Below are 60,221 nucleotides of genomic sequence, written 5' to 3'. Positions count from 1 at the left end.
TTCCAAAAGTCAAGGGGGTTTGAAATGACATGAGAGTGAGTAAATTATGATTTTGGGCCAACAGATTGGCATGGATGTTAACGAGGTTTGAGCTCTGTTCCCAGATATTTATATCAGAGAGCGTGCGAGATTTTGCTCCAGTAAAAACAAATGCGGGAAAAGCACAAAGTCTAGACAGAAACCCCTGCCTCCAGTCAGTGAGCTGGATGGCTCTGGTTCATTCTCTGGGACAGAAACTCAGACAGGCTCTCCACTGACCCTCTGTTTACTGTGTCCCCATGGCAGCAGGAGGGACAACTCCAGGACACGATGTGGCTGTTTATAGACTGGACGGTCTGCAGGGACTAGATTGCTAACAGAAGGATGATGTCCAGGATGGCACAATTATCCTTACGGAGACTATGAATCCCACTGAGAAAATATATGACTTTATTTATGTACTTTTGCACAGAGAAAGAAAAAGCAAAGAAAGACTTTAAAAACATTGATTGCTTTTACTTATTGTAGAGTCTAATTCTATATATTTTTGGTGTATTAACAAATGGATGGACATGTTGATTTACCAGCAGCAATAGTTTAGCACTTTGCATGTCATGTCTTTATATAATTCAGTGATGTGATATTCTGTCTATTCTTGACCGGTGAAATTAGTCCGTTTTTATCCAATCAGAATCCATCACACACTCTAGCACCAAATGTTCAATGGCAGAATTATACTAGGTTTAAATGAATGAACATATCACAGTGTTCTGTACTTTATAAACATTTGTTTCTGAAACATGCATTATTAAAAATGTAAAGTATCCATGTTATCACATAAATGACGTAGTAGAATTATGCACCAGGAACAGCCCAGTTAACTTCACTTCTGAACAGGAAGACTTGGTGACAGCTCAGAGCCAGGTGGAAATATTGCTCTGTACAACCATACGCATCTCTTAATAAATTCTCATACTGGTACAATAATGAGTTTGCACTGACGAGCAGTTCTTTATGAAACAACATGCGCAGGATGTTACTGGTACATTAAGCATAGTGACAACACAGAGACTGCATAATTCCATGAGGTATAATATTGCCTAAGTTACATATATTATTGGTTCATGTTTCTATTGACTGACGCATTTACATTTCTTGCTTTACCGACTGGAATAAAACTGTTAGTCATACAGTCTCACAGGAAGATAGAACATTTGAATGTGAGAGTGTACTCACTGTGCTGAACAGATCAAAGACATAGAAAGTGAACAAATAACAATATATTAAGTATATCATAATGAAAAATGTTTGCTGAATGATCAAATAAACAAAAATAGATTTTCACGTACATTTCCTCACTCAAATTGAACCAATGTGAAGAATCGGAAGACGACATATACAAAATACATGGCTGCCAATTGCAGTTTAGTAATTATGACATCATGTGCTCCTCTTATTGGCCATAAATAGATTACAGTGTAAACCAAAAGTGATGTGCAAGGTCACCCAACACAGAAATATTTATTATAGGCAGTAGAGACATTAATAAGAGTCAGTTTACGACGGTTAACATGCCCACTTTTGCCAAAACGCCTTTTGTAAGGGGTACTGCATTCTTAAAAACTTTCTCTCTTTAGATTGAAAAACATCAAAAATATTTTTCTCTTCTCTGTAAAATCCTTCAAATGCTTAAAGGAATGTCTGGAGGAAGAACATAGAGCCCTAGAAAACCGGAGGTCATTCTTCTGAACAAGAGACTTTTCATACTAAAAACATACATGTAGGCAGGAATGGTTAATATCCACAGCCTGACGCAAACATGACACTGCAATACTGCTCATCAATCTATACGGTCTAGATCAGATCAGACATCAGGTCCAGTGTACAGAAGGGCACCAGTAGATCATTCCTCACCTGTATTTCACCCCTCCAATGAAGATAAACAGGGCACTTGAGTACTCATATTGTTTAAAATTCATCAGCTTAACTAGACGGTAAGCGTACAGATTTTTTCAACTATGAGAAAAATGTAGGCAACCAAATGTTTTAAAGCATTTACTGAAATTCCTAATTAACATAATGGTTTCAACATATTTAAGCCAAATTACATGAATGGTGCAATAACCCCCTTCAAGGCCATTGGCTTCTGTTTCCATCAGTCCAACAGGTTGATGACTGGAACATGTCATGCTATTTCCAGCAGGAAGCTGTAGGTGACATTGTCCATCTCTCCACAGTATATGTATGACCATCAGAGATGTGTATTAGAAGAGTCCATTTATAGCCGCTTCACATAGTTCCCAGGAAAGGTTCCGAAAAATTTGGTTCTCCTGCACGTTCCTAAAAAAATATATATATAGAATGAGGCAGACATCAAAGTGAATCTATCTAATATCTAAGTATTAGGCAAAACAATATTTTAGTACGGATCCCTCTATTTATTTATCCATAAATCCATTGGCCATTGTTGACAGTATTTTTTTTTTTTTCTTGTTGGAGAATAGCGCCAGCTAGTGGCAAATAAGTGAACATCACTAAAACAGTAACAAGTTGTGTAGTAACAAGCAACATTATTAAAAATGAGAGTTTACAGTCTTACCCACAAACCATCCATCATCACACTTCTCCATGACATCAACAACATCCCCCTCCTTCAGTTCCAGCTCATCTTCATTTCGTGGCATGTAGTTATACAGGGCTTGAAATCTGCAAGAGGAAAGGCTCTTTAAGTGTGTATTCAACATTAGGTTATATTAAGTAATATACTGGCCAAATCCCAAAATAAAGTAATGTTACCTATTTGAATAAGATACTCACGCTTCTCCAACACCTTGAAGCGGATCATGAACATATGCTTGTCTTTGGGACTGAAAAAGAGAAACCATGAAAGGCCATTTAAATGTTTCTGTCTCTCATTCTGCTGTATCTGATGCTGAGAACACTGTGAGTTCCACTGTGCTCAATGAGAACCATTAATGCAAAGCCTGAGGCCAGACCTGGATCAGCTGTGTATCTGAACTATGTTCATGATCAAACCCACAAACGTGATTAAATACAGATTTAAAAAAAAGAGAAATTGCATTTTTGTCAAATACGTATGAGATCCAGGACTACCGGGGCTCAAATTCAGGGTTTCTAAGCCATCAAACAACACATTTTCTAAAATGTGTTTATGGATTTAGAAACGGTTGAGAAATGCCTTAAATCCTGAAAACGAGGACTGTACTCCCCTTTTTTGGAAGGAAATGTGGGGAATAGGCTGCTTGCCTGGCCCTGGGGAGTACACCTTGTTTAAGCTGTGTACACAGGAAAGATCATTGGGACATTCCCAAGAGTAATCCAGACACCCCAAACAATCTCAATACAGTACATGGCTTAAACCAATGCTGCATGAGCAAGCCAATCTCTTCAGCTGCTTTGAGCCACACAAAAAACAAACAAGAAAGGCTGTCAAAATCCACTGTTTGTGATCCAAGAAGTCATGGACATGCAGGAAAAACACTTTCAGACACATTTCCACATGCAGAACAAACAAAATGTTATCACTCTACAGCACTGTTAGGAATTAAATGTTATTTTCTTGACCACAAAATGCACTAATGCATAAACAGACAAGGCCATGGTGTTAAGAGTATCCCTCATTCATGACTCAGCATTCCTCCATATTGTACTGTATGTTGAATATTGCTGCATACTGAAGCATCATGTGACCAGACGCTGACAAAAATATATAATATGGCAGTTTATACTCTATCATAATATCATTATATCCAGCTATAGCAGCAAAAATGGAAAGAATTGCACTTAAATCAGTGAATTCCCAGGTCAAATACAGTGAATGACATTATGCGTTGTGCAGGGATACTTTGAAATGAGAGAAAACTGAATTTCCCTTGAGTCACACAAGGTGCACATACTCCCTACCCTATGAGACGGTGACAAGTTTTGACCTCTAACAGGCGATCCGCAGGACCTCCTAGACATCACAGGGCTACGAGGGGGCTTACCAACAATCACAACATCACGCCTTAACACAGACTGAAAGAACCAGAACCAGGAGAAGCTGAAATGAGGGTTATGTGCAGTCATATACAAACACAAGTTACAAAAATATACAAAACCGTTCAAAAGTTTGGGGTCAGTAAGATAAAACTCAGCAAGGACGCAGTAAATTGATTGAAAGTGACAGTAAAGACTTTTACATTGCTACAAAAAAAATTCAATTGAACTTAAAGGGGGGGTGAAATGCTATTTCATGCATACTGAGTTTTTTTTCACTGGTAAAGAGTCATGCTAAACATGGACAAAGTTTCAAAAACTAAGTTGTACGTTTGAAGGAGTATTTTTGTTCCAAAAATACTCCTTCCGGTTTGTCACAAGTTTCGGAAAGTTTTTTTCGAGTATGGCTCTGTCTTACGTAAGATAGAGCGGAATTTCCTTATATGGGTCCTAAGGGCACTTCTCCGGTAAGATCGCGGGCGCGCGCGCACTCGTAGAACAGAGCGAGAGAGCAAAAGCAGTTCGCCATCAAAGCGCCCTGCCCGGCTTTTGGGAAGTCAATGTCACCAAAGAAGTGTGTTTTTGGTTGCCAGGGCAAGACAACCCTGCACAGATTCCCAAAGAACCCAGCGTTAAGGCACCCGTGGATGGAGTTTGTTTTCCTGAGCATAAACGGAGTTGTGTAAGACTGTTGTTCCCTGCATTTCGACGATGATTGTTTTATAAACTAAGCCCAGATCGACGGATTTGCAGATCGTCTAATGCTTGAGCAGTCACAATGATAAAGGTTTGCGGTCGTGCGTTGGAACGGTGAGTAAAACTGTTGAACAAATGTCTCTGTGTGTTGTTAGCTCGGCGCGTTAGCACAGCTTTAGCTTCGCCCACACGGCCCGCCCCCAGCCGCTCGTTTTTTTCCGGAAAGACTCGGTACAGCCAATCTTTCAATTAAAAATATAATAAAACAAAAGACTTTTTGGAGATATGAAGGATGCAATATTACTCTATAGGTACTCAAGATTAACAGGAGATTGAGTGAAAATGAGCATTTCACCCCCCCCCCCCCTTTAATGTTAATCAAAGAGTCCTGAAAATATATTGTGGTTTTCACAAAATTATTAAGCAGCACAACTGTTTTCAGCATTGATAATCATAAGAAATTAAATAAATATGACCTTGGTGAGCATAAGAGACTTTTTTCAAAAACATTAATCTTACCAACCTCGACTTTTGAATGGTAGTCTATATATTAAATAGACGGATTAACATTAATGAGTGAATATACTTTATTTTTGGTCTAAATGTCTCATTATTTACTCAGTTGCCCAACCATCCATAATGAGCGCTGCTTGTTCGTTTGTTCCCTCCCATGCCAGTGGACAGAACTAACAGGGGAAGGCCTATCAAGCAAATTTAAAGGATCCTGGGGTTGTGAGTATTGAATTAAAAAGGGTTGGGTGATTTAAATATGTCTACGACCTACTAATAATTATGATTCTAGCCTCCCATGTAACTGAAATAATTTACTGCATGCCAAACATATGAACTACATTGTTTTGAGAATTATTTATGAATCGTGCACACTGTGGTGCAATAAATCTTTCATGGAAATACATACTGCAAGGATTAAGTGCTTTAAGTTATATAGGTCACTTTAATAGGGAATGTTAGTGTCTGTATTACGGATTGGCAAGACTAAAGGGCAGGGTGGAGGATGATTAGCACTACGACAGTCACTAGCAAGCAGCTTGTCTTTACCTTGACCTTTGGGGAGCGGAGGTCCTGTCGAGAGAACAGTTTGGCAGAGAGAGGGGGCGACTGTGAAACCCCAGGCAATGGGGGGGTGTAGCGCGGGGAAGGGGGAGAGTACTTAGCCGATGAGGGCTGTGTGAACTGCAATGATATCTGTGAGGACAGGGGAGGGAGAGACATATGGAGAGGCATTCTGGGAAACTTCACCCTGCTAATGTGGAGACTAAAACAGCTATACATGCTAAAGATATGTTTGTAATTCTTTACAGATGCTTCAGGGTTTAAAGGTTTAAAGTGTGCATTTTTTCTGCCATTAACGTCACCAAAAAGAACTGCAAAAATTATGATCATTGAAATTAATAAGAATCTGAGCATTCCACCCATCTTCCATTGTTTGTTCCGAAATCATTTAATTTAAAGGGATAGTTCACCCAAAAATTTTAATTCGGAAGAACACATAGAGTGCATCATCTATGGTAAAACCAGATGCATGTGTATGCGTCACATGCATGTCGTGCAACAACAAACCTCATTGAATCTCGTGCAACACACATGTTTTGTGCTCTATGTATGTGTCGATCATTGTTTAGATTTAAACAAAAGCCAAAGTTAAATCTGTTCAGCATATAAAATGATCATATCTTTTCACAAGACTTGGATTAAACGCTCAATTCCTATGGATTCATTTCACAACACCTTTATGACCTTTTTTTAGATATTCTAAGTTTTGGTTACCTGGACTTTCAATGGGAGGCACAGAAACCTCCCAGGTTTCATTAAAAAAATTCTTAATTTATTTTCTGAAGATTAATTTATGATCTTACGGGTTTAGAGTTATGGGGTTGGAACAATATGTGGGTGACCAGATGATGACAGAATTTAAATTTTTGGGTGAACTACTCCTTTAATATTTGGTCATCTAAAACATTAAACTCTTCTCCTTTAAGGAAATTCATTTTGGCTTTTCATTTGGGCAGTATAACCACACTGCAAGCACTACCTCAATATCTGACCCTTCACTCTGGGCGGGTTGGACTGGAGAAAACGTATTTGATGTCAGGGGTTCATTTAAGAAGCTGTTGTCTTCTTTTGGCTCTTCCTCTATAAACAGTCTGGGTAGCTTTTCCATTATATCTGGTTCCTGGCAATTAAATCCCTCCTCTTCTTCGAACGTGCCCTTTGATTGGCTGGCTTTAATGATTGAAACTAACTCCTCACATATATCATCCTCGGGTTCTTTTGATGGCAGAATATCCAACGGGGATTCGTGGGCGTCAAAAACAACCAAGTCAATAGGGCTACGCAATTTAGGGGGGTCTGTCTGGTCAGGTTTATAATGGTAATCTGAGAACAACTGTTGTTCCTTCTCGGGTAAATCTGATTTTTGACTGGAGAGGATCTCTATGACACTGCCAGACCTGGGGCTGGCGTCAAATGAGGGTGAGGTGGGCGAAGGAGTGAAGGAGGTGGAGGTTAGATAAGGTTGAGGTGACAGGCTGGGTTCGGGGGACATGTAAGATTTTGGGGAGGAGATGGGAATGAAGTGGCCCTCTTTGAGCGCAGGAGTGAAGTTGCGAGGAGTGAGGGCAGGAGAGCGGCTCAGCATGGAGGATGCGGGAGAAGGGGAGATGGCAGAGTCCAACACTTCATAGTATGGCTGGAAATTGGAAGGGAAAGGTGGAGGTGTAGGGGCAGGGGTTCCTGAAGGAGACAGACCCAGAGTGAGGGCCAACCACTCGCTGGTGATGGCCTGTAGGTGTGCAGCTCTTTGTGGACTAGGAGAGGATGAGGAGAATGGACGGACAGTTGGGGATGGAGAGTTGTAGAGGGTACGTGCAGATGACAGCTTAAGAGAAAGAAGGAGAGAGGAGAAACAGAAAGTGATAGTGATGATACTCGCTGGAAAATAAGAGAAGTGAAAGTGAATTGTTACGAGAAAATGCTACCTAGAAAAGCATGGTACAAAAACAGCACTTTCTATTTAGTATTCAGTTTGTGTTTGAGTTCCATTATGAGTAGATTATTTACTATTTGGATGTAAATATAATCCCACTCATCATGTAAATTAGATTTCATATAATTAATGCCCACTGTCAAAAGAAATTCTTAATATAATATCCTAGAAGTCACTTTATTTTCAGTATACAGCCATAGCTCTGCTACATAGCAGAAATGCTGTCATTGTGAAAGCTTGTTGCAGTCAAGCACTCAAGTACTGTAAAGGCTCCGCAGACACAGTATGTGGGAAACAGGCCTAAGACAAAAGACATGAACTACAAGGGAGGATATGCCATAATTAATCATTTTTAGAGTAGATTCTCTGTCTATACTGATTTGTGAGGTGGAAACAACAACAAGGTCACTGAGAGAGGTCATAGCAAATGTAACTATAAACCAGCTATTAGAGTATCCTGTCCTCCCCAGTGCACAATGCTTTTCAAGCACTCTTTGGTAAAATTTAAAGTAAAAAAAGTCACTGAACAAAAATGAGCTAGAAAGACATTTTCTGGACAATTATGTGTGTATTTGTGAATTCCTCAAAAAATGTTTTTACAAATATAAGCCGCGCACTAACGTTTGACAACTAGAAAGTGTCTAAACACGCTTAATTCTAAACAGTTCACAACTGTTCAAACGTTTGGGATCAGTATGATTTTTGTAAGACTTTTACTTTGTGGCAAAACATTTCTATTTCCTTCGAACTTTTTGTTCAATATCACAGTTTACACAAAAATAGTAACCAGCTCTGCTTAGCCATCACAGGAATAAATTACATTTTAAAATATATAAAAATACAAAACAGTAATTTTAAATTGTAATAAGATTCACAGTATTACTGTATTTATTTTATATTTATATTTTATTATATATATATATACTATATTTTCCATTCAATTCAATTCAACTTTATTTCCAGACTCAGCGTCCATTAGATAAGAATAAACAGTAATAGATAAATGACATTGGTTTGATATTGTGTTATCTAATGCAATAATATTACACCTTTTGTGTGTGACTTAAGTGTCCAAATACTTTATGGTGTCTGTGTATGTAGCACAAAGTTGTATTTGGTACAATGTTTGCTATAATAAGAAAAAGCAAGTTACTAGTGCAGTCCAGTCACATTAGTTCACCTTTACAGAACATCCCTTTCAGTAACAGCAAGAGCCGAGTAGCACATGTATAGCACAGCAGGTCATGTCCACGTTTTAATTAGCCTATACTGGATACTGGCAGGATGTGTGATAAATCTGATCTAATCCTGCTGAACTCGGCTCATGTGAGCGAAGGAATAAGCCTTTACTTCTTTGTTCTTTAGATGGAATTACAACTCAAGGGCATTTAATCTAAACTCAGGCTTATCTTACACAACAAGCCAAAGGTAATCTAAAGATGACAGAGGTGATCTATTTTGGCATTGGGACAGTTGCCATCTGAGAAAGGATTAATTTTGTACTTGCCACCTTGTTGACACTGATAGTGCTGTACATGACCTATGGCAATATGAGTAACATGATATAAATGAGAGGTTTTACTGCCTCTGACGCCACCGTTTGTCGGTATTGTATTTAAAGTATAAGTCAGTATTCATCTAGATAAGATCATAAAGTCACTTAACTGGATCAGAGTATATATTTTGTGGATAAGTTCCCTGAAATTCAGATATCTTTAGTCACAATGATTAAAACCTCATGAGACTGTAATATGTGATCATTTTTAGACCCTTAAACTGTTGTGTTTTAAACCCTTTCAGTACATTTGTGGGTAAAATTGCAGCTGAAAACATACCCTACTGTTCAGTCTGTCACTGCAGTAGCTGGTGGGTATATTGGGCCCAGGAGGCTGACCAGTACTTTGTACTGTGGTCTTCTTAACGACGTCCACATAAGACACTGGAAAAATCCCTTGTTTGTTTGTACCAGGGATCTTGCCCTCAAACCAGTTCTTATCCACCTGCCGCAACAGAACAACACGCTCGCCCTGGAAGACACCAACACAAGATATAAGGTGGTATATCTGGTGGATTGAAAGCAAAAATGCAGTGCAAAATGACAAAATTATAACCAAATAGAACGAATTTGATATTTAGTATACAACTGTGTGATGAAGTGGTGGCTGGCTGGGGCAAAAGCTTTGTTTTTTTAAGGTGTTTTATGTCTTGGCACTTTCTTCTTATTTGGTTAAAGCACAATGTTAGAGTTCAGAACATTAGCATTCAGTAAAATAGAGAATTATTTAGCAAAAGACATGGGGCCCTATTTTAACGATCTGAAACGCAAGTATCAAACGCGAACGCAAGTAACTTTGTGGGCGGATCTCGCAAATCTAAAATAGGTTGGTCTGAAGTAGCTACATTACTCATTGTGGTTTGGGCGTAACGTGAAATAAACCAATCAGAGCGTCATCTCACATTCCCTTTAAAAGCAGGCGCGTTTGTTCCATGGCGGATTGCTATTATAATGGGGGATTTGCCAGGCGCACGCCAGGAGCGGTTCACAGCCGAGGAGACCAACGTTCTTGCCAGGGCCATAAAAGACAGAGCATACATTGTATGGGGATGGTAGAAACCCACCCAAATTAGCTTCGGTTAAATAATTAAATAAGGCGTATAATAATTTGGGTAAATGTGTAAGCTAGATTTATGCCTATTTTTTCACATCTTCATGGACACCACAATGATTTCCCTTGTGTGGTAATATTTTTCCTTGTAATTATGTATGGTTTGAAAAAATGGGAACTGCTGCATGCGTCTGTGTAGATGAGAGAAGCAAAGTGTATGCGCATTGTGCACACGCTACATCATGGCCAAGCATGCGCCCTTAAAATAGCATCTGAATAACGCGCCACTGACTTTAGACTAGGTTTTTCCTGGTCTGTGGCGGAATTGTTTTCTGAAACTGCAAAATAGCACCAGGGAACGTTTGCGACGGAACACGCCTCCTCTTTTCACTGAACCGCCCCACGGGAGCGCAAGTTCATTCCCTAATTTACCGACGTGCGTCTGTGGAGGGAAAAGTCCTCTGTGTGTCGGGTGCAAAATAGGAATGATATATGCGTCGGTGTACAAAGTCAATTGCGCTTGGTACAAGATGGGGCCCATGCTCTTAAAGTGGTAAGAGACATTAAAGGAATAGTTCACCCAAAAATGTTCACCCTCAAGTTGTTCCAGACCTGTATGAGTTTCTTTCTTCTGTTGAACACAAAAGAAGATATTTTGAAGAATGTTGCTAACCAGACAGTTTGATTGCCAACATTGAACAACTCATGGAACAACTCGAGGGTGAGCAAGTGATGACACAATTTTCATTTTGGTGTAAACTATCCCTTTAAGGAGTGGATTAATGAGCAGTTGCTGACATTAAATCATATTTATGACATCAGTACTAAGAAAATGTTTACTTTTCTTAATGAAAGTTCCACATTAGTATCAGCATTAAAGTTGTAGCGGGCAATTGCTTCTCCAATTTCTCTGTTTTGGGCTGGAGGAGGAGGTCTCGCTGGCTGATGTCTCTCTGAAGGAGGGATTTTCTGTGAAGAGACAAGAAGATAAGAAGATGCAACTTCAGAAGATAGTTAATAAGAAAAACAATAATTAACAGTATAAATATATAGTGTTTCTATTAGCTAATTATTTATCAATAAAGTACGCACCTCAACATATGAGATGGGGAAGATGCCCACATGGCCACGATATTCTCCCTCATACCAGTTATTATCTATCTGCCGAGTTATGTATACCGTCTCTCCTTTCTTAAATGTCAGCTCTCTGGAAGGAAAAAATATTAAGTTAACTATATTCCACTTGGGGAAATAACAAAATGAAAGACATTCAAAGGAAAGACATAAATAATATATGAAAATGTACTCGTTGATTGTAGCACATCAAATGCAATAAGAACAGAAACCGGTGACATGGTTTGCAAGTTGTTCTTACTTCGCTGTCTGTGCTTTGAAGTCATATATTGCTCTGGCTGGCAGTTTCTGTCAAGTGAACGAAGCAGAGCAATCAAACTTTAATACATCTTCTCATTATGTGGGTTTATTCACAATTTGACCGAAGCATATTCCCTTACCTCTCTGACTTCAGGGGTTTGTCTTCTGCTTTGCTGTGTGTGGCTGCCCACATCAGGGTAAGAGTATTCTCTGGATGTGTCCTGATCTAGAGAGAACAGAGAAGTCAACCGATTCAAAGACAAGTCTCACAGAGATCCAACTCTATTACATGCATGGGAACAAGCACAAGCAAAGGAAGTAATGATTTGGGGCTTGATGAGAGAAATGCACACAAAAGAAAAGAAAAAAAGGAAATATGAATATATACATATTTTATTGGCAAATTAAAAGTAAATATTGTAAATAAGAAAGAATATATACATATTTTATTGTCCATAATAATGAAGTCAACTTCCAAGAATCATCTCAGAAGTTATGTTATACCCATCCACTCAGATCCCCAGTTTAGACCATGCGTATTTATACTAGAACCGCAAATGGTTAGCTGGCAACTGTGCCAAGTGCAGGCAAGCCCCCTTGGTCTGAACGGTCTTCATTTATAAACACTATTAACTATGCAAAAGTATACAGTGTTGAATGTCTTTATGGTTAAAAAAATCATAAACATTGACCTTCTCACAAAACAAATAAACTAAAACTTTAGGTACTGAGGCTGATCTCATCACCATCATATTCCGACACTGTGAGTGAACTGTGTTAACACTGATAAGAGAGTATGTTTCTTCCCAGGCCAATAAAATCTCAAATCTGTTTTTAGATTGCATGCTTCAGCTGCTCAAGTCATCTGTCTAAAGCTATTTATATAGACTGAAACTTTACAAAGTTACATTTCTTTTGTGGCAAGCCCACACACAAAGTAGTGTTCCTCTAGTGTCTTGATACCCAGACAATGCATGAACCTAATAAAATATATACCTTAAATGCATAAAAGCATCTACCAAATACATAAAGGTATTGTAAATGGAGTAGGAAAATAACTTGTTTGGGGGAAAAATAAGAAAAAAAGGACAATTTGATAAAATGAGCAAATAAAAGACTGATGAAGCAGAGGATGTGGGAATGAGTCATGCTCTCTGATACTCCTTACAACATAATGATTCCTTTCTCTAAACCAGGGGTGTCCAATCCTACTTCTGGATGGCCACTGTCCTGCAGAGTTTAGCTCCAACCCCAATTAAACACACCTGAACCTGCTCATCAAGGTCTTCAGGCTTACCTGAATCTTCCATGCAGATGTGTTGGGGCAAGTTGGAGCTAAACTCTGCAGAATGCTGGCCCTGCTGGAGCAGGTTGGGACATCACTGCTCTAAGCAAGCACATTAACAAACACAGATGGAACAATGCAATGGTGGAGGAGCAGAACTCAAACACAGGAGACGAAGGGTATTTAGACAAGGGTCCACCTTGATAGCAGAATTCAGAGTTGTGGTTCCTCTGGTTGTTGTTGCTGTCTATATGGTTGTGAGAGGCACTATGGGACAGGTGTGAGTACTCAGGTTGGTGAGTGTCCTGGCTGGGCATGCCATCTGGCTGTGGGTGGTAAGAGCGAAGTTGAATTGTAGGGCTTCCTCTCCCAAGCGCGTGCAGAGAGGAATTCCTCTCAGGAATGTCGGGAAGCAACTCCACCAACAACCTATGGAGGATGGTGTTGTCCGGCAGGCTACCCCTGCGTTTCTCAGTGCGGATGTGGTCGTAGATGTCTTTTAGGGCAGAATCTAGAGCATCATACATGCAGCTCTTGGAGTTTGGTATTCGGGAAAAACTCAAAGGTGACAGGTTCTTCCGGCGGAAAGGCACTGGGCTGACCAGGAAGGCAAGCTTGCTGAGGCCAAACTCAGATTCCTCTACCCGCAAATGTTGTTTCCGGTCCTGCTTGGCCCTCTCGTGCTTGATCATAGTGGTGAAACGTGTGTAGGAAGCCGGGCAGCGGCCCTTGCAGGAGCTCACAAGCTGCCTGTGATAATGATGTTGGTGCCCCGATCCGCAAAAGCTCTCTGAGGAGGCAAATGAACACAGGTCGAACTCCCTCTCGCTGCAGAAGGATGAGCCCTCAATCTGGATGAAGTCACTAAGATCAGACACTACAGCATCATGTTCACTGTCTGAGTAGTCATTGTGCATGGCAGAGTTTTGTAATTGGTCACTGGTTACTTGGATGTGGATTGGCACATGGGTGTTTATCTTGGGGTATTGAGGCCGTCCTTCAGGGGGATTCCTGGCTGGTGGTTCTTCATCCAGTAATGACTCAATAGAGAGGCTACGCTTGGGGCTGCTGATCCTCCTAAAAGAACCCCTGATCAGGCACTCATCTCCAAGATTTGGCATGGATTTGGACTTCTGGATCAGACTCTCATATTCAGAAATCCTGTTGTGCACCATGTTCCTAGGCACCGCTTCGCTACAGCCCTTGTTGCCAGTGCATCTGTCCTTCCGCTGTTCGCTCTCATACTTATGGATCCTGGCTTTCACAGAGCAGATCACGGTAGAGTTTATCAGTTCTTGCCGGTTGATGTGATGCATCTTCTTGTAGAGTTTGAGGAAGCCTGGTGCATTGTGGGCTGAGTGGTGCCTGGTCTTCTCCCTAAGATCCTCAGACTCTCGGACGTCATTGCATTGTGATGCCTCTACTTCCCCGTTGTGCAACAATGAACCGATGCTTTCTGAACGGGTTTGCACTTCTTTTCCCCTCCCCTCAGACAGGAGATCGTCACAACTCCAGGATTTGAGCTTAGACGAGGTCTCTTCTGTGATCATCCAGTCTTCTGCGTTCTCTTGGGCCCTTTTCCAGCCTTCAGGGAGGCTGGAGAACCCATCTGAGAGAGCTGAGACAGCCATAAAACTGTCCCCATTTTGCTCTTTGTTTTGATATGTGGATTCTGAGGTAGCATGGTTTTGACCATTTAAATGTGCTGTGTGCATATAGCTCACATCCCCACCTTTGATATCCACCACAAGCAGCATGGTAAAAAAAGAGACACGAGAAGACATTAAAAGGTAATTGATCCATGGGAGAGACAAGTAAGGACGTTTATAAAATAACCTGGAAGAAAACTGGAAAGAAATCAGACATATTGATCAACAAGCCCACGTTGAATAAAGAAGGAGCAATTGATATGCTACACTACACTGTGGCAAGATTGTACACACTAAATAATTCATTGAACTTTATTCATGCAAAGGGAAAGTCGTTTAAAATTCTGCTTGTGCTGCGAGGAGCAAAATGAATATTGTCAGTGAACCTTCCTCTGTAGCTTATTCTTTCAATAAGGTGAACAAATGTGACTGTTCGTCTGAGGTCTACCTTTAGTCCTGGTGGTGGCAGGGGAACTGGGGCTGGTGAGGGGATTCCTCTGGGTGCTGCTGCTCTTGGGCAACTCTGGTGGTCTCATAGATGTTTGTGTTGTGCCCACGCTGCTCTGAACCCTGGGCTGAGCTGCTGCAGGTTCAGATTTCCTTCTCCTCTTGTTATCACTTGCAGAGCTGCAGAATCAATGTCATTGAAGTAAAAAGAGTAAAAACACTGCTAAAGGATTTTCTGAACATTACACTTAACCTGTTCTGTAATGTTATGACCTGCTCCATACATCCACTGAGAATGACATTGGGACCAGTTAGTTAAAAGATATTGTAAAAATGTTTTGAGAAAATGTCTGTTTTTAGATTTTTTTTTTTTTATCTAAAAATGTTGATATTTTTAAAAATCTATGAAATTAAATGTATAGATGTTTGTGACGCATATGTCCAAATGTTTTTTGGGGTCATTGATACACAGTAAACCTACCTTGATGGCCTTTCAAGGCCTGTGGATGGCTGATAAAGGGAGGTCTGAAACAGATGAAGAAGAAAGAGCAGGGTGAATTCCTCATTTAATGTCCACACTTACGGTATAGTATGATCCTTGATACCTAGAGCTCTCCAAATATACCAATGGTTAAAAACAGTGAAACTTCTTATGTTTGGATACGGTGACATAGTTTGGTCTCCCTCGAAAAGCCCTGCCATTCCCAGGACAGCTAGACGCATTAGATCACTTACAAGGGTTTCTATGTCGAACAAAGCAGGGAATTCCTTGTACGCATGGCTGGAGTAGATAATCATCTTCCTGTTTGCTGAAGCTCTGAGCAGTGTTATCTGGAACAGCTCTTCAGACCAGCAGCAGACGCCCCTTGCGTTTTTTTAACCCTCTTTAAAAGTAGCCCAAGCATGCAGTACCAGGAATGTCTCCACAGAGTGACACATTTACATCTAGTCAACATAAATACAGCTCTGAGTGACAGATACCACACTACACAACTCAAAATTTGGCTGCAAAGCCTCTGTGACAATTTTTAGCAATTATTTGTTTGGATTTACAGCATTCCTCAAACCATAACTGTTACTACATCGGCCTCTAAGTTATATTCTTTCCTTACAGTGGTCAGTAGCAATTCACAGAAAGCAATTCATTTTTTTTAAAAAGTCATTAGAGATTTTAGGGCAAATTCACTCACAGATGCACCACTTTTGCATGTGATAGTTATATGCAAAACATTGCATCTTGTTCACTACCCAGTTCAGTTTAACCATTATTCATAATTAATTTCTCCAGTTGACAGCCAGCAAACTATATTTACAATGACAAAAAAAGCCCCTGAGTGAAACAGGATAATGTAACATGATACTGTACAGGGCATGTCCATAGATCCTTCACCTACTACAAACACATGGAAGTGCTCCTGTCTCATTATAAAATAAACAATGGAATAATAGACAAAAAATGTATTATGACAAAGAAAGAAGCTGACGTGGTTGTAGATGCAGTACACTGATTCTTGAGACATGGGACAAAACATGTACCGCACTTTCACCTGCCATTACTTCTAAATAGCAGCATTTTCACTTAAATAATGATCAGAGATGATCACTAGAATGTTCTTAACACAAATTTGCCATGCTATCCTAATATGCAGCCAAAGTTTATTTAATCAAAATTATAAAATGACATGAGCTATATCCCAATTTGTGTACTTATGCACTATTCTATGCTATTTTACAGTATAAATACAGTACTTGTAAGTAGTGTCCAAAAAGACACTAAAAAATACCCTGTAATACAGGCAAAAGGCATACGTTTTATATCACTCTTGTAAAGAAATAGGTTTTCCTCATTTTAAGTATGCCTTTATACATATTTGATATGCCCATTACTATTATTTTAAATCAAATGCACATTATTTATGTATCTCAGAGTGATGAGAGTTGTCAAAGGAAAACACGCATTTTGTGAGAAGCAGGAGGTTGCAAATTAAATTAATAACTCTGAACATGACTAACAGAATGATCCAAAGTAATTATTCTGTACATAAGCTTTTATTTAGTCAGTTCTGATGTCTAATATGTCCCATATCTCAAGGATCAAATAGTGCATTGCTCCACTTGAAACAATGGGCTTATTGTTATAACCGAAGTTAAGTGATGTTAAATGAGGTTGGGTTGAGAAGGTAAGGTAGGCATTAGCCTATTTTGATTCATCTCTCTCTCTCTCTCTCTCTCTCTCTCTCTGTGAATCAGTCAGTCAGTCAATATAGTATGCCAGTGAAGCAGTTAATCACTCACTCACTTACTGAATCGGATTCATTTATTCATTCTTTACCTCTGCGCAGAATCGAGGTGTGCTCTCTGGATTGTAATCAAGACGTTTTTTGGGAGGCTTCACCCAGAGAGCAGGGGAGGAGCAGAGAAACAGTGACATAACAAGGGAGAAAGTAAAGTCACATGACTGAGGAGGAGATTGAAGAACAATGTGACGACCACAAACTGCAACATATGTTGCACATATGCAACAAAAACTCTACATACTGCAGTACATCTGCTTTTACATTATCACAATCTATAACACGCCAAGCCTAAGACTACAGAACTACACACACCTTGCAAAAAGAATAAGACAAAAGTCAAACATCTAGTTTGTAAATCCAGAAAACAGGAAAAGTCATGCAAATAATAGTAAAATGAATTCCACAACAGATTTTATAATCAGTGAACAGTAGTTTAATGTGCATAAAAAAAACAAAAAATCAAAGCCTTAAATGCTGGTAATAGGAAGCGACTTGAGGCTCATTATCAAACTCCATCGTATGTGTTACAGCGTCCGGAATTGTCAAGTCATTCCAACCAGTCATTTCAGACATGACCATCACGGGACGACGGCATGTGCAGCACGTATCTGACCTTTCCAACCCCACACCAATCACAAGCGGCATGCTAGCAGCACCAAACCAAAGCCACACTTACCGGCCGCCCAAACTCCAGTTCAGCAAAGAACTTATACCACGGCTCATTCTCTAAATCTAAGTCCTCAGGTCTTAAGTTACTTGTCTGGTGTTGAGAATGAAAGCAAGTGGGAGAAGAAGATGAAAGGAAGGGATGAACTGAGGTAATCATGGGAATGTGACAATCAGATGTAAAATGAAAACTGTCTTCAGCTGACAAGAAATGATGAAAAGCTCAGCAGAGTTAAAAACTTTTATAATGTGTTGAAAATAGCAACAGAGCAAAGGCTGTTTTTTATTCCCCCCCTATCCAGCAGAGGGCAGCAGCACATAACAAATGCTCACTGCACAAGGACAAACTGCTCCAATAGGAACAAATTGGTTTCTCCAACCTTATTAGTGACCTTGACCACATTACGCTCTAATGGACCTGCAATTTATGTGTTCTATTGAGTGACTCTACACAAGCTTGCTGAAGCACTTCCGCTCGATTAGGGCAACGTTTGTGGCGATTCTTTTAACATATACAGAATGCTCATCATGTAACTACAACTGTTGCCATGTATATTGTCAATACAATTCCATTAATATATAAGAACAACTCAGTTTAGTCAATCAGTATATGGTGTATCATGCCTGAAGCGCTGATGACACTGTGGATTCACCGATTGATAGTATTTCATTAGTTGCATCTGGTTAACGATCTGTCTATACCCATAAAGTCATGGGGCATTAATTCTAAGATCAATACGTTTGTGCCTTCAAAAACTAAACTGAAAATGCAAAACTGCTTCATAAACTTTATGGACTTTGTGCTGCTAACTTCAAACAAACCATAAATAATTAATCTACCTTTAAAACTATGCTCTCAATGTATTTAGCTCACTTCATTCAATCTGGGTCTTTTTAAAGCTTCATGCCAAAAATTATAGCATATTAACATATATAATAAAACCATTGATTATTTACCGTTCTTTCTTGCTCTAAAATAGATGATTTCCCCGGCTCATAGTCAAAAATACTCCTCGGTTCCGCTCTGTATTTTCGTGTGTCAACCTTTCTATCAGAAGGTCCCCACTCATTCCTGGGAGACATGCAAAGAATAACAAATAGTGTCTGTAAATATTGCTGTAAGATGCATGATCAAATCTTTCTCAAATCTGAAAATCCTTAAAAAAAAGTTTGCCTGAAAAATGGTTCTTACATGTCGGGTGTGCTCCTGCCTCTCTGTGGTGCCTCCCTTTCACTGGATCTCTGCTGTGTGGATGCTGATGTGGGAAGAGGAGAAGGGAGAGAAGAGGCAGCAGGTACCCTGAAACCGTATACGCCATTATCAGAGACACTCTTGGTGATGGGCCGGTAGGTGCCGGTTTTAGGTGCAGGATGGGCCTGAACAGCATTAGGGGCAGCATGCTTATCTGAAAGATATAACAATATATATCAATATGGTTAGTTTCAAAAAGCAGTATAATAATAATAATTATTTTATATATATATATATATACTGTATATATATATATATATATATAAAATCTGTATATATCTGTATATAATCTACACAGAAATATATTTTTATTGAAATTACAAAATCATTTATTACGACTTATTGTTACTGTTTTTGAAACAATAATAAAAAGAAACTCAATTATACTTATTGCAACTGGTTTATATTAGTATTTATATATTTATATATATTTGGCAATAGTATGTTTGCTTTACTGTAGTTAAAGAGAAGAGAAACCTTGTTTGGAAATAGTTGTACCAGTACTTGTAACAGGGTCTGTGGCAGTACGGGATCCAGACCACTCGTTCTCTGTGAAAACAAATAAGCTTTTTTCTTATTTTCTTCTTATTTTTTTATTAACACAATTTAAATAAAGAGTCAATACATCATCAATCCTCCTACCAAAACATGTTTTTGTCTTACCCTTATTCAATATGGTAAACCTATTATGAGTGTTTATATTTTCGACCTAGCGGGATGGTTTTCGCAGGAAATTGTGCACATGCTTCACTCGCCCGTGTGTGTCTCGTCATATCCATAAATAGAGCAAAGATCCTCCGGCTACTTTGACGGATGTATGGTGAGGGAGTGGCAGAGGTTAGTTGTCACAACAAGCGAGAAAGGTTGACATGGCAGCTAAATCTCGAACGTCCGAGAATCAGCTGTTTAAAAAAAATGCAGAACAGAGGATGGTCTGCCGGCAAAAAGAGAACGCAAGAGAGCTCTTAATAAAACTACATTGGCTTGGCTTTTCGGAGATGGCAAGAACTGAGGGATTTGAAATGTTGTAAAAGCGATGAGGAGATGGCATTTTTATTCCTCAATAGGTGGGTAAGGTATTTTATTGAACAGAAAAATTGCTATATTTAGCTCTTCATTGTAAAGCATTATCAATTGTGAAGGGTCATTTCATTACGGTTGTTGCGCTGTGCTGGATTTTTTTTTTTCAAGGAAGTACCATGGCTATTAATAGGTATAGCTACAGTAACATCCTTTAGATATTAATCTAACAATATTGCTCCGCACAGTCACACAGAGCCAAAGCACAACCAAAACAATGTTTTTCTGCAAAATGCATGCAGTTTTGTTTTTTAACCGTTAGAGGGCAAAAAGTTACATAGTGTACCTTTAACATGGATTGCACATATCACAAACAAGAACTGCATACAGAGTCCTTTAAACTTAATGTAAACAAACTCATTAGCAGGATGTGGGAGAAAGATAATAAAAAAAAAACATAATAAGATGCAAAATGATAGTGTTGATCATTTGACCCCTGTAATCTTTTAGGCAAACTTCTTGACAGTCCATTTCCAGTAATGAACACACTTCCACAGTAATCCACAACCTGCTGAGCAAAGCTCTTTTGTTGTCACTCATCATTAGATGGCCCTAGGTTGCACCTCTCTCTCTCTCTCTCTCTCTCTCAAAAAAAAAAAACCTATCCCTTTAGCAGACAGGTCTGCAGTCACAGAAAATACAGATCTTTATTTTTTTTTTACCATATCTAACAGTTCAAACATGATGTAAATAAGAGTGTAGACAGCATCATTGATTATAATGGGAGTTTTGGCGAGAGTCCAGAGTCCAGTCACTGATAAACTTGCGCTGTACGATAGACAGCTCCAGTGATTATGAAGGGAGAGTTCTTTGATCAGTTTTATATAATTTAATCACAATTTAAAAAAACAGATTATTTTCATGCTACTAAGAGAAACAATATGAAGTTGATCGTTTAGTCACTGGCTTGATTTACTGATACATAAACAACGATTTTGAAACAAAGAACGTCTGACTGTTCATGAATCATATCAGAAGTCATTGATCACAGATTAGGCATTAGAATGAACACATTTACTTATATGTTGTGGCATTTCTCCGTTACACATATCTTACAGGAAAAGTCTGGTTGCAAACCCAGCGCCGAAATTGCGACTGATTTACCAAAGAATCCAAAGTGAAATGTACTGAACAAACAAATAATGCTCTACTGAGACATTCACATAGTTGAAAATAAATAACCACTTTCCTAGCATTAGGATCCTTTGGAAGGTAATGTTATTTTAGCCAGTGATCCTATATTTCTCTTCTCTCCTTCTCATCTCACTAATTCACCAGCAGCCTGGGCCTAAGACGGTATGATGTAGAAATAGGCGTTGATTTTCTTCTGCAGAGGTGGTCTTTCGTTGCACTATTATGTCATAATGTGACAAAATCCTAATCGAGTCGGTTGGTTTTAATAAAAGCTGTTTTTAGACTAAGGATGAAGTTTTAAGTGCTGAAACTTACATGATGTTTTTATAGAACAATGACCTAGCCAGTGTCAAAATGTAAAAAAACAAGGAAAATTTGATTTCTCAATTCATGACCAATTTAAAATGTCAATAGCAATGAGATGTTCTGTACATCCCTTGCATTCATAAAACAAAATAGTATCTGTTTATGTCATGTACAGTGTAAAAGAATCAATTTTAAATGTACACGATAACACAATCTTTAATCCTGTTTAGTTTGCAAAACAATTCTTTAAATTCCTATGTTGCATAAATGCTCTAATAGCTTTTAAAAATGTGTAATAAAATATGTTAGTTTGTCAGGGTATGACTATAACATTCCTTCTAATAATCACATAATAGGCTTGTTCTAATTAGGGCTTTTTAAGACTTCTTTCTTTACATTTATAGGACATGCAAGGTATAAAGTTTTAAAGTAAAATGAAGGTAAATACACAAGATCCAGTCTTACCTGATTTAGGCACCACATGAATCTGTTTGAACATGGTCTTGTACCAATCTTTTGGTCTGTCAACAGTCTAAAACAATACACAAAACAAACATTTTTAGATTACAGGCATTCCCAGTCCTTACAGATTAAGATTCCAAGGTCCAAAAATATATATTTAGAAAACAAATAGCAACCCGAATGTGCTCCATGACCTTGAGTCCAAAACTCTGGATGCAAAAGCCTCCTATAAAAATGCTGATGCAACTGGCCTCTCTATGTTAAGCTGAGAGAGACACATCACTGTCTGCTGGTCCATCAATGATGCTGAGCACAGCTGCCCCTGTTTCCCTGGGGCTAAATAAAACTCAGTGTGGGAAAATGCAATTTAGCACACAAATCAAAACAGCCAGTCCCATGTGACCAGAGACCGATTGAAGATTAATTCTGGAATTAACAATTACAGGAATGCACTTCCTAAAATTTCCCCAGAGCCAATAAAGAGTCAGACAAGTTTTATCAAAATTAACGCTAGGCTTTTATGCAAACATGTTAAGGTAAACTTACTGTAGTACAGGTATATTTGATTGTGCTAAAGTGGAACTTTTGCAAGTATACTTTAGGTACACTTTAAATATCTTGCATTTAAAGACTAATATTATACAGAGATCATTCTATCCTTACTAATAGTTATATTAAAACACATTTTAGGCTTAATATTAAGAAATGTGCATTGCGCAATAAAGAAGTACTCCAAAAAAAGTTTAATTATAATATGCATATCATTAAGTCTCAAGGGATATTAAGTAAATATGTTAACGGATTGATAGTATACTTAGTATGAAATAAATATATAATACATTTTGGTATAGTTTTTTTTTCACTAGGGTATTTTTTTTATCAATTTAGAATTATCATTCATGAACAGAATATTTGTACTGTGCATTATCTGCAATTAAAGTGTAATTTTGTAAAAATAATATATAATTTCCATCACAATGCTGTAAAACACAATATATTATTTGAGATGCGATAGAAATTACATTGTGGTGGAAATGTAAATAACTTTTAAATGACAAAAATATCAGAAGTCCACAGAGCCAAGATACCCATTAATGCCCACAGTTGAAGAAACACCCATATACAGCTTTAATCATTTTAATAATATTTTATTTTATATCTATTCTAAGATGCACAGCATAATATTGGGTTACACTTTATTTCTCATTAGTGTATTAGTAGACTATTAGTAGACTGTTAGGTTAGGGTTAGGTGTTAGGGTTTAGGTTAATATAATAGTTTATTTTATGTTATTTTATATTAGTTGTAAAGTTACTTATAGTAGAATGTCTGTTGAGGAACCATCAAAATAAAGTGTTAGCAGATATTAAGCAGACAGTCTACTACTACTCTAATGAGAGTTAGATGACGTGTGGTTGCAAAGGTATTTATAGTTAGTAGAAAGTCTAAAGTGGGCCATCAAAATAAAATGTTACCAAATATGGAAAAAAAAAGACTAACATGCTAGAATAGCATTAACTCACCGTCCGTATGGCAGCGGGAATCCCGGACTCATCCACAGGACCGATGCCAGTATATTGCAGAGCTTTCCCTGTTGTTTCTTTCCTGTCAGTCTGTGGTGCTCGTGCAGGAGGATCCACGTTGGCGTAGATTGGGGTGCTAGACTCAGAGGCTGATGGGTGGAAGACAGGGTCAAGTTGGGGTGAGTGAGTTTTTAGTAATTCCCATGGAACTAACCAACATTCCCATGTTCATAACTGTGAAATACAGCCAGGTCAGGGATGCAGTGCACACTGTAATTCCAAATCAGGAGAAAGAATCCATAAATTTGTTGATTCCAGTATTTCAGCATAGAATATTAAACATAGAATAGAAAGCAGCTCTACACAGTCCGACATGTACAGGCATCCAGACTGAAGCCTTTTGGGTAAAAAACAACAAAATGAGCTCTGTCAAACAAAGGCCAGCCCCGCGCATACAGACGCTCTAATCCCAGTGTCTCAGCTCCTCCCTCACCCCAACCCCTCCGTCGCTCAGATTTGAGCTTAATCCCCAGCATTTTCCACTTGGGATTAGAGAGATCGCAGGAGCACGCTCAGAGCGGACCAGTCCAGATACGCTTAGTGTCACACGGCCAGTAAACACCTCTACAGTCAGGTCCTGCTTTCTTACTCATTAGCACTTTATTAGGGCCTGGCACATCAACAGTGATTTATCAGAGATCAATTTTACAGCTGTACTGTAATGCTTATGAGATACACTTGGCAGGACAGGTGTTTCTAGGACAGGTGGATGGTAGGAGTTACTTAAACATTCTGGAATATATGTATTTTTACGGTTCTGCTACACCATGTCTCTGATTAATTATTAAAGCCATGTTCACAAATTATGCTGCTTATTAGGGCTGGGTATCAACAAAGATTTCCTGATTCAATTTGTTTCTGATTCACAAACTCTTGATTCAGTTTTGATTCACTTCAATAGGGTATATTTCAGTTATAATGTTTATTTTGCTAACATAAGAAATACATTTTCTCTCTGTAAATTACACTGGTCAGTGTTTCAGACTGATTAAAACTAGTAATGAATCTTATTGAACTTAATTTAAAAATAAAGTTTACTTTAGGAATCAGCCATTACAAAACAAAAATATATAGGAATATACTCTAAGATAAAAATTTGATATAATACATTTTCATATATGGGAAATTTGTATTTTTCAATATACGGTAACCCATTTCGATGGTCCACTTTAGATATTCTATTGACTATATGTAATGTCGCACATACAAGTTAACTAACTCTCATAAGAGTATTAGTAGACTCTGCTTAATATCTGCTAAACACTTTGTTTTGATGGCCCCCAAAAGTTAATCTACTGACTATAAGTAACTTTGCAAGTACATGCCAACTTATTCTACTAAATCTAAATCTACCCCAAAATGTCCTCTAATACTCAACTAATACTCTCATGAGAATAAGTTGACTTGTAGGTGCAACGTTACTTATGGTCAACAGAATGTCTAAAGGGGACCATCAAAATAAAGTGTAACCCAAAGTACTGCAATATATGCATAAACCATGTATGGCTATATACTGATACATACTGTATAAAATGAGAGTTGGCTTATGAGAGTCATTTGTTCATGAATCAGGCTGCTCTGGTCCCAGTTGGCCACAAACTAACCTATAACTTATTTATCACTATTTGGGAGAAAATGTATCAGATTGTATACATTTAATATGGTTATATAACCTGTGGCTGTGGTTAAACTAGTTACAAACTGAGATGCAATATACCATTTTCTCTGTTCTTACAAATGATGAAATCAATAATGAAAAGAGCACAAGAGCACGGGGAAGTGTTTGATTAGCTTTAGTACTCACCAGTGGTTCTAGCGTGCTGCATGGCTGTAATACTGGGACTCAGTGAAGGAGGAGGGGGGTATGTTGAGGGAGAGAAAGGTCTTTGGAGATGACTACGAGGACTTGCTGGCACAGTCAGACCCCCGTTCACAGTCATCTGGCCCTGTATAAAACAACAAAGAGACACTGTTAACTAAAGAACCTTTAGGCATAAAAATTACACTGAGATCGAACTATTATGCCACAGATGACATCTGTTAGCCTTAATAAAATTGAAAGAGGATAAAGAACAGAACAAGGAAAACAAAACCACCAAAGACTTGTGGATTGACTAGTAAAATAAGCAAACAAAATGCAGTGCCCACAAACAGGGAAGATATTCAAGGGGGAAAAAATTTGTTATAGATTTTGGAAGTGGTTAGTATTAAGTGTTAGTATACAAAAAGAGATACCACAGGAGCAGTTCAAGAAGAAGTCTCAATTAAACCATGTTCTCCCACACCTAAAATCTTTGACAAAGACATAGTGTGACAACGACAAACTGAGCATTGACACAACATCAAGACAATCTGTATGGCAAAAGGTGTTAGTGTCGACCCTTGAGGCCACTGATGCAGAGTTTATGTGAATCTACAGCAGAGGCGATGTTAGTATTTTTATAATCACACAGAGAAGAAATGCTGAAACCACTAAATGTGAACACTGGACAAGTGATATTGGTGTTTGTTGAACTAGCCCCTAAAAATGGCCTCAAATTAGAAACAATCGACAATAAGTTTGAACAAAGCAAGTAGAAATGAGCTAAAGGAGTTCTAAATAAATAAGTAAAATTCTAATATGCTGATTTCAGGCTCAGTAAACATTTATTACTATTATCAATGCTGAAAAAAAGTTGTGGTTCTTAATTTTTATGAAAACTGAGATACATTTATTTCAGGATTCTTTGATGAGTAGAAAGTTCAGAGCATTTATTTGAAATACAAATCTTTTGTAACATTACAAATGTCTTTACTGTCACTTTTGATCAACTTCCTTGCATCCTTGCTACAAAAAAAAAAAGTTAAAATGGAAGTAGGAATACTTATAAAAACTGACAAAGAAAGAAACAGTAAGACAGAGTGTTGAACTGCCGGTGAATAGTTACATTAGTGGTGCTAGCTGCAGGGAAGTGTAACCACATGTTGTCTGTGACCGCACTCATCTGGCTGAGGGTTGGAGACGGGGTACGAGAGCCACCCTCTGGGCCAAGTCCACACGCCCTCAACTCCTCCAGCACTGCTGTGGATGCTTCACTCTGAGTGCGGGAAGAGCAGCGGCTCTGCCCAAGTGGAGGCTCCGAGCCGGGAGAGGGAGGGCCTGGAGAAGGGGTCTGAACGTCAGGTGCTCTGGAGCTGATGAAATCGAGGGAGAATCTGAGCCGATTAGGGGGTGAGTGTGAGGTCAGTGCTGTTCCAGGATAGGTTTGTTTAAGAAGGACTGGTACCTCAGGCTGAATGACAGAGAGGAGAGTGGCACAGATGAGACTCAGCAGTTGACACAGCGCGTGTGAGAGATGAAGTGATGTGATGCAGCGAATGGCTGTGCGTTAGAGAGGATGGAGGGGTTACAGATCAAAATGTTATTCCAATGTTGCATTAAAGCATAAGGCTAAAAGAAGTTTAAAACTTCATTAAGATCACAATGAGGTGACAACCAAATCTAAGTCACATTGTATTGCAGAAAATATGTATATATAAAATAAATAAACATTGAAATGACATGGGAAATGTCATTCACATTATACGTATGTATATATATCACAAGTAACACATTACATAATCAAATTACTTAAAACGCATTACTTTTAACTTTACAAAATAATGCCTTACTTTTTAAATAAGTAGCACAAGTTATTGACTGACACCTATTTTGTCCCTATGTTAAGAGAAATCTAGAGTAAGTGCAGATGTGTTGTTTGCACACATGATGGATATTGTAGTTCTAGACTTAATGTGAGCATTTACTCATCTTGCACAAAAATAGATTCAGTATTCCTCAAAATTAATAATGATAAATAATATGATAATAAATAATAACAGTCCAAATGCAAACTTAGAAAATTACGCAACCCTGCAATAATTAAATAAGTTAAATTACACAAATAGACTTTATGTATTTAAACTTACTTTATTAACCGGTGTCTTTGCTGCTGCATTTTGATGATTCAATTAAACCATACTAATAAGCAAATTGACTTCAGATAAACATCACATTTGTGTTTAATTTTTGTGTTGAACTTTCTTCTCCTGCGTCCTATCCATCTGCGATTCAGAATGAATCACCGCTGAAAGGTTTGTCTGAGCTGTGCCCTCTATGTACAGGTGTAAATTTGCATTTCCTTCATTTCACTTTTGGTGTGAAAGGGCCTTTACGTTTGCCAAAATAGAAAAACATACAAGCAAGCACAGCCCGGCTGAGAAAAAGTAATGAAAACATAACGTAACACATTACTTCACATAAAAAGTAACTAACGCAATTATTTTTTAGGGAGTAACACAATATTGTAACATATTACTTTTAAAAGTAACTTTTATATATATATTTTTATGTTTTATTTTTATTTTATATAGTTAAAAGTAATGCGTTACTTTACTAGTTACTTGGAAAAAAAGTAATTTGATTATGCAATGCGTTACTTGTGATATATATACACACGAATAATGTGAATATGGCATTTTCCATGGCATTTCAATGTTTGTTATTTATTTTATATGTACATATACATATTATAACATATGTATATAATTCATTTTTATAAAAAATACAGTAATATTGTGAAATCGTACTCAATTAAAATAAACTTTATTATGATTTGAATATATAATGACAGAAACCTGAATGTTCTTCAGCAAAATGGAGAAACTGCGTTAGTTATGTTTGCTAAAACACAGCATGGGGTAGGGGAGGGTGTTATTAAGCTAATGCATATGTGATTATGAAATCCATGACATATACCACTGGAGGGGCTGCAGATGGCAGTGGAGGGCAGGGGCGTGAGTGGCTATCCGGGAGGTCCATCCTTTTAGGAGGGGTCGGGGGTCTCAAAGACAGTGTCTGTGTGCGCCGTCCCGATATCTGTTGCATAGGGTTAATGCGAATGGAGAGGGAAGCTACGTGTCTCTCCAACTCCCTAGATGAAGGGTGCAAGTAGGACTGCCCTGCTTGTGAAGAGCATGAGATTTGGTCCTCTGTGGACAGCAGTCTGTGGGAATGGACTCTATGCTCTTGTGCCTGATTAAGGAGAGTGGGCTGTAGGATATTAGAGCACAGGTCAGATACTGTTGTTCTGTGGTGGTTCTCTCATTGAATAAGGGTGTGGATGTGCTTGCCTGGGAGAATAATCTCTCTGAGATAAACAGTTGATTGTTATAGTGGTTCTCTCATTGAATAAGGGTGTGGATGTGCTTGCCTGGGAGAATAATCTCTCTGAGATAAACAGTTGATTGTTATAGTGAGGACATGTATAAGGCGGTACAATTCTGCTGTATTACCAACAGCAGGGCATAACTTGTGTGACAGTGAGAAAACAAACATATTACACATACAGAGGAGATTGGATTAAATAATATTAAAATCAAAAATTCTCTGTAGTTGGAAAAGATAGATAGATAGATAGATAGATAGATAGATAGATAGATAGATAGATAGATAGATAGATAGATAGATAGATAGATAGATAGATAGATAGATAGATAGATAGATAGATAGATAGATAGATAGATAGATAGATAGATAGATAGATAGATAGATAGATAGATAGATAGATAGATAGATAGCAGTTATCATAAATCCATAATAGCACAGAGGTTCATTCAAGTCAGTTGAGAGCTTTTCTATGTGCTCAGTTTTCAAACTGAACAGTACGCTAGAAAAGGGTGTGACCGGTACAGTTAAAAATGTCACTAATAAAACCTGTCGAATGGACTTCCACAGGGGTTTCCTGTGGAAGGAAAACCTCCAGCGACAGAAAGGATAAGAAAAACAAATGAGTGAAGTAAACACAGCAAAACGTACTGGTGTGGGAGACTTTTTATCCTGAAAGTTGGGCCTGACACTTCTGTAGCCTTTAGCTGCCAAAGAGGAAGAGCACAGGTCACCATTTCTCAGACCATCACTGGTGCTGCTGCTGGGCCTCCACAAATCTATCAGGAGACAAACAAAACACTTGAAAACGTGTTTAATTTTCATATACAAAATTTTTCACCACAGAATGCCACTATTGACCAGTAAGAAATAATAATATGAGAAAGCTGAGCAGTAACAGTTGCATTGTTTTCCAAAGCATATGTACTTGTTTGTAAAAAATATATTAAATAAATAAAATAAAGGCTGCTTACCTGAATCGTTGGATTGTGATTCAGAATCTATGCACAGGTGAAATTGAGATAAGAGAACTTTGTTAAATACTAGCAAGAGATCTACTTTTCACAGTGAAATGAGGTACACTCTTAGGGCCAGATTAACTAACAGCTTGCGCCAGCGCAAACCCTCTTTTGGTGTTAAAAAACTACAGTATGTCAGGATTTACTAAAGACACGCAGTGAAAGATTAGTGCTGAAAATGGGTAGACAGGGTTATTCCTGCGGCTGACCTTATTGTATATGCATTTGTAGGAGAAGTATATAAATGAATAACAATAAGGTGATTTACTAAGGTTTGCGCTAGTCAATTTACTGGTATTTGCGCCAAAAAAAGCATGTCATAAACCAGACGCTAATTTGCGCTGCTCTTGATAAATTACGTTGGTCATTATGGAAATGATATGGATGCATCTGTGTTCTTTAATTTTTGTTTCGTCAGTAGATCACACGCAGAACTTTCCACTACCATCTGCTTCTTTTTGGAATTGAGCTCACGCTAATTTGCCCTGTTAAGTAAATCTGGCCCTTAAACATCAAAGTTCTTTATTGGCATCAATGGTTTCATGAAGAACCTTTAACATTCATAGAACCTTTCCTCTGCAAAAAGGGTCCTTTAAGGTAGAAAAAAGGTCCTTTAGATTATTAAAATGTTATTTACACTTAGAAAATTATTGTTCTTTTAAGAACTGCTCACTGAAAGGTTCTTTGGGAAACCCAAAATGGTTATTTTATGACATTGCTGAGAAAAGCTTCTTTTGGAATCTATATTTTAAAGAATATATTCACTCATTGAATATTATTCATGTTTTTAGCGGACTATGTGGCTCTATATAGTGCGCAAATGTCATCCGTAATCTATTCCAAACCACTGCTTTAACTTTTACAGCAGATGAATGGAAGAGAGGAAAATATATGGACAGCATGAAGAAAGAATGAAAGGCGAAGTGGGAAAGTTTTACAAATGAAGGAGGTTTTCCCTTAACATCTGGCAGTCAGTTACCACTTCTGCAAACTAATTTCAGAAAGGCTCTTTTAAAACACACACTTTTGTCTTAAATAAACACTTGATAACAGTCAAAACTACTCATTTGATTTATTTTGTGTATAATGTAACATAAAAACCCTTGCTCATTAAGCACATTGCTAAATGAACAGCGGTCTAACTCTGTCCTGAATGGGATGTGTTTGTTCCTCGCTGTCTAATTAAACAATGGAGAATATGCGTGTGTGAGGTCATAGTCAGTGAGACTGCTCAAACAAAAAGGGTCACCCCCGGAGGAAACTGTGCCGAGAGGAGACGGGGGAAAAAGCCTGAAGTATACAATTGTTGCCATGGAAGTGCACAACTATGGCAACAATCTGGTCACTGTGAGCTGCTTTTTCCCTTTAAGCAAAGAAAAGGAGAGCCCCAGCTCTCGAACAGTCCTTGAGGAGCTGCGAGCACAAGTTTGAGATGGCGAGCAAGGGTAACAGAGAGAAAGATTGACAGTCAGGGAGGGAGGTTGTGGTAGGACATAAGATGCAGCAGGATAAAACACAGATGTTGAATGAGTGACATTGAGTGCAGTGAAGAGGAATTCCTGCTCACAGTGTCTGAGTAAACATACCGTCACATTTAACACCAGCAGAGTAAATACTCCACTGCTAATATATAACGATTATGATAACAAGCAAACATGAACCACTCGTTGGCATATATTTTAATTTTAATGAACTAGTTTTCAATGCATTATTGTAGTTTTATGGCAATATGATCTATAAAGCTCTATTATTGTGATCTGTTTCCTGTACGGGAATGATACCTGTGAGCGTGTATAGGTTTGGTGAGCTCTGGATTCTCTTCATTGGGGTTAGAGTGAGTAAAAGCGTGGCGCTTTTGCGGATCTGTCCTCCACTGTCTGTGAAAAGTGCAGTAGCACATGCAAACACAAATGCACATGCATCAATACTGCTGCATGGCAAGATGACTGTGACTTACAGCAAGCAGGGTAATGTGAAACATGACCTTAGCAACTAAACAATATAAATTACCAAAACAATTTAAGTGCCAGGGTGGATTAATGTAGGTGTGACGTGTATGCTTGGTTTACAGTATCTACACGTGTTGAATGGCTGGATGTGCTGTGCTCTGACTGACTGTGCAAGGCTCCCACACCTTTTGACCTAAGAATTTCCATGATTTTTCCATGACTCCCTTTCCCTTTCCATTTTCCAGACATTACAAGCACATGGTTTAAAACTAAGCACAAAAATGTACAGTGTATTAAATATAGAAATTCATATATTATGGTTGTCAGCAGCCATATCACCCTGTAGCCCAAGACTGGTTGCCCACTGAAGCTAAGCAGGGCTGAGCCTGGTCAGTACCTGGATGGGAGACCTCCTGAGAAAAACCAGGTTGCTGCTGGAAGAGGTGTCAGTGAGGCCAGCAGGGGGTGCTCACCCTGTGGTCTGTGTGGGTCCTAATGCCCCAGTATAGTGACGGGGAAACTATACTGCCAAAAGAGCACCGTCCTTCGGATGAGACGTTAAACCGAGGTCCTGACTCTCTGTGGTCATTAAAAATCCCAGGATGTCTTTCGAAAGAGTAGGGGTGTAACCCCGGCATCCTGGCCAAATTTGCCCAGTGGCCTCTGTCCATCATGGCCTCCTAATCCTCCCCATATATACTGATTGGCTTCATCACTGTCTCCTCTCCACCAGTAAGCTGGTGTGTGGTGGGCGTTCTGGCGCAATATGGCTGCCGTCGCATCATCCAGGTGGATGCTGCACATTGGTGGTGGTTGAGGAGATTCCCCCTTCTATGTAAAGCGCTTTGAGTGTCGAGAAAAGCGCTATATAAATGTAATGAATTATTATTATTATTATTATTATTATATAACTTTTTAAAATGTCTTTAAAACCTGACTTTTCAGCACCTGGAAATCACACTTTTATATATCACACTGATATTTTTCCCAGATTTCTCTGGTTTTACCTTTTACTGCTGTGTAAACACTGTGTATAAGCACAAACATACCACTCAAAAGTTTGGGGTCAGTAAGATAGTTTTTTTTTTCTTTTTTTTAGTAAAATAACAATAACTAAAAAACATTTACATTGAAAAATATATTTTAAATAAATGCCTTTCTATTCATCAAAGAATCCTGAAAAAAATGTGACATGGTTTCCACAAAAATATTAAGCAGCACAGCTGTTTTCAACATTGATGTTAATGAGAAATGTTTCTTGAGCAGCAAATCAGCATATTAGAATGATTTCTGAAGGGTTATGTGACACTGAAGACTGGAGTAATACCTGCTGAAAATTATATTAAAATAGAAAACAGTTGCTTTAAATTATAATAATCTTACCAACCACCAACATTTTGTCATCATTTAGTCATCCTCAAGTTGTTCTCAACATGTATGAGTTACCTTTGTTCTGCAAAGAAGATATTTTGAAGAATGGTAACCAAATAGTTTCTGGTCCCTATTGACTTCCATAGTATTTTTTTCATACTATGGAAGTCAATGGGGACCAGCATCTCTTTGGTTACCAACATCGTTCAAAATATTTTATTTTGTGTTCAGCACAAGGCATAAATTCATACAGGTTTGGAACAACATAAGGGTAAGTAAATGATGAAAGAATTTTCATTTTTGGGTGAACTGTCCCTTTAAGTGTTTTCTAAGAACTCCTGGCATCCAAGGTTGCCACAACCGAATCAGAACCTAAAACTACGAGATGAATCTTGCAGATTGACAGGCTTTCAATGTTGGCACTGCCAGATGTAGCCTGATGGGTATCCTCTTTTCTGACTGCTATACCTCTGGATGTCAAAAAGGCAGTTTGGATGCCAGAGTCTTCGCCAGACTCTAAGAAGACAGAGTTCTCAGAGACAGTCAGCCAAGAAATAAGAACACCCCCCTGCACAGCTTTTCCCAGAATCCCTGAGATGAATACAAAATCACATGCTCTGCCCAACAAAAACAAGTCCTGTTGGGTCTGTGTGAAGGGAAATTTTCACTCTTTTCTGCCTCATAACACTTGATTAGAGTCAGTTTTGTGTAAATTGTTCACTGTATTAATTATTTGTATACGTTGTTGTGGCTGGTAGGCAGTGGTCCCTCTCCTTTTTGTTCTTGCTGAGCCAAACCTAATTCTACTGGGTGGACCCTTCAGCCACCCATAGTAAATTAATCAATTAAATTAAAGGTATAGCAGAGGATTTTCTTTTTCCGGGTGGGTAGTGTAAACTATTGGTCCACCTAAGTGTCAATCATTCTGGTGATATGTTTACGTAAGGCCGTCGTACGTGCTCGTCCCTTAGTTTTCGCTTTCTGCGCATGCGCACTTTCAGGTGTTTATGTGTGGTGAGCTAGAGCTCAGCCATTCATTGAAGCTCGCCGTTTCACCGGGTCCTTTGAAAATGTCTGAGGGTCGCAAGAGAAAAAGTTTGTACGAACTGTATGAGAAGAAGAGAAAGGCCTCAGAAGAGAGAAACAAGATCAGAGTGTTTTTGGGAGATTGTTTCACACGATGGCGTGCGCTGAAAACACAGGTTGGGCTTCCCACTGATGCCTCAGTCGCGAAGTTTCTACTCGACAGGTAAAGTTTGGATTGCTATTTGGAGAAAAAGTGCAAATCTTCTTTTGGAAAGTAATCTTGTATGAGCGATGCCGACAGCAACTTGTAAACAGAGCGTGCACGAGGAGAACCTCGCACACGTTTAATAGGCGTTCCCTCTCGGGAACAGGTAGAGTGTTGCGCATGTGCATTTTTTCAAAAAGTGGAGAGGGCGGTTCTTATCTAAAATTCGGAAAGATCCTCCGCTATACCTTTAAGTAATTTTACGATTCTACATTATTATGTAATATTAATAACAAAAAAAATGACAGAAGTTTTGTAGAGGGCACAAAAGCATGAATCAATGCTGCGAAAGATTTCGGTTCCACATTGAAAATCAATAGACATATGAACGAACTCCAGCTGAAATGTCGCCCATTCATTTCGCTGTGTTTTAAGAAATCTCTAGCTAAGCCATATATTTTTTGTGTGGCTTCTAAGTTTTTCCTGTCTCTCTGGGAGCAGCATCAGATGTGCGCAGCTGCGAGGGAACATGGTAGCCAGAGGATCTAGCTATTCCCTTACAATTTTTTTTTAAATGTGCTGTGGTGTTACTATCATTAAGATCTGATGGTGACAAACGGAAATACCATGGTTCTCTGATATACACTAAGTTTAAGGTAATTTAAAAAAAATAAATGTTTAATCATGCATTAAATTGATCAAAACGGTTTAAAGTAAAGACATTCATAATGCTACAAAAGATTTCCATTTCAAATTATTGCTGTTCTTTTGAACTTTCTATTCATCAAAGAATCCTTGGGGAAGAAAAGGAATCACGATTTTCACAAAAAAATATTAAGTAGCACAACTGTTTTCATTGATAATAACAAGAAATGGCTGCTGAAAATCCAGCTTTGACGTCAATGGAATAATTTACATTTTAAAATATAGTAAAATAGAAAACGGTTATTTTAATTGAAATAATTTTTTACTGTTTTATTGTAATTTTGATCTCATAAATGCAGCCTTGGTGAGCATAAGAGCCCTTTTTAAATACATCATTCTGACCCCAAACCTTTGAACAGTATTATAGTAGGTAATGATTACCATATTCATACTTTTGCATGATTCTCCAGCCTCAAAAAAAAATCTTAAAATCAAATTGTGCCTGTCAAAAATTACCATTGCAAATTCTCAAAAGCCATGGCATTATCATACCATGTCAAAAAACACGACAATGACAAAGTACTTTTTACTAAATTTTTCTTGATATTTTAATTTGCCTTAAATGATTTCAACCATGCAAACTGAAACTGATTTGAACTAACCTGTGTTCATGTTGAAGATCTCTCCTTCTTGTGTCTTGATGTCACACAGTCCTGAAAGACATATCATTAAGAATCAGTCAGCAACCCGTACTCCTGGGTAAGTAAACCATTGATTTATCCATGTGTACAGCATGTATGGGTGCAGGTAGAGCGGTATTGGCGTACCATCTCTCCCCGGCACAGCAGCATGCTAGCAAGTGTCTAATGTGGCTGGTTAACATCCCTCTTGGGATATGTGGCCCTGGAGTGAAAGGTGATACAAGCCTGGCGTTTCAGCTCAGAAACACGCAGCGCAGTATCAAAATACACACCATACATACACATATATCCTCACGCATTCTCTGATCTTACACATGACCACTTTTGGTGTGTTAGAGCTTAACAACTCTTTGAGTTCGTTGCCAGAAAAGTACAGCCGTCACACACTAGTAGGGGGGCTATTGTAACTAATTAAACCCCTGTTTAGTTTGACCTAGATTACTAATTTTTCAGTGATTGATTAACAGCCCATGTGACCCTACTCCGGAAATATCTCACTTTTTTTTAGCACTAGCTGAATATTTCAGGGATGGTCTATGATAGGAACACTGATATTTAATCACATTATTACATTACTTAACTCATCAGCAGAGGCAAAGAGCTGCAAATATGCCAGATAGGAGACACCGTGAGCGTGTGCTCATGTGCAAGACGCATGTCTAGCTTTCAGAGTGTGCCACTTGTCACATTTACGTAGACCACCCCGTCGTTCAACACCCAAAGTGTGCTGCACCTGAGACCATCCTTTGATAGCGGTATGCTACGCAGGTCATGACAAAAGAGAGGCATTCAAATTTGCTATTCTAAACCTTTTAAAGGGATAAATTAAATTATTAAATTTCTGTCATCATTTACTCACCTTCATGCCCTTCCAAATATTTAAGATTATGTCAGGCAGTGTTCGTGCTGTTCTTTTCCATGTAATGAATGTGAGAAGGGTGACCAAAAATTACCAAAAAGTACCATAAAAGCATCATAACAGTAGTCTAATTTGCTGTGTTGTCTTCGGTTAAGTGTCACCTGGCATCTTATTACTATGTACTTGTATAAATATTATTTGTATATTATATTTTAAATTTAGTCTAAGCTTTACTCATTTTCTTATGTGCTTCTGTCATTTTAATATTTTATTACATTTTTCTGTTTAGCTTTATTTTTATTTCTGTTTAAGTTTTTAGTAATTTTGGTAATTTTTATGTTTTGGTAAAACATTTTAACTTATATATATTTTATAAATATTAATACTTATAAACTGTTTTATTGTAGCTTTATTTCAATTAACAAAAACTATTTTTAATAGTTTTAGTGTTCTTTAACATTAACAAGACCGATAACAACTTCTGACTTTTCCTCACAGCTATCGTATAACATCAGATGATTTAGAATACAGTCTATGAGTCATATGGAGCACTTTTGTGGTGATTTATTGTCATTTTTTAAACTTAACAGCCGCTGTTCACCATTCACTTTCATTTTATGAAAAAGAGCAGTGTCAACATCATCCTCCTAAATAAAGTACAAAAAAACAAAACAAAAACAACATCATTTTGGGGTGACCTATCTCTTTAAAGGAGTTTGTAAATTCTAAAAAAAAAAAAAAAAAAAAAATGTGTCATACATTGTATCATCAGTTCTGTATAAAGGTAAATAAATAATCACCATCAGCCCTTGATAAATCATTGAGCCAAACAGGATTGCCCCATGCTGAGTCTCATTAAAAACCAGACCCAGAGGTCATCCTCAAAATAAATCTTCAGACACCACAGCCAATAAATCTGGATAAAAACACAAGGGACAGTTTTGTCTGGGACACCACTGGACTTTGCTAAATCACAGGTTGTAATGAACTGTCAGCAGTAAAAGATTATGATATTGGATTTCAAGGGTGCAGACTTGTGGCGACAGAACAGCTGGAGGGGAAGGGAGCTGGACACTCGCCTAAGAAATGGACATAGCTCCACATTTATATTCATGAGCAGGGCTCACACTGGTCATTTACTTATCTATCCAAACATTAAGAATCATTCTGTCGGTCAAATGTCATAGACCAATAAGCCAAGCCAATAAGCCATACTAATTTCCGTTGCCATCAATATTTCAATGCGCTTGTCAAATAAATAGCTCCACCACAAAAACACTCCAAGTGGACATGCAGTAACCATGAAAGCTCCAGTTTATGCTGAAAATGAATTTAAAATGCTACAAGACAATGTGCATGCATATCAGAATAAGTGACAACAAAAATGTACAAAGCGTGAATACAAAATTTTGCAGCATTTACACCTTAAACTTCTATAACTTGGAATGTTTCTGAAGACAGCATAGCCAGAGGGAAATATTATAGGTAGAACTTGATTTTACCACTCATCAGGATTGCTAAACTTTGATATTACTGTTTAATATGATTTCTCTCCACTTTTGTTATCTCAGCACAAAAGTTGTAATTGCTGCAGAGGTAGAGAAAATAATTAAGGAATTCAAATTCTGAAGAAGCAGATGAAGCATTTTTGCCACCTACTGGACTTGAATGTGAAACATTGAATGGCCTAAAAGAGATTAATGGCAGTTCCAGTTCTAGATTGAGCTGCGAATGGGTCCCAAACAGAAATACGTCATCAACTGGGCTTTATCGTTATTATCACAGAAAGACTAATTATTATCGAGAGGAGAATTTTTAGCGGTATATCGCAAACGATAATATATCGCCCATCCCTAGTCAAAAGCAAATAGATCCCATTATAATCACTGATGCTGTCTACACTGAATACAGCATACAGATGCATGTACAGTTTCTGATATACTGACAACAGAACAAATGGAAGAGTAGAAAAAAATATTCGCTTTGACGAGTCCAATTTTAACAGCTTGTTTGCGTCCCTGTACAAACTTCAGAAGGATCCTAGTGTCGGAAACAAGTGGATGGTTTATTTTAATGGAGTCCCGGAACCCGTCTGAATATTATATGTTTGTTCAGAGCATTTTGTTTTGTCAATGAGGCACAGTGTAATGGAGAGTTTGCAAATAAACTTTTGTTAAAACACGAAGCAGTCAGCTGTATTGAATCTGACAGCAGCTGCATCACAAACCCTAAGTCAATTATTTCATAATGCTTTGTCTGTAAATGACGGTTTTATAATGTTTTCAAAACACTTACTCACAAGCAATAGCGAGTAGGCGTTGATACTGTTTCCTATGCAATGACGTGAGCAAATCATAATAGTGCCCGTTTACAGACAAGCTTTAAAGGAGCCGCCCCTTACAAATTTATAATTTCGGACAGGGGGTCAGAATGAAGGTTTAAAATAAACATTTGTCTGTGTATGTTTGTTTTTTGTGAAAAAGAAAAACCCATTATTCACATTATAAGTGAACCTCAGGGAACATATTAAAATAATTATGCCATGACCCCTTCAAATTGGGTCAGTTTTAATTTTACAATGTTTGTAAACATAACCTAAGCCATTTTTTATGTTAATAAAATACACACTCGTACTGTTTGTACATGCATGGTACCATAGCGATCATGTTGCTCTGTTTTGATGGCTTATTTATAGTCAGATTTCTCTGACTTCTGCGTAAGGACTGGACACGGGCCATTTTTACAAGCCTATCAGCCTTTTACCAGAAGTTAGGGATGAAACCATGTCATAAGTAGTCTCCATGAGTAGTGCTCAAGTGCCAGGACAGAAAAAGATTCAAAACAGCCATGATGCCAATTTAGAGCTAAGAGAGAGCTGAAGGCATTAATGGATTCAGTCGTAACATTTATTAGTCTGTTTATTTGTGATGAATTATTCAATGTTCAAAGGCCAGAATGGTTTATAATGTGTTGTCTTCAAAGCAGCTTTATGCACTCTAGTTATACAAATATTATTTAGATTTACATATATTTTTATGCAGATATGAAAGCCACAGTCAGGCCTATGCAGCAAACATATAGTTTAGAGGGACATTGCTTCTCCAAAAGTAAAAAAAGTGATCAGCTTTAAAGACGATACAACCAATAAATATAGGTTTTGTAATACTTTTAGTGGTATTGGTTTAAGTTCAAATTTAAGAGAATAATTAGAAAACATCATTTAAAAAAGCTGAAATATCAGCTCTAAATGGAATGTTCTACCACAGAATGCAGATACTTTTTTTTCTGGATACTTTAGTGTGTATAATATGATAACAGTAATTGCATTCCCTTTGAAAGCTATGGATTCTGCTGATGCGTATCCTACCTGCTGGAGATTCTATTATGAATGTCCTGAAATAGATGTCCTCAGAAGAGCAGTTTAATGGTTACATTATGGCTCCTGCCTTTCCTGACAGTCAAAACATAACATCCGAGTAATGAGCTCTCTAAAATCCCCAAAGTAAGAGTAATATGCTGGATATGCTGCTTGTATTCTCCAAAATAGGAAGAATCTCTTTCTTTTCATCAGGGATTTCCAAACAGGCTATTTATATGAGCATCTCAGTCAGGACACAAGAAGTTCTATGTTCTCCTAAAGGGTAACTTCGGAATCACAATTACATTTAGTTGGGAACTGCATGTGCATGTTTGCTGCTGTGCTTTCCGTTTGATGCAATGAGTCCCACACATATTTTCTAAAGCCTCAGATAATTGCTTAAATTGTTCCCATGTGTTTTAGGAGTATAATTTCATTTCTAAATCCAGCTCCTAATACAACATAGCTACTGTGTAGTACTCGGATTGAGTACCTAGAGCTGAGTGATAAAGCTTTTAAAACTAAAGTAAAGCCTTAACTTAACTTTGGATGAATTTCATTATATGTGTTCAATAGATTATGTTCAGTGAAAGGTATCATTTTACCCGGGAAATAGAAGATGAAACAGATTAAATGTTCAATAGCTTTTTGTATCCAAGAAATTAAAATATAGAAATTTAACCTGATAGATTTTCACTGGACTAAAAAGTGTGACAACTTGCCCTGGTCTCTTCTGTATAATAAAGACGATTGCACTGATATTGGCAGAAAGAACACACATGGCGATCAGTACATCAAAACCTCAAATCATGTTGATAACGTCTCCAAATTTAGTTTAGAGTAATGGGTCAGAGTTGTGCACAACATACTTGAACAACTGCTATTTTCGAGCCTTACTGATAGAACTTGGTTTATTCAACTTCGAGTGGGTCACAATCCAAATATGGCACAGGGCATTACAGGTCAAGGACTGTGAGTCTACATGTTTCCCACTATGGTTAAATGACTGTGCAAAGTGCATAACACATGATCTTGCCACAAGTGAAGGGATTGAATTAAAAGAGACCCTTGTGATTTACACGTTTGTGCCAGAAAGTATTCACTGGCATCCATGTGAGTGTGAGTAGTTAGATATTGTCTAGCCGAGCCGATGAGAGGAGGATATTGGGACATCTGCCAGAACTTGAGTGTTTCTGCTGTGATCCAGCTGGTGGAAACAGCAGGTGCCCTTGAGGGGTCATGTGGCCTGCAGATTCGTCGCCAATTCGACATTTGAACAGCTAGAGATCGAAAAAAGATTCCTGTTTGGCTACAGTATTACTTTCCCGATTTTGCTCCTTTATGGAACTGAAAGCACGTCTTCAAGATAAGCTTGGACTGCTGTAAAAAGCTGATTGTAAAAATCTCAGATAAGACTTAAGGGAGTCTTTAAATACAATAGTTAGTCAAAGGATTTCAAATACCATTGAATGCATATTCTTGGTTCAATGCAAATTATACTCAATCAACAGCATTTGTAGCATAATGTTGATTAAAAATAATAATCAACTCGTCCTTTATTTTCCATCAAAATGTAAAAATTAAAAAAATTGAAACTAATTTTTTTAATAAAAATCAGTTCTATTAATTATTCTGTTAAAACTTTTATTTGAGCTGTACAGTTTTTATGGCGTTGTGCTTAAATAAAAACAAAGTTTAAAATTGGATAGAACTTTAAACAGCAAAAGGTCAGTTTTTTTTCACACTGATAGCATGTTAACACACATTTTGTTTGCATCTTATGGCTATACTTTGAAACAGTGGGTATTTTCACATTTTATTTATTTATCCTAAAGGGTTAGTTCAGTGAACATAGGTCAGTCAAATTTGGTAAACAGAAACTTACTTGCTTGTTTGAGCTTTTCCAAGTGCCAATGAGGTTTGTTCTCGTGCATCATGCAAGTATGATTAAGCTTCTATTTCCTATATTTGAGTGCTCCATGTATGTTCGTGTTTATACGTGAATCCAGTTTGTGAAATGGACCACTTCACACACACACACACACACATTTGATTTAGCACAGGTTTAATTTTTATATGTGAATAAGAGCCTAAATTAAATGTGTTCATCATAAAAACTGACCATGACCCTTTAGAAGACATCAGAAGACTCGATTCATATGGATTTCTTTAACAATTGGGTGAATAGGCTTTTAATGGAGGGACAGAAATCTCTCATATTTCATTAAAAATGTATTCGTGTTTCGAAGATAAACAAAAGCCTTATGGGTTTGGAATGATATGAGGGTGCTTAATTGATGACAGATTTTTTTTTTTTTGGCATACTATTGGGCGAAACACTGTGCACAGGTGCAACACTAAAGAACAGTCTACATCACAGTGAGTCAAATAGCTTTTAGGAATATTGCCCTGTGTTTTTGTGCCAAAAGCTTTTATAGTCTTACTAGATGTATCTGCATCATAACATTTGAGCCCTCTGTGTGATACTTACCACACAGAAATTCAATTTCCATATAGACAGTAGTCAAAGTGGGCATTTTGACCTCAAAGACCACCAATAATGTGCTGAAGATTTTATACAGGCACATTATTACTACTATGGAAAAAATCAAGATGCAAGAATGATATTCTGAGATATAGTATAGCTTCCTTCTTACATCTGTTTTGTCATTTTAGACCTCCCTAAACAGTACACATTGGCATCTCTCCTTTTTTGGTAGAGTTGCCATAAATGGTGCCTTCAGCACGTTCTGCCATTTCTAAATGTTTTTGACGAAGTGCACGAGTTGAGGTCTAAAGATAAAAATATCGTGATGAAAGCATTTCAAAACAATCTTTTTATTCATCTTTTAGAAAGAAGCTCTGTGCTATGTAAAGATAGGAAAGCTTTTAGAGGGTCTCAATGTATATACACACACACAACAGCCAGCGGCTGAAACAGGGACCTGAGAGCCAAGATAAGCAGCCAGCACTCATCATTCCAGCACCTTCTCCAAGACGCAATCTGACAAATATCTAAATGGGCTGACATTTACAAAACCAGTTGGACCCATTCCTCTGACAGAAGCACTCCCCTGGGCTAGAAGATCCATCTGCTAATTAGGTGTTTAACCTCTGGAGGGCACCCAAAGTGACAGACTGCTAAGTCTTCTAGTCCTCTGACATGATATCGGCATTTGTACACTAGCAAATCATTTGACATCCTGCATAGTTTCTTCTATCAGAATACATCATTCAAAACAATCTGATATAAACAGCCACATGATATCAAAGAGAGGTCCAATAGGTCTTTGCAACTTTTTGCATTCTACTAGAAAATCCTCAGTATTATTTCAAAACTCTTCAAACGGAGCTAAACGCTTTAGCAAACAATGAATTGGCTCGCAAAACATTTCTGAGCCGATCTAAAGGGATTATTGATTCAACAGCTATTCAACAGCTACCCTATTCAACAGATCTTTGTGTTACTTTACAGTATTGCTCAACCCTTTATGTGATACAGGGTTGAGCAATATTTGAAAATGATTTGGTGACAAAATGAAGCATTATCGTGCATACTGGGATTATTTCAATGCACTTTTTATTTGTCCATAAAGTTCATTCATTTGATTTCTCGTGATTTGCTGGTTTGAGAGTCTGTTAAGACAGATATAGCATCGCTGGATAAAACTTCAAGGAATAGTTCAACCAAAATTTTTAATTCTGTCATCATTTACTCGCCTTCATTTAATCCCAAATTACTTTTTCTTCTATGGAACATAAAATAAGTTATTTTGTGGAATATGTCCATATAATAGAAGTCATTAGGCTCCGATGTAGTTTCCCAGCAAGCAATTTTGCGTTTAAAAGACGTCTAATAGCCGTCCAAACACAGCCCTGACATCTAGGCTAAAACAAGGCAAAATTGGGTCTGTCAGTGGAAATTTAATAGACGTCTAAACCATAGCCCAAGAATAGACTAGTCATCAATTAGATAACATGTCAAAGAAATGAAACGAAATACCTTGTAATCACTGTTGACTTTGCTTACATAATGGAATATCATACATCTCGCCAGTTATTTTGGCAAAAACGACATTCAAAGGTTACCAAATTCAAGGTTATTTTGGCTAGAAGCGGGTTACTCATAGCCGGACTATAGCGGGTCTATAGTTAACCTAGATGGTGAAATTACGGCTTGCTGGGTTGGTTCTCAATATTCTTCAAAATATCTTCTTTTGTGTTTCAAATAAATAAATGCAGGTTCTGAACAACATGAGAGTGAGGGAATGATGACAGAATTTACATTTTCTAGGTGAACTATCCTTTTCAATAGATTAATTCTTTCAGTTCATTTATCATAAATCAGTTCATACTGCTGATTAAAGTGAATTGATTCAAAACTTAAAGGGTTAGTTCACCCAAAAATGAAAATTCTGTCAGTAATTACTCACCCTCATATTGTTCCAACCACGTAAGACCTTCGTTCATCTTCGGAACACAAATTAAGATGTTTTTGATGAAATCTGAGCCATGTCTGAATCCTCCATAGGCTGCTATGTGACCGAAACTTGCTGGCCCAGAAAAGTTATTAAAGAGATCGTTAATATAGTCCAAGTGACGCCAGTGGCTCAATCTTAAGTATATCAAGCGACGAGAATACTTTTTGTGCGCAAAAACAAACAAAAATAACGACTTTATTCCACTTTTCATTTCCTTCTCTCTGGGCCTCGTAGTGTTTTTGCGCTGCGCGTCTGTTGTACGTCATCACGCATCACCCACATGACCGGCGTCGGCCAATAGTGAGCCTACGTGGTGACGTGTAACATGGACGCGCTGCGCAAAAACACTACGCGAACCAACTAGAGGTCCAGAGAGAAGGAAATGAATAGTGGAATAAAGTCGTTATTTTTGTTTGTTTTTGCGCACAAAAAGTATTCTCGTCGCTTGATATACTTAAGATTGAGCCACTGGAGTCACTTGGACTATATTAACGATCTCTTTAATAACTTTTCTGGGCCAGCAAGTTTCGGTCACATAGCAGCCGGAGGATTCAGACATGGCTCAGATTTCATCAAAAATATCTTAATTTGTGTTCCGAAGATGAACGAAGGTCTTACGGGGTTGGAACAATATGAGGGTGAGTAATTACTGACAGAATTTTCATTTTTGGGTGAACTAACCCTTTAATTTATCCATTTATTCATTAACATCATGTTAAAATGTAGTTATTTTTCTTTAAATAGCTTCAGGGCTACTGAGAACTATACATTGAATATTGTGAAATATTGTCTTTTTTACATATCGTCCAGGCCTGCAGTGCGGTAATGAGTTAAAAGTATAACAAGGGTTCATTTTCAGGAAACAGGGATTGGGCACTCCTTTATTATACAAAGTTAAAAATACCACAGTCACGAAAGAGCCCTCCCCCATAACAAAAACAGGAGCAGGCCGAGAGTCTACCAGGCGGCCTCCTGTAAGACATCTTCATGACAGCATTTTGTGCTTCTGTGGTGATATTGCAGCAAATGTGTATTATACTGTATGTCATATTTGACCTCTCAAAGCTGCTTTAGCTCTATCTCAAGCAATCCCTAGCAAAAGTCACAGAAGTACCATGTGCATTTTTATTAAACCAAAATGGGAAAAAAGAACATAAGGTCACGTTGAAAGGATTTTGGTGTTATGATGGACAGTTAATCAATGGATGCCTTGCATTACAGAGTGAAATGCAATTTAGCTGATATTAATAAATGTTGTCAGAGAGACGTCAGATTGCAACAAAGGCTCTTTTTAAGTATGACAAGGAGGTATTATTTCAAACCGTGTACCTGATATGTCTGTCAGGGTTGAATTAGTAAAAGCTTTCAGGCCAGTACACATAAATCACACGCATTGAAAGTAAGAACTAACTGACAGATGCATGCATTTATCTTAAAATTCTTTTTCACCTAGATAGTTTATATAATATTTTATGATGAAACCTTTACAAACTTGTCTTGGGATAAAAAAGCTCAAAAGTCTCTGTCCTAAACTGCATGAAACATGCAAATAGCATTTGTTTATTTATATTTGAACTATTACATATGTTATATAAACTATTATCTAACATAAAATGTATCTAGTATGAGAAGTAGCTAGTTTTAAACATCATATGTAAAATGTGTCCGTTAGGTACTGTCTTGACCTTCTCGACAATTAAAACCATATAACGACATAATTTTGATATTACATGTTGAACTTAATTCTTAATTTATTTTAGGAAAAAGAAATTTGGTTAGGCCTACACTTTATTTCGATGGTAGACTTTAGACACTCTACTAACTAAGTAACTTTGCAACTGCATGTCAACTAACTGTGTTTAGCATTTTGCAAAAAGTTAGTTTTTTGCTTGCAGTTTTGCAGACTTGGAAAGGGCAAGTTTTGCAGACCAATAGGAAAGAAGACTTTCAGTGGAGCTCAGCTCACGTCACCGTCTCGAGTGCAGGCAAGACAGAAGAGTTCTAGGGTGATTTGAATCAAAAAAACCCTGTTTTAAATGATTTGACAGTAACCACATACATTGATATAATAAAATAATGCATGGAAAAGAAACTGTTGACAGTCTCAGTGAGTTTAATTCACACATTTAGTTTGAGTGTTGTAATTTTATGATGCAAGTTTAGCACAGGGACAATGTTTTTACAATTTGCGACGTAAAGAAGTACAGTAAAATTTTTAGGATCCTTTCTACAGCTTTGTGCAAGTAAAAAAATTAAATTTTAAGCAATTTTTACACAAACTGAAGAGTTGACAGAATTCATCAGACTCAAGCATTCATCCATGTTACCCAAGTTGTTAAGAACAAATACATTTCTGTAATTCTGTAACATACTAATTACTACATTTAACATTTGGTCCCAAACTACATTGCAATTTATTTATTTTATTTTTTTTACACTTGTTTTCATTTTACCATTAATTAATTTGTTGACATACATCTCAGGGTTTTAGGCATGTCCCAACTAATAATAATAATAATAATATATGATCAGTAGTACCGCATTAAAAAATCTTACAAATAAGTCCTTTCTTTTCCTATATTTAAAACTGTCAATGATGAGAAGAATCAGTCATTTATTTAATATGCTTAACACATGCTAAATATTGTGTCTATCAACTGCTTGTTTACAGGCCCTTTTATTAAATTTACATCATCTTATATATATATATATATATATATATATATATATATATGATTTAAAGTTAATTATTCTGATATTTACAGGACAAACTTCTTTCGTATATCGCATGCAGCTGATTAAAAAAGAATACATTTTATACTTATATTTGATCAAATATAATACACAATCCCAAACCAAGAGAAAGGCAAATCCTTACCAGGCATTAGGACTGAAATCAGGCGTCGGGTTTGAGCTGACAGGCAGCAGGATCCACGTCCACACTTCTCACTTTAGTCCTGAGATCCACTGCGTTTCAGGGTTAAAGTCCCAGACTGCAGCTGGCTTCTGGAGGCAAAAGATGTAAGAAAGTGAGAGGCAAGCCCCCTCGCTAAACAAGTGCTCAAGCTATTTTCAGATGGAGACATGCACGTCTGCAGGCTGGAAAGTTACTCCACGCCTCTGGAGAAAACATATACAGATCTGTGCTTAAGAAGATATGAGTGGTCAAACATCTTGGCTATGCCAGTGCATACTATTCACCACCATGCGCTAATATCTAAGATGACTGCAGAAAACAAATCTGAGGAAAAAAATTAAAAACATCTCTGTTTATACATAAATTAACAAGGGCAACTTTTAAGATTTTTAGTTAAAGTTCCCTTAAGATGCATTTTAGTGATCAAAGCTCCATAGATTCTGGCTCTATTTTTGTCTCTGATACAGTTTGCTGATGACAGTTATAATTTATCAGCGTGTCTAAACTAAAGTTTAGAGTGAAGAAAGTTGTCCCGGAGTCATGCTACCCTATGAAGACAGATTAACTTGCCACTCAGTATAATGCACAACAAATGAACTGTGTAAATCTCTCAAGACGACAGCAGGGCCAAAGACTGAAACTCTTTCACCTCTAAAGAGATTTTTGTTGTTGCTGCTTTTGTTCTTGCTGTTTTGTCCTTAAACATTATAACTCACATCAGGACAAATTTCACACTTGATTGCCCCTGCAAAGACTTTTCATAATGAGATTCACTTTTATATCTAACAGCAAGAGAGCAACAGCTACAGAGAAGATCTGACACCTTGTGATCTGCTCCCTCCCGTCATGAGAGATGCCGTCACCCAGAAGCTCAAGGAATGTGCAGAGACCGAAGGTGTCAGCACAAACCTGAGCCAAAGAAAACCACCCAGTAAAGCTAACATCACTCATATGCTCGTGCCTGAGATGACTTAGGTGTTACATCAACCAAAGCCTTTAAACTGAAGCTGAAAGGAAGATATAAGGTCATGATCCAGGACTTAGCAAACGGTTTCTCAAAACCAAATAATATCAAATTATGATCTACGTTTGAAATTTAGCCTACTGGTGAGAAACAAAGTATAGGCATTTTTCAAATTTTTTATTATCTATTTATTTTAAGAAAACACAAAGGTCAAAATTAGATATGCAACCCAAACATACACACTTCAGAATCCATCACTACAATATCTTAGTATCATTTAGTATCTTTAGCATCCTGTTTACTCTTTAGGAACCATGAAAGCCAGAAGGTGCTGCATAAACCTACACTCTCACTACTGTTGTTATAAGAAACCTCCATTTTTGTGCATGTAAATGTTCATACTGTATTAGTATTTATAAATATCGGGGCCTTCTGTATTTACATGCATGATTCTCTTGCAGATATTATAATGTAAATAAATATTTAAAGAGAATATTTTTTATGACTGATTGTAATACATAGTAAGTAGGTTATGCTCTTTGCACTTTTAAAAGTTTTACTTTAAAGTAAATTTTAAATCAATTTAATAATCTTTTGTTGTGCTTTCAAAACGGACACTTATTGTTGTGATGTGTGCTGACTAACACACTAAAGGGCATGCAAAAGTGCTTGATTATGATCTGAACTGAGGAGATATTCAATATTACATTTCATGTAAATATTCATTATATATTCATATCAAATATATTTAAATGTACTAAACTGCAACTTACAAATGTAAAATTACAAATATATAAACAAGCTTCAATAGAAATTACATCAAATTTTAGTTTATCATAAATACTTATATTTGGCAGTAAACTTTAACCATATTTTACAAATAAAGATGTCCTTCATAGGTATGCACTCTCAAGTTCAATTAATTGCATTTAATATAAATTTAAACTACAATACATTTGCATTATTTGCAAATAACATGCAATTAAGTGTCCGAAACCATTACATTCAATTTGCACTTACTGTAAGCACAATCTTTTAAAGTATTGCCGATTATTTATATAAATAGGCCTTCTCTTCTAGAAATTATGCCAGTGTTTTTTTGTTTGTTTTTTCACAAGGGTAACTCAGGGCAAACTTGTTAAATTGTTTAAATAATTAAGTGCTAAGGTTGTCATGACCTTTGACACTCACAGTAGCAGCAGGCCTACTCAATCCCAACCCAGCTTTTTATTATAGCCATATATTTAGTACTATTAAGATAGATGTCTCTCAAAAAAGATGATGGCAGAACTTGTGATTTCCATAAATTGTAATATAATAATTAAAAAATATATATTAAAATGCACAATAATAACATGTTTTTTGTTGTTGTTGTTTCTTATGGAAAACGAGACTATTGTAATGTAGCTCATCTAGTCAATGACATAGTGCACATCTCTAATGACCTTCTTGACCTTGTGCCTCCTCAAGCACATCAGAGCCTGTGACACATTAATGACAGTTGCACAGCAACCATTGACCAAGGGCTCATTAAAGCTCCAGTGGAGGTAGCGAAAGGCCCTGGGTGCTTTAATCATTAAATACCTGATGTAAATGCAACACCTTCCAACAGACAGTACATCTGTGTGCAAACCATTTTGTGCTGACGTAGTTTTGTTTTTCTGTCGCTCTGATACTTCAATACAGTCTACTAGATCTATATACGTGTCTGCTCTCTCATGATACATCCCAAGCCTGACAGTTTCATAGGAGTGGGACAGCGGGAGAATCCAACAGCACGTCGAATCTAACCGAAAGCACCTCACGTGCAGCAATAGGCAGTTTAAGTTCATACAGTACAAATATAAATAAATATATATTTTATAGTGCATATTGTGCAATACTCAATTCAGTTAGTGCATAGCCTATTTTTTTAATACAAAAATGCCATTTTGAAATGTACACTGCTTAATGCAAAATTTTATAGTGCATATTGCTTCATGCATACGGTTTAATTCAATAAAAAAATAATAAATGTAATGAATGCTAATTATTCCTGCAGTGCTTTTTGATTTGCGCACCTACCTCCCATGTGTTGTGCAATCCAACAGACTGAGAAAACGCGGTTTAAATTCCCTCATATGTTATTATCCCGTTGAACGAAATCACACACGTGTGTTTGCATCAAAAACATGAATTCGTTCTCGCGCGGCTTCTCGGCAACAACAGCGCGAGCCAGTCGATTATTTGTGTTCTTCTCAACAAGCACTATGGCTGCCCCGGACACAATATTCAGATTTCAGACGCGCTTTCTTGACTCAAGAGATGGAAACGCGGATCAATGATGAAGCATGCCGACCCCTTTCTCAGTGCACTTGTTTTGGGTCGACAGAGATGAAGGGCTCTCATTGGTTTGGAGAAGATCCTGGTAGTCATAGTAACCGCCAACAGAGTGCATGCTTTATCATGGGATGTAATGAATAGCGCAGTACCCCTCCCTTGTGGTGGATATTTACTGAGGAATGTTTTCCTGGAGATACACTCTATGTAATGATGTTTAGAGGAAGCTCATTGTGGAAACGACAATGGACCTTTCATTAAAGTGAGTGTGACAATGCCTCTAGTAATTGTCTTCCATTATATGTGAATTTCGGTGTGTTGACTACTGTGAAAGAAAATTACCAAGCAAAGCAAACTAAACCATCACTTACATCTTCCACCAGTGTGCATCCACTCATGTGTGGGACATTTTGCAGTTGAATCGCCAAATCAGTGGGCTGTGGGGAAGATGCGCTGCCATATGAAACAAGTGGTAATACTTTACAATAAGGTATCATTTAACATTAGTTAACATGAACTAACATGCATGCATTTATTAATACATTATTAAAATCAAAAGTTGTATCTGTTGATATTATTTATTGGACCTGAGCTAACATGAACTAACAATGAACTGCAGTAATTAATAACAAATTCATAACCATCGATAAGTAACAAGACCTTACTGTAAAGTGTTACAAAGTAACTGAAGTGATGATTGCAAATTAACATTAAAAACGTTTTTTTTAATTGCTCACTTAGATTTTGAAGTAAAATGCCAGTTCGTTTCTCTTTTTCGACCACTTTGAATGACTTTACTGATGAAGATCAAGCTGAAAACTATATTGCAAAACTATGGGTTAGTTCACCCAAAAATTAATTTATATCATTTACTTCTAAGTCCTGTGGAAAATGAAGATTATATTTTTAAAAATATTTCAACTGTTTTAGTCAATGGAGTCCAAAACAACACTGGACCCCATTAGCTTTCAATGAAAGAAAATATATATTTTTCAAAATATGCTCTACAGGTTTGGAAAGACCTGAGAAAGGTGAGTAAATGATGACAATTTTCATCGTTGGGTGAACATGCCTTAATTATTGGTCTAAAATCACTTCTTTTTTATGTAAAATAGGTCAAACAGGTGTGAATGAACAAAAACATCAATGGGAAATAATCTGATACCCACACTGCCTTCTGTTACTCTGATCACATTAAGCAGGTCACCCTGCAGACATGCCACATATTTCATCGAGTACCATTTTGGGAGTTTCCTTGTCCCTGATAGGGTTGCTTGAGCCTGTCAGACATTCGCTCACACATCTAAATTTAACCAGCAAACTGTCAACTACCACTATACGCTTTGCACTTTGTCACCTTCAAGAGACCAGACAGGGCCGGATAGAAAACTTATGGGAAGATAATCAGTAATGCTACATTTCAGATTGCACAATTTTGATTAAACCTGTGGATAAGTGCTTAAACTGCCAGCTGATTAACAGAACTGTATATAATTAATCTCACCGATTTCTTTTAAAATGCCATTTGCCTCTCTCAGTACACCTTAATGTAGCATGTCACAGTCATTTCAAAGCATAGAAACTGGCTCAATGGCTTTATTCAGCACTTTAAGGATTGCTGACATTCCACTTGTGTTAATCTTTTTCACATGGAAATGTTTGATTTCTTTTTAGGGTTTATAAGCAGCTGGTGGAGAAATTTAGGGCACCTCAAAATTACTTGCACATATATTACAATATATTATATGATATTACTTAAAGGCAAATGTATATGCTTTGAGGTACAATAGCAGCAATATTACAAAAATATGTTGCTGCATGGACTGAATTTTGGATGCGCACAGAACTAATTTATGACAAAATTAGTCTTGCTAAATGTGATCCTCTAATAGCTATTTCAGAGAGGAACTGAGAGCAGAGATAAATGGAAATCACATCTATTCCTTTCTCGCCTTAGGACAGAAACATTCAACTGGGATTATAAGGGAACTCACATTGCCCCCTACTGGTATGTTATGTGGAATAGACATTACAAAAACTGATCTGTCTTGAAAAGAGCAACACAAATTTAGTTTTTATATCACTCTGCAGTCTCTTTGACACAATAATTATTTTATTGAAATGAATATTTCATATCCATTTTGTGAATAGCCAAATAAAGTTGGATAACGTTTACTAGTTGGAGTTGGATAGTGCAGTCAGCAGGGGTTTTTTTGCAAAAGAAAAACCTTCAGGTTTGTACAGTATCAGTGTCTGATCACCCTTTAGTGGTTTATTTTGTGATAATGGCCTGCTGACTGTACATTTTTATATCATACGTTGGGGTTTCTCTCACTAAAGGGCTAAACTGACCTTGGGGAAATTCTGTTTTTATCACTTTGCCTCTTTTTTGGGCCTGAGCTGAATCTAATAACCTCACGCCTATAAAAACACTAAATCTTAAAAAATCCTTAAAAAATGCAAAAGCACACCTATAAAGACGCTATTATGTGTCTGGATTGTAGGCTAAATCTTGTCAGTGAATTAAGTTTAATAACAGCAGTGCCATCCAGATGACCTCAGTAGGTCTACACATTAGCCTAAAGGTGTGGCATAACAAGACTTTGTGCCAGTGACAGAAACGGTCAAATTCCCAGAGGATGCATTGGGAATTTCTAATCAAATTTCAGGGCAGTCATGGCCTAATGGTTAGAGAGTCAGAGTGGTAACCTGAAGGCTGTGGGTTTAAATCTCAATACTGGCTGAAAATTACTGAGGTGCCCTTGAGCAAGGCACCTAACCCCCAATCGCTCCCCAGGCGCCGCAGTGAATGACTCCCCACTGCTCTGGGTGTGTGTGTCCACGGGTTTGCAGTGTGTATGTGCGCTAACTTGGATGGGTTAAATGCAGAGGACAAATTCCGAGTATGGGTTACCGTCCTAGGCCTTCACGTCATGACACTTTCACTTCATCTTGTATTTCTTTGTGAATCTTCCTCATGAGGATAACCCTCACAAACATGACCCGAATGCTAAATAACTTATTTTAAAAGCTGACGCCGGCTTATCAGTTGACATATTTAACAGACCTCTTTCCATTGTTCTTAAAACAGTATAGAGAATAAAGGTTCCCTCATCAGGGTGTAAGAAATTACCCCCTTCCCCCTGCAACAGAGCCCTGTTATCCCAGTGATTGCTGTGGGAGCCCCAAAAGGATAGTTTTACCTGCGGGTAACAGAGTGTCCTCTGTCCACTTTACAGAGGCTTCCATGTTGCTCTCTCTTTGTTGCCCTGCTCACACACCCACTCAGGCTGTAATTGGAATCTGGCCTTACACAATGACTGTGAATGAGGTGAAGGACTAGTCTGGAGCCACAGGCTGGGAAAAGCAGGTCATACCTGCCTACACACCTATGCACAATACCTACAAACCCCACCAAGGCCTGGAGTTCACAGGAAACTAAAACCAGTGAAATCTCCTGTAACCGAATACCGCGGGGTTCTTGGGTTTCACTGACACGTTGTTGCTGCTGCACATACCTCTGAATTGTAGCTTTCTTTAGAGTACATTTTCACAAAATAATAATAACTAGATGTACCGCATGGCGGTACAAAATATGACCGCCGCTCAGGCCTGCACTGGCTTTCCACAAAAAATCTACTTATACATACTAAGTATGAAAAATCTGTGATTTTTTTTTCAAAGGACCCTCCCATTCAGTTTCTACAAACCTCTACCAAACGGTTGAGGTACCCGTTGATGGTAAAAGTCAGTTATCTGACTTTGGCATGGGTTTGTTGTGTTTTACTGAAATAAAAAACATTTTTTCCCCCCAAAAAGTGGTTTTATCTTGTAGCCCTGGTCCCAGAGTTAAAAAAAAACAATGTTAACAAAATTAAACTCATTCCCACTGTACCTAGTAGAACACTTAAGTAAATGTCCCATTGAAATTAATGGGATTTTATGGATTTAGGTGAAGAAAGTGTACACATAATACATTTTGGTCTGTACCATGAAGAGAAAACTGATTCAACTATATAAACTATATATTTTCTGAAAGCGTAGACTCTCAGGATGTGATCTAACATGGCATGAAACATGTCCCACCCACCTCATTAGTATACTGCCCAAGCATAGCACATTGGGTATTGGTAAATCGGGTATATGGCTGATACCTAAAAAAAGTAGTAGTATGTGCATGTCTGTCTGTGTGTGTGTATGTGTGTGTGTTTGTGTGTCTGTCTGTGTGTGTGTGTGTGTCTGTGCATGTATGTATGCGTGCGTACATGTGTGTGCGCATGTGTGTTTGTGTGTGTGTCTGTGCGTGTGGATGTCAGTGTGTGTGCATGCTTGCGTTTGTTTGTATTCCTGCATGTGTGTGTGTGACAGTATCATCCTAAACCAGCAACCCTTCGCTCAACAGCACCATCTACAGGCCGATGAGTGTACAGTCACTAAATGTGCACATAAATTAATTTATTTTATACCCCCCCATGGATGAAATTCTATGAAACTTAGCATACCCCCAGAGGATGTCAAGTTAATCATACACATGAAATATGGTGCAGTTCTGAACATCTCCACTGAAGATAGGGGCGATTAAAGCAGAGTAATATTGCATTTTCATTTTTTATGGGAGGGGCGCAAATCACAAATGAGTGATTATGGGCTAGGTTGATGTGGGCCCTTAAGACTAACATACCATAAAAATTTCTTCATCCTCGGTTCCACGGTTCAAGTAGTTATTTAGGAAAAACTGCATTTTTTGGGTTTGGGGGGGCCCAGCACGGGGGGGGGAGTGGCCCCCGGGGACCAAACGAAATTTTTCCGTAAAAGTCTAGTGGGGCTACATGCTCACCAAATTTCATGTTCCCTGGTGTTTCGGTGTCCCTGGTATCGTTGACGGAAAATTCAGTAGATTGACGAAAGAAAAAAAAAAAAAAAAAACTTTGACAATCCCTATATGACCGCTTTCGCTAGCTACGCTATCGGCGGTCATAATAATAATTTAGGTGTATTCGTGTTAACTATTGCAATTGCAACAATTCCTCTCACACATAATGGAGTCAGTTTGAAGTGCTGGTAATGCTGTAAGTGAGTGCTAACAACAACAGTCTTAAGGCGGAGAAGGGGACAGGTTGAACTAATAGATAAAAAAAAAAAACTCATCCTGAAATTAGGATGTTTTCAAAAGATCGGTCCCAGCATATGTCAGAAGACAGAAAAAGATAACTTTGTATTCAAACTGTGAAATAACAATGCAATTAAATAAATGTAAACATCTACTTATGACATGATTGATGTCCAAGGTTTTTTATTTTATTAAATATTTTTATCTACAGTGCGGTCAAAGTCTGAGACCAGTGAAAAGAGCATCTTAGTTATAAGTATAAATATAAACTTTACCTTAATTTTTCATTTAGTTTAACTTCATGTACTAAAATAAAAAAAATAAAAAAACAGAAATATATTAAAAAAGACAAAAACACTCAACAAAATTGCCCATATTAATATGAAAATGGAAAATATAAAAATTCTAAATATTAATAAAACTATGATAGTGCAGTGATACTAAAATAACACTGATGTTTGTTTATTTAGTTGTTTGTTTTGTTTTGCCCAGTGATTCCCTGTGGCTGATTATAACACACTGTATCTCTGATCACAACTATAGAATCAGTGTTAAAGAAACAGTCACTAGTTATGCTGTCTTATGACAGTAACTTCCAGGTGACTTTGTTAGCTGCAGGGTCCTTGTACCAGACATGTGGCCTGGTCTTATGGGCTGAAAGCCGGCTCAGCTGAGTGTCACAGTCCTAGAAATAAACAAAGGTTGGTTGACTTTGTCGCCTCCTTGACGTTTAACACAAACATGTGTCTTAGTTGCCAGAGTATCCTACTGCACGGATCACCTATTATAGTACTGTCAGTTTTGTTAAAGCAAGGATTGACTACTGTATACACTCACCTAAAGGATTATTAGGAACACCATACTAATACTGTGTTTGACCCCCTTTCGCCTTCAGAACTGCCTTAATTCTACGTGGCATTGATTCAACAAGGTGCTGAAAGCATTCTTTAGAAATGTTGGCCCATATTGATAGGATAGCATTTTGCATTTGATGGAGATTTGTGAGATGCACATCCAGGGCACAAAGCTCCCGTTCCACCACATCCCAAAGATGCTCTATTGGGTTGAGATCTGGTGACTGTGGGGGCCATTTTAGTACAGTGAACTCATTGTCATGTTCAAGATACCAATTTGAAATGATTCAAGCTTTGTGACATGGTGCATTATCCTGCTGGAAGTAGCCATCAGAGGATGGGTACATGGTGGTCATAAAGGGATGGACATGGTCAGAAACAATGCTCAGGTAGGCCGTGACATTCAAACGATGCCCAATTGGCACTAAGGGGCCTAAAGTGTGCCAAGAAAACATCCCCCACACCATTACACCACCACCACCAGCCTGCACAGTGGTAACAAGGCATGATGGATCCATGTTCTCATTCTGTTTACGCCAAATTCTGACTCTACCATCTGAATGTCTCAACAGAAATCGAGACTCATCAGACCAGGCAACATTTTTCCAGTCTTCAACTATCCAATTTTGGTGAGCTTGTGCAAATTGTAGCCTCTTTTTCCTATTTGTAGTGGAGATGAGTGGTACCCGGTGGGGTCTTCTGCTGTTGTAGCCCATCCGCCTCAAGTTTGTGCGTGTTGTGGCTTCACAAATGCTTTGCTGCATACCTCGGTTGTAACGAGTGGTTATTTCAGTCAAAGTTGCTCTTCTATCAGCTTGAATCAGTCGGCCCATTCTCCTCTGATCTCTAGCATCAACAAGGCATTTTTGCCCACAGGACTGCCGCATACTGGATGTTTTCCCTTTTCACACCATTCTTTGTAAACCCTAGAAATGGTTGTGCGTGAAAATCCCAGTAACTGAGCAGATTGTAAAATACTTAGACTGGCCCATCTGGCACCAACAACCATTCCACATTAAAAATAGCTTAAATCACCTTTTGTTTCCCATTCTGACATTCAGTTTGGAGTTCAGGAGATTGTCTTGACCAGGACCACAACCATAAATGCATTGCAGCAACTGCCATGTGATTGGCTGATTAGATAATTGCATTAATGAGAAATTGAACAGGTGTTCCTAATAATCCTTTAGGTGAGTGTATAATCTTACATTTGGGAAAGGACAAAAAAGCATGAGTTTAAATTTGTCGGTTTAATACATCTCAAAGAGCTTATTTTTTCATAAACGTATGTTCCGTTTTAGATAGCAATCATTGGTTCCAAAGAAATGAATACTGTGAATAAAATGAATACTGAAAAAAAAAAATACCCAGAGGATACATGATGTAATAATGCCCATGTACTGTATTATGGCATTTACCCACAACATGGATTAAACATCAGTGTTCAGTGTCATTGCTTATCTTTTCAGAAGGCAACAAGTCTCATAAGCTGCTTAAAGCTGAGAAGGAAATGTGATAAATGCAACTTTAAGTATTACTATAATAAAGAATATGTCAATATTAACCAGTGACAGCTTTGTGTCACTAAACAAACTCTTGTACATAAATGTTTGTACACAGATTCAAAGTTAAATCGTCTAAAGTCAGACTTTAAGCAGTAGCAGTGCTATAAAATCTGTTACAGTGGCAAATATTAGAAAACATTCAATCATGTTTTCCCCCATTTAATAAATGTCGAAAAGAGAGCAAAAGAAAAACCACATTACCTTTAAATGTAGGCATTCTGGCTTCTCATGGCAGAGGTTCTTGGTTCTTTCCCAGTCAGGATCCCAAGCTCATTGATAAGCTCATTGGCCTCTGTGTCTTCCACATGAGAGATCATATCATCCCCAGCTGTTATCCAAAACACGCACTGTATATCAGTCAGTTCTTCTTTCGCTCCAGACTCCAGGTCCTCTTCCAAAGTGTCTGCTATCCAGTCCAAATCTCCTGCTTGTGCTTTTTCTCCCTCTCAGCTTCCAGACTGTCCCTCTTTGTGTTTTACCTTCCACTGCTGACGTGTTCCACAGGACACCCTCTGAGTTGATGAACCTGCACTGAAAGGTACTGTATGGGTTACATCCTCAGCCAGAGCCGCTCCAAGTAAACACACACACACGCGCACACGGCTTCCAGCAAAGGAACAAGCGTTCTTTGTGTCTCACGTTTTACAAATACTATAAGCTGCCTGGGCTTAGCACGTAAGTGGACCAATCAGAGCTCAGAGGCTATGGAGGAGGCCGGGTAATAGGTATTAAATCAAAGCAGATGGGAATGACTGAATATATAGCGACAGGTTATAAGCGCTGGCGGTGAGCTGTTCAGTAGCTATACGGGTGGCAGTAATCCATTGAACCCGGCCTTTCAGACACTTTTGCATAAATATCTGCTCTTTTATCCTGCAAGGTTATTCCTGGTGTAGTTTATTTTTGTTTCAAAGACCTGGATGAGGCGATTCACACAATTTTTGGTAGGCTGTTTGTTTAACTGAGGTTAAAGCATGTTATAACCTGGAAATGTTATTTTGGTGAAGTATAATAGCGATTTACCACAGTAGATATGGAGCGAGAAAAGAATGTTGTCGAAGTAAGGCAGGAAGGAAAGAAGGGAAGAAGGAAAGGGGAAAACAACAGCTGAATAAATTCTCAAACGGATTCTGTAGTTCCAATGACCTAGAATCTAATCAGAATTTAAGACTAATTATTTTAGCATAGTAAACAAATCTTTTAGCCTACTAATTCTAAACAGACCACAAAAAAAAGTGGAATTAAATGGAAAATTTCTACATTTAGCCTACATGTTATCTATCTATATATATATATATATATATATATATATATATATATATATATATATATATATGTATATGTATATGTATATATATATACACACAAAATTTGGTAACTCTTTATTTTACACTGTCTTTGTTACATGTTGCATGTACTTCCTAATAACAGTAAATTATACATAACTACAGCAACTAACCCTAAACTTAATACATATATAATAAACTTTAATAAACCTAAAACAAATACAGTAATAACATTAATATTGTGAATATTATTACAATTTAAAATGTTTCCTTGAATATTTTAAAATGTATTTGTATTCCTGTGATGACAAAGCTGAATTTTCAGCATGATTACTCCAGTCTTTAGTGTCCCGTGATCCGTCAGAAATCATTCTAATATGATGATTTGCTGCTCATGAAACATGTATTATTAGTAGTGATATTATATTTAGCATTATTAACAGTTGTGCAGCTTCATATTTTTGTGGAAACCTTGATACTTTTTTTCAGGATTCATTAGAAGAACAGCATTCATTTGAAAGGACATTTTTGTAACAATGTAATTGATTTAGTGCATCAATTATGTTTATTAATGTACAATACATG

General features: G+C 37.7%; 1 protein-coding gene across 2 annotated transcripts; it reads right to left on the bottom strand.

Moving 5' to 3' along the window:
* Positions 1–965: 965 nt before the first annotated feature.
* On the bottom strand, positions 966–36,630 carry sorbs2b (sorbin and SH3 domain containing 2b). Of its 2 annotated transcripts, XM_081383035.1 has the most exons (28): positions 36,505–36,630; positions 35,885–35,935; positions 29,982–30,008; positions 29,659–29,786; positions 28,600–28,893; positions 26,750–27,094; positions 25,627–25,768; positions 23,763–23,911; positions 22,243–22,309; positions 19,735–19,806; positions 19,198–19,411; positions 18,963–19,077; positions 18,016–18,099; positions 17,375–17,431; positions 15,524–15,567; positions 15,044–15,222; positions 13,146–14,678; positions 11,802–11,887; positions 11,663–11,709; positions 11,380–11,494; positions 11,128–11,256; positions 9,517–9,708; positions 6,728–7,573; positions 5,734–5,880; positions 3,904–4,017; positions 2,797–2,846; positions 2,579–2,685; positions 966–2,319 (listed from the first exon to the last, which is right to left on the bottom strand). In XM_081383035.1, the coding sequence occupies exons 1-28, from the start codon at positions 36,578–36,580 to the stop codon at positions 2,258–2,260; spliced, it is 5,472 nt and encodes a 1,823-aa protein (XP_081239161.1). In that variant the 5' UTR covers positions 36,581–36,630; the 3' UTR covers positions 966–2,257. The 2 variants fall into 2 exon arrangements, with proteins under 2 accessions (XP_081239161.1, XP_081239160.1); XM_081383034.1 differs by lacking the exons at positions 13,146–14,678; positions 28,600–28,893 and having other exon boundaries at positions 36,505–36,595.
* Positions 36,631–60,221: the final 23,591 nt, after the last annotated feature.

The sequence above is a fragment of the Scardinius erythrophthalmus genome, assembly GCF_964197995.2.
Source record: "Scardinius erythrophthalmus genome assembly, chromosome: 13".
In the NCBI taxonomy this organism is placed as follows: Eukaryota; Metazoa; Chordata; class Actinopteri; order Cypriniformes; family Leuciscidae; genus Scardinius; species Scardinius erythrophthalmus.
Note: the sequence above shows the minus strand (reverse complement) of the source record. Positions and strands in the feature narration are given on the sequence as shown.

Excerpts from the sequence above, each read along its gene's own strand:
- sorbs2b (XM_081383035.1), bottom strand. The coding sequence starts at position 36,580 with ATGCGTCTTGCACATGAGCACACGCTCACGGTGTCTCCTATCTGGCAT. Across the intron at positions 14,679-15,043 it reads TGCCACCACCAGGACTAAAG|GTGGGGATGTGAGCTATATG; the intron begins GTAGACCTCAGA and ends TGGATATCAAAG. Across the intron at positions 11,710-11,801 it reads AAACCCCTGAAGTCAGAGAG|AAACTGCCAGCCAGAGCAAT; the intron begins GTAAGGGAATAT and ends TTCACTTGACAG.